Raw genomic sequence first — 72089 nt, 5'->3', positions numbered from 1 at the left:
TTTTTTGCTATATCCTACATCAGGGTCAAGCTTTCATCAAGTGCATTTAACCATTAATAGTGTGGTTATTTTTTGGCCATATACTACATCAGGGGCAAGTTGAGCCTGTCACCCAGCGCCTAAAAAATAGGCCTCACATTTATATTCAACCAAATCTGTACTGTTTTAGCTGGTCAAGTTATTGTTTGTGACCGTGAAAGCACAGTTTTTGTTCTGGGTTGAAAAACAATTCCCAAATTTGCAATTCTCAAAATTAGTGGTTTCTGCTGTATCAGGCCTACTTTTAATCTATCCCTAAAAGAGTATATTAGATTCAAGGTGCTGATAGGGTCATTCTGAAAAACTTAACACACACGCTACAGTGCAGATCCAAGTCTAATTCTGTGATTAAACGTATACCTGTCACCCAGCGCCTAAAAAATAGGCCTCACATTTATATTCAGCTAAATCTGTCATTACTGGTGTGCCTGTATTAGTGTAATACGGTACCCAAATAGATAGCCAGATAGTGTTAGGTGTCTGTAAAAAAAAGGCCTGAATTGGAATTCAATACATTGGCCCGAATAATATTTTTCTTATTGTTGTGAACGGTAACAAAGAGGAAAACATCTAGTAAGGGACGCGGATGCGGACGTGGACATGGTCGTGGTGGTGTTAGTGGACCCTCTGGTGCTGGGAGAGGACGTGGCCGTTCTGCCACAGCCACACGTCCTAGTGTACCAACTACCTCAGGTCCCAGTAGCCGCCAGAATTTACAGCCATATTTGGTGGGGCCCAATGCCGTTCTAAGGATGGTAAGGCCTGAGCAGGTACAGGCATTAGTCAATTGGGTGGCCGACAGTGCATCCAGCACGTTCACATTGTCTCCCACCCAGTCTTCTGCAGAAAGCGCACAGATGGCACATGAAAACCAAGCCCATCAGTCTGTCACATCACCCCCATGCATATCAGGGAAACTGTCTGAGCCTCAAATTATGCAGCAGTCTCTTATGCTGTTTGAAGACTCTGCTGCCAGGGTTTCCCAAGGGCATCCACCTAGCCCTTCCCCAGGGGTGGAAGAGATAGAATGCACTAACGCACAACCACTTATGTTTCCTGATGATGAGGACATGGGAATACCACCTCAGCACGTCTCTGATGATGACGAAACACAGGCGCCAACTGCTGCGTCTTTCTGCAGTGTGCAGACTGAACAGGAGGTCAGGGATCAAGACTGGGTGGAAGACGATGCAGGGGACGATGAGGTCCTAGACCCCACATGGAATGAAGGTCGTGCCACTGACTTTCACAGTTCAGAGGAAGAGGCAGTGGTGATACCGAGCCAACAGCGTAGCAAAAGAGGGAGCAGTGGGCAAAATCAGAACACCCGCCGCCAAGAGACTCCACCTGCTACTGACCGCCGCCATCTTGGACCGAGCACCCCAAAGGCAGCTTCAAGGAGTTCCCTGGCATGGCACTTCTTCAAACAATGTGCTGACGACAAGACCCGAGTGGTTTGCACGCTGTGCCATCAGAGCCTGAAGCGAGGCATTAACGTTCTGAACCTTAGCACAACCTGCATGACCAGGCACCTGCATGCAAAGCATGAACTGCAGTGGAGTAAACACCTTAAAAACAAGGAAGTCACTCAGGCTCCCCCTGCTACCACTTCTGCTGCTGCCGCCTCGGCCTCTTCTGCTGCTGCCGCCTTGGCCTCTTCCTCCGCCTCTGGAGGAACGTTGGCACCTGCCGCCAAGCAAACAAGCATCTCAACCATGTCACACGGCAGCAATCAGCTCTCCATCTCACAAACATTTGAGAGAAAGCGTAAATTCCCACCTAGCCACCCTCGATCCCTGGCCATGAATGCCAGCATTTCTAAACTACTGGCCTATGAAATGCTGTCATTTAGGCCGGTGGACACAGACAGCTTCAAACAGCTCATGTCGCTTGCTGTCCCACAGTATGTTGTTCCCAGCCGGCACTACTTCTCCAAGAGAGCTGTGCCTTCCCTGCACAACCAAGTATCCGATAAAATCAAGTGTGCACTGCGCAACGCCATCTGTGGCAAGGTCCACCTAACCACAGATACGTGGACCAGTAAGCACGGCCAGGGACGCTATATCTCCCTAACTGCACACTGGGTAAATGTAGTGGCGGCTGGGCCCCAGGCGGAGAGCTGTTTGGCGCACGTCCTTCCGCCGCCAAGGATCGCAGGGCAACATTCTTTGCCTCCTGTCTCCTCCTCCTCCTACTCAGCTTCCTCCTCCTCTTCTTCCACCTGCTCATCCAGTCAGCCACACACCTTCACCACCAACTTCAGCACAGCCTGGGGTAAACGTCAGCAGGCCGTTCTGAAACTCATATGTTTGGGGGACAGGCCCCACAACGCACAGGAGTTGTGGCGGGGTATAGAAGAACAGACCGACGAGTGGTTGCTGCCGGTGAGCCTCAAGCCCGGCCTGGTGGTGTGCGATAATGGGCGAAATCTCGTTGCAGCTCTGGGACTAGCCGGTTTGACGCACATCCCTTGCCTGGCGCATGTGCTGAATTTGGTGGTGCAGAAGTTCATTCGCAACTACCCCGACATGTCAGAGCTGCTGCATAAAGTGCGGGCTGTCTGTTCGCGCTTTCCGGCGTTCACACCCTGCCGCTGCTCGCCTGTCTGCGCTACAGCGTAACTTCGGCCTGCCCGCTCACCGCCTCATATGCGACGTGCCCACCAGGTGGAACTCCACCTTGCACATGCTGGACAGACTGTGCGAGCAGCAGCAGGCCATAGTGGAGTTTCAGCTGCAGCACGCACGGGTCAGTCGCACTGCGGATCAGCCCCACTTCACCACCAATGACTGGGCCTCCATGCGAGACCTGTGTGCCCTGTTGCGCTGTTTCGAGTACTCCACCAATATGGCCAGTGGCAATGACGCCGTTATCAGCGTTACAATACCACTTCTATGTCTCCTTGAGAAAACACTTAGGGCGATGATGGAAGAGGAGGTGGCCCAGGAGGAAGAGGAGGAAGAGGGGTCATTTTTAGCACTTTCAGGCCAGTCTCTTCGAAGTGACTCAGAGGGAGGAGGACGAGGAGGACGAGGATGAGGAGGAGGTGGAGGAGGATGAGGATGAAGCATGTTCACAGCGGGGTGGCACCCAAAGCAGCCGGGGCCCATCACTGGTGCGTGGCTGGGGGGAAACACAGGACGATGATGATACGCCTCCCACAGAGGACAGCTTGTCCTTACCTCTGGGCAGCCTGGCACACATGAGCGACTACATGCTGCAGTGCCTGCGCAACGACAGCAGAGTTGCCCACATTTTAACGTGTGCGGACTACTGGGTTGCCATCTTGCTGGATCCCCGGTACAAAGACAATGTGCCCACCTTACTTCCTACACTGGAGCGTGATAGGAAGATGCGCGAGTACAAGCGCACGTTGGTAGACGCGCTACTGAGAGCATTCCCAAATGTCACAGGGGAACCAGTGGAAGCCCAAGGCGAAGGCAGAGGAGGAGCAAGAGGTCGGCAATGCAGCTGTGTCACGGCCAGCTCTTCTGAGGGCAGGGTTAGCATGGCAGAGATGTGGAAAAGTTTTGTCACCACGCCACAGCTAACTGCACCACCACCTGATACGGAACGTGTTAGCAGGAGGCAACATTTCACTAACATGGTGGAACAGTACCTGTGCACACCCCTCCTCGTACTGACTGATGATTCACCCCATTCAACTTCTGGGTCTCCAAATTTTCCACGTGGCCAGAGCTAGCCTTTTATGCCTTGGAGGTGCTGGCCTGCCCGGCGGCCAGCGTTTTGTCTGAACGTGTATTCAGCACGGCAGGGGGCGTCATTACAGACAAACGCAGCCGCCTGTCTACAGCCAATGTAGACAAGCTGACGTTCATAAAAATGATTAGACATTAACTACCTCCCCCTAACAATATATTATTGTACTCCAGGGCACTTCCTCCTTCAATCCTATTTTTATTTTCATTTTACCATTATATTGCGGGGCAACCCAAAGTTGAATGAACCTCTCCTCTGTCTGGGTGCCTGGGCCTAAATATGTGACAGTGGCCTGTTCCAGTGGTGGGTGACGTGAAGCCTGATTCTCTGCTATGACATGAAGACTGATTCTGTGCTGACATGAAGCCAGATTCTCTGTTACGGGACCTCTCTCCTCTGCCTGGCTGCCTGGGCCTAAATATGTGACAGTGGCCTGTTTCAGTGGTGGGTGACGTGAAGCCTGATTCTCTGCTAAGACATGAAGACTGATTCTGTGCTGACATGAAGCCAGATTCTCTGTTACGAGACCTCTCTCCTCTGTCTGGGTGCCGGGGCCTAAATATGTGACAGTGGCCTGTTCCAGTGGTGGGTGACGTGAAGCCTGATTCTCTGCTATGACATGAAGACTGATTCTCTGCTGACATGAAGCCAGATTCTCTGTTACGGGACCTCTCTCCTCTGCCTCGGTGCCTGGGCCTAAATATGTGACAGTGGCCTGTTCCAGTGGTGGGTGACGTGAAGCCTGATTCTCTGCTATGACATGAAGACTGATTCTGTGTTGACATGAAGCCAGATTCTCTGTTACGGGACCTCTCTCCTCTGTCTGGGTGCCGGGGCCTAAATATGTGACAGTGGCCTGTTCCAGTGGTGGGTGACGTGAAGCCTGATTCTCTGCTATGACATGAAGACTGATTCTCTGCTGACATGAAGCCAGATTCTCTGTTACGGGACCTTTCTCCTCTGCCTGGGTGCCTGGGCCTAAATATGTGACAGTGGCCTGTTCAAGTGGTGGGTGACGTGAAGCCTGATTCTCTGCTATGAAATGAACACCGATTCTGTGCTGACATGAAGCCAGATTCTCTGTTACGGGACCTCTCTCCTCTGTCTGGGTGCCGGGGCCTAAATATGTGACAGTGGCCTGTTCCAGTGGTGGGTGACGTGAAGCCTGATTCTCTGCTATGACATGAAGACAGATTCTGTGCTGACATGAAGCCAGATTCTCTGTTACGGGACCTCTCTCCTCTGCCTGGGTGCCTGGGCCTAAATATGTGACAGTGGCCTGTTCCAGTGGTGGGTGACGTGAAGCCTGATTCTCTGCTATGACATGAAGACTGATTCTGTGCTGACATGAAGCCAGATTCTCTGTTACGGGACCTCTCTCCTCTGTCTGGGTGCCGGGGCCTAAATATGTGACAGTGGCCTGTTCCAGTGGTGGGTGACGTGAAGCCTGATTCTCTGCTATGACATGAAGACAGATTCTGCGCTGACATAAGGCCAGATTCTCTGTTACGGGACCTCTCTCCTCTGCCTGGGTGCCTGGGCCTAAATGTGTGACAGTGGCCTGTTCCAGTGGTGGGTGACGTGAAGCCTGATTCTCTGCTATGACATGAAGATAGATTCTGCGCTGACATAAGGCCAGATTCTCTGTTACGGGACCTCTCTCCTCTGTCTGGGTGCCGGGGCCTAAATATGTGACAGTGGCCTGTTCCAGTGGTGGGTGACGTGAAGCCTGATTCTCTGCTATGACATGAAGACTGATTCTCTGCTGACATGAAGCCAGATTCTCTGTTACGGGACCTCTCTCCTCTGCCTGGGTGCCTGGGCCTAAATATGTGACAGTGGCCTGTTCCAGTGGTGGGTGACGTGAAGCCTGATTCTCTGCTATGACATGAAGACAGATTCTGTGCTGACATGAAGCCAGATTCTCTGTTACGGGACCTCTCTCCTCTGTCTGGGTGCCGGGGTCTAAATATGTGACAGTGGCCTGTTCCAGTGGTGGGTGACGTGAAGCCTGATTCTCTGCTACGACATGAAGACAGATTCTGCGCTGACATAAGGCCAGATTCTCTGTTACGGGACCTCTCTCCTCTGCCTGGGTGCCTGGGCCTAAATGTGTGACAGTGGCCTGTTCCAGTGGTGGGTGACGTGAAGCCTGATTCTCTGCTATGACATGAAGATAGATTCTGCGCTGACATAAGGCCAGATTCTCTGTTACGGGACCTCTCTCCTCTGTCTGGGTGCCGGGGCCTAAATATGTGACAGTGGCCTGTTCCAGTGGTGGGTGACGTGAAGCCTGATTCTCTGCTATGACATGAAGACTGATTCTCTGCTGACATGAAGCCAGATTCTCTGTTACGGGACCTCTCTCCTCTGCCTGGGTGCCTGGGCCTAAATATGTGACAGTGGCCTGTTCCAGTGGTGGGTGACGTGAAGCCTGATTCTCTGCTATGACATGAAGACTGATTCTCTGCTGACATGAAGCTAGATTCTCTGCTATGGCATGAAGAGACTGATTCTCTGCTGACGTGAAGCCAGATTCTCTGCTATGGGACCTCTGTCCAATTGATATTGGTTAATTTTTATTTTTTTTATTTTTATTTTAATTCATTTCCTTATCCACATTTGTTTGCAGGGGATTTACCTACATGTTGCTCCCTTTTGCAGCCCTCTAGCTCTTTCCTGGGCTGTTTTACAGCCTTTTTAGTGCCGAAAAGTTCGGGTCCCCATTGACTTCAATGGGGTTCGGGTTCGGGACGAAGTTCGGGTCGGGTTCGGATCCCGAACCCGAACATTTCCGGGAAGTTCGGCCGAACTTCTCGAACCCGAACATCCAGGTGTTCGCTCAACTCTAGCTACGAGTAATCTGTCTCAATGTATGGATTTGCACCTACAACTCTATGTCAAAAACCTACCTAGTTGCCTCCATGATTCCAGCCAACTCACCCGTAAACTAAAAACCATCAGTTGGCAGGAATCATATGAATTTTTAACCATGGACTCTATTAGTGTTGATCACGAATATTCGAATATTCAAGATTTTTTTATTGCGAATTTTCGTAATGCGAATTTTTATCGCGAGTTTTTAAATTGCCGAGTAAAAACATGATTCCTCCCTGCTTCTTGCTTGTGGGCCAATGACTCATTGGCCCACAAGCAAGAAGCAGGGAGGAATCATGACTTTAAATGGGAAAAATTATGAATATTCTAAAAAACTAATATATAGCACTATATCGAATATATTCCTTTTTTCGAATATTCGTAATATTCTAAAACAAGATTATATAGCAATATAGCGAATATTCGAAAAAAAAACAAATGTAGAGCAATTTAGCTAATATAGTGCTATAATCTTCTTTGTCTAATAGTTGTAATTTTTTTCTCATCTGAAGTTCAGATTGGAAAAAAATTTCAACTATTGAAAAACAGATTATAGCAATATATTAGCTAAATTGCTCTATATTCGTTTTTTTCGAATATTCGCTATATATTCTTGTTTTAGAATATTACGAATATTCGAAAAAACAAATATATTAGTTTTTTAGAATATTCTTAATATTCTAAAACAAGAACATATAGCAATATAGCAAATATTCAGGGGGAAAAAAAAACGAATATAGAGCAATTTAGCTAAGATAGTGCTATAATCTTCTTTGTCTAATAGTTGTAATTTTTTCTCATCTGGAGTTCAGATTGGAAAAAAATTCCAACTATAAAAAAAAAAAAGATTATAGCACTATATTTAGCTAAATTGCTCTACATTCGTTTTTTTTCTAATATTGGCTGTATTGCTATATATTCTTGTTTTAGAATATTACGAATATTCGAAAAAACAAATATATTCGATATAGTGCTATGACTCATTGGCCCACAAGCGAGAAGCAGGGAGGAATCATGTTTTTGCTCGGCAATTGAAAAATTTGCGATAAAAATTCGCATTACGAAAATTAGCATATTACGCGATCATTGCCTTGTAGAATATAACGAATATTCGAATATCACTACTGCCGCTCATCACTAGTCTCTATACACCAATATAAGACATGATCTAGGCCTACAGTGTATCAGATCAGTCATAAAAAAGACACCAGTCTTAAATCTTAAATTTTTTATATATTCATGTGTCCTTTTACTTTTTGTATATATTTATGTATCTATTTTGCCCTGTAGTATCACCCATATACCTCTCATGTAACAGCCGGGGAACTGAGGCACTATCCTGCTGCGGTGACGAACAGGAGATCTTCTACCCCTGAAGCTCAGGGCTCGGGGACGCTCTAAGGGTTTAGCGTCATAAGCTGACATCAGTGTGGGTGTGTTCTGCATTGACTGTCGGCTGATGACCCCGGAGTGCACCCAGTCACTGCCCGTGATGCGCTGCAGAGGGAATCCTCGTGTCTCCCTGCCATTCAGTAAAAGCCCGTCAGGACCACGCCCCCTTATCGGCAGTAGCATGCCCAAACTGTGTTTAAATAGAAGCACATGTCTGTATGTATATTAAAATAATATTGTCCTGATGAAGAGGGCTATACGCCCTTGAAACGCGTAGACATTAATAAAAGTATTTGATATCACAAACCTCGCCTGTGACATTGTGCCCAGCAGCGCCAACAAAAGTGGCTTCAGTATCTTCTTTTTATCTTCACTTATCTTACCACCGCACTGGACCCAGAAGCGTGGTTAGGAGCCAAGGCTGCAGCAAGGCAACCCCCTGGATGCTGGTCAGGATATTTTACATGGGGAGTAGGCATTTGTACCAAATCTATTACATATTGGTGCCATTTTTTGTGTCCTTTGTGTAATGTCTGGCAATTTACATTTACCAAAGTGCAGACAGATGCTTTGTGGCTAGGCTACATTTTTAGACAGATTTATTATTACATTTTGCAAAAAGCGTCAAAAAAGGAGCAAGGGTACTCCAGTCCTCTGGTGGAGTTTTAGGTCAATGGACCATGCCCATCACTACCATGCTACTCGCCATGATGCCTGGCGTACTCTGCAAGCTGCTGTCTCTATTGCTCCAGGCTCTGTTCATTTTGGCCATTGGCACATTCACCTGTGGCCTCACAAAGGTTCAGTGCACGAATCTGCAAATCGTTCTTAAGCCAATGGCTGAGTCTCCCTGGGTATTTAAGGCTCCCTCTCCAGGCAAAGGGTACCTGAGTTTAAAGGTTCCCTCTGAACAGCAAAGGTGTTTGGAAGACATAGGGGGTAATTTATGACCAAATATACGCCACTTTTGAGGCTTATATCTGGCGCAGATTCTTTCACACGTCATGGTGCCGCAGAATCTCTGACTTCTTCCTAGCTCACATCAGATCTAAAAAAAGTGGGTGTGGCATGATGAGGGAAGGGTGCAGGCTGGCAGGCCTGTCTCATTCATCATTTTGTAGGCCTGATTTAGGCATAAAGAATGGTCTAAATGTAAGACAGCAATGATGCTGTCTTGCATTCAGAATCAGCGCTGGATGTGTCAAAGTTACAGTTGCAAGAAAAAGCATGTGAACCCTTTGGAATGATATGGATTTCTGCGCAAATTGGTCATAAAATTTTATCTGATCTTCATCTAAGTCACAACAATAGACAATCACAGTCTGCTTAAACTAATAACACACAAATAATTAAATGTTACCATGTTTATATTGAACACACCATGTAAACATTCACAGTGCAGATGGAAAAAGTATGTGAACCCCTAGACTAATGACATCTCCAAGAGCTAATTGGAGTGAGGTGTCAGCCAACTGGAGTCCAATCAATGAGATGAGATTGGAGGTGTTGGTTACAGCTGCCCTGCCCTATAAAAAACACACACCAGTTCTGGGTTTGCTTTTCACAAGAAGCATCGCCTGATGTGAAGGATGCCTCACACAAAAGAGCTCTCAGAAGACCTACAATTAAGAATTGTTGATTTGCATTAAGCTGGAAAGGGTTATAAAAGTATCTCCAAAAGCCTTGCTGTTCATCAGTCCACGGTAAGGCAAATTGTCTATAAATGGAGAAAGTTCAGCACTGCTGCTACTCTCCCTAGGAGTGGCCGTCCTGTAAAGATGACTGCAAGAGCACAGCGCAGACTGCTCAAGGAGGTGAAGAAGAATCCTAGAGTGTCAGCTAAAGACTTACAAAAGTCTCTGGCATATGCTAACATCCCTGTTAGCGAATCTATGATACATAAAACACTAAACAAGAATGGATTTCATGGGAGGAAAACACATAAGAAGCCACTGCTGTCCAAAAAAAAATTGCTGCACGTTTACAGTTTGCACAAAAGCACCTGGATTTTCCACAGCAGTAATGGCAAAATATTCTGTGGACAGATGAAACCAAAGTTGAGTTGTTTAGAAGAAAATGTGTGGAGAAAAAGAGGCACAGCACACCAACATCAAAACCTCATCCCAACTGTGAAGTATGGTGGTGGGGGCATCATGGTTTGGGGCTGATTTTCTGCGTCAGGGCCTGGACGGATTGCTGTCATCGAAGTAAAAATGAATTCCCAAGTTTATCAAGACATTTTGCAGGAGAACTCAAGGCCATCTGTCCACCAGCTGAAGCTTAACAGAAGATGGGTGTTGCAACAGGACAACGACCCAAAGCATAGAAGTAAATCAACAACAGAATGGCTTAAACAGAAGAAAATACGCCATCTGGAGTGGCCCAGTCAGAGTCCTGACCTCAACCCGATTGAGATGCTGTGGCATGACTCCAAGAAAGCGATTCACACTAGACATCCCAAGAATATTGCTGAACTGAAACAGTTCTGTAAAGAGGAATGGTCAAGAATGTCTCCTGACCGTTGTGCACGTCTGATCTGCAACTACAGGAAATGTTTGTTTGAAGTTATTGCTGCCAAAGGAGGTTCAACCAGTTATTAAATCCAAGGATTCACATACTTTTTCCACCTGCACTGTGAATGTTTACATTTTGTGTTCAATAAAAACATGGTAACATTTATTTCTTTGTGTGTTATTAGTTTAACCTCTTAAGGACACATGACGTACCGGTACGTCATGATGTCCTGGTACTTAAGGACACATGACGTACCGGTACGTCATGTGTTGTTCCGATCACTGCCGCCCGGCCGGCAGTGATCGGAACCCAGTGCCTGCTCAAATCATCGAGCAGGCACCTAGGCTAAATGCGCGGGGGGGTCCCGTGACCCCCCCATGTCGGCGATCGCGGCAAACCGCAGGTCAATTCAGACCTGCGGTTTGCTGCGATTTCTGCAGTTTCTGATCCCTGCGGTCCCTGACCGCGGGGATCAGAAACTTTAGTATTCCTAAAATAGATCTGTATCCCTCCCCCTGCACCCCCCGAGTGATTTTAGCCCGGTGGGAGGTGCAGGGGGAGGGTTGCGGGCAGTGCGGGCGGTGCGGGAGGCGGGCGGTGCGGCAGGCGGGATCGCGATCCCCCGCCCGCCTCCCCTTGTATAATCGTTGGTTTCTAGTGGGTATACCAGGGTGCCAGCACATTGCTGGCACCCTGGTATAAACGGCTGACATCTGCGATGCGATGTCAGCCGTTAACCCTTTCCATACAGAGGTCCGTACGGACCGCTGTATGGAAAAGGTTAACAGCGCAGGGAGCTCCCTCCCTCTCCCATCGGGGGGCTGCTGTGCCTTTGCAGCCCCCCGATGGGAGAGGGAGAGAGCCCCCAGAGAGCCCCCCTCAGCCCTGTGCTTACCCTTCCCCGTCTGCGCAGTTCTGAGCAGACGGGGAAGGTTCCCATGGCAACAGGACGCCTCTCAGGCGTCCTGCTGTCCATGGTGCTGAACAGATCTGTGCTGAAAGCATAGATCTGTTCAGTGTAAGTAAAATACAGTACAGAACAATATATATTGTACTGTACTGTATTATACAGACATCAGACCCACTGGATCTTCAAGAACCAAGTGGGTCTGGGTCAAAAAAAAAGTTAAAAAAAGTGAAAAAAAAGTAAAAATCAAAAAACACATTTATCACTGATTAAAAATGAAAAAAATAAAATTCCCTACACATGTTTGGTATCGCCGCGTCCGTAACGACCTGATCTATAAAACGGTTATGTTACTTTACCCGAATGGTGAACGCCATAAAAATAAAAAATAAAAAACTATGATGAAATTGAAATTTTGCCCACCTTACTTCCCAAAAAAGGTAATAAAAGTGATCAAAAAAGTCGCATGTACGCCAAAATAGTACCAATCAAACCGTCATCTCATCCCGCAAAAATCATACCCTACCCAAGATAATCGCCCAAAAACTGAAAAAACTATGGCTCTTAGACTATGGAAACACTAAAACATGATTTTTTTTGTTTCAAAAATGAAATCATTGTGTAAAACTTACATAAATAAAAAAAAAAGTATACATATTAGGTATCGCCGCGTCCGTATCGACCGGCTCTATAAAAATATCACATGATCTAACCCCTCAGATGACCACCGTAAAAAAATTAAAATAAAAACGGTGTAAAAAAAGCCATTTTTTGTCATCTTACGTCACAAAAAGTGTAATAGCAAGCAATCAAAAAGTCATATGCACCCCAAAATAGATGCCAATCAAACCGTCATTTCATCCGGCAAAAAATGAGACCCTACTTAAGATAATCGCCCAAAAACTGAAAAAACTATGGCTCTTAGACTATGGAGACACTAAAACATTTTTTTTGTTTTAAAAATGAAATCATTGTGTAAAACTTACATAAATAAAAAAAATAGTATACATATTAGGTATCGCCACGTCCGTGACAACCTGCTCTATAAAATTACCACATGATCTAACCTGTCAGATGAATGTTGTCAATAACAAAAAATAAAAACGTGCCAAAAAATCTATTTCTTGTTACCTTGCCGCACAAAAAGTGTAATATAGAGCAACCAAAAATCATATGTACCCTAAACTAGTACCAAGAAAACTGCCACCCTATCCCGTAGTTTCTAAAATGGGGTCACTTTTTGGAGTTTCTACTCTAGGGGTGCATCAGGGGGGCTTCAAATGGGACATGGTGTAAAAAAAAACTGTCCAGCAAAATCTGCCTTCCAAAAACCGTATGGCGTTCCTTTCCTTCTGCGCCCTGCCGTGTGCCCGTACAGCAGTTTACGACCACATATGGGGTGTTTCTGTAAACTACAGAATCAGGGCCATAAATAATGAGTTTTGTTTGGCTGTTAACCCTTGCTTTGTAACTGGAAAAAAAATATTAAAATGGAAAATCTGCCAAAAAAGTGAAATTTTGAAATTGTATCTCTATTTTCCATTAAATCTTGTGCAACACCTAAAGGGTTAACAAAGTTTGTAAAATCAGTTTTGAATACCTTGAGGGGTGTAGTTTCTTAGATGGGGTCACTTTTATGGAGTTTCTACTCCAGGGGTGCATCAGGGGGGCTTCAAATGGGACATGGTGCCAAAAAAACAGTCCAGCAAAATCAGCCCTCCAAAAACCAAACGGCGCACCTTTCACTCTACGCCCCGCTGTGTGCCCGTACAGTAGTTTACGGCCACATATGGGGTGTTTCTGTAAACAGCAGAGTCAGGGCAATAAAGATACAGTCTTGTTTGGCTGTTAACCCTTGCTTTGTTAGTGGAAAAAATGGGTTAAAATGGAAAATTAGGCAAAAAAATGAAATTCTCAAATTTCATCGCCATTTGCCAATAACTCCTGTGCAACACCTAAAGGGTTAACGATGTATGTAAAATCAGTTTTGAATAGCTTGAGGGGTGTAGTTTCTTAGATGGGGTCACTTTTAGGGAGTTTCTCCTCTAGGGGTGCATCAGGGGGCTTCAAATGGGACATGGTGTAAATAAACCAGTCCATAAAAATCAGCCCTCCAAAAACCATACGGCGCACCTTTCACTCTACGCCCCGCTGTGTGGCCGTACAGTAGTTTACGGCCACATATTGGGTGTTTCTGTAAACGGCAGAGTCAGGGCAATAAAGATACAGTCTTGTTTGGCTGTTAACCCTTGATTTGTTAGTGGAAAAAATGGGTTAAAATGAAAAATTTGACAAAAAAATGAAATTCTCAAATTTCCTCCCCATTTGCCAATAACTCTTGTGCAACACCTAAAGGGTTAACAACGTATGCAAAATCAGTTTTGAATACCTTGAGGGGTGTAGTTTCTTAGATGGGGTCATTTTTGGGTGGTTTCTATAATGTAAGCCTCGCAAAGTGACTTGAGACCTGAACGGGTCCCTAAAAATTGAGTTTTTGTAAATTTCTGAAAAATCTCAAGATTTGCTTCTAAACTTCTAAGCCTTATAACATCCCCAAAAAATAAAATATCATTCCCAAATCAATTCTAACATGAAGTAGACATATGGGGAATGTAAAGTCATCACAATTTTTGGGGGTATTACTATGTATTACAGAAGTAGAGAAACTGAAACTTTGAAATTTGCAAATTTTTCCAAATTTTTTGTTAAATTAGGTATTTTTTGGTGCAAAAAAAATAATTTTTTTGACTTCATTTTACCAGTGTCATGAAGTACAATATGTGACGAAAAAACAATCTCAGAACGGCCTGGATAAGTCAAAGCGTTTTAAAGTTATCAGCACTTAAAGGGACTCTGGTCAGATTTTCAAAAAATGGCCTGGTCCTAAGGTGTAAAAAGGCTGTGTCCTTAAGGGGTTAAGCAGACTGTGATTGTCTATTGTTGTGACTTAGATGAAGGATCAGATCACATTTTATGAACAATTTGTGCAGAAATCCATATCATTCCAAAGGGTTCACATACTGTAGAGGACGGAGCCTCTACATACCTTCAGCAATCCACCGCCAGCTATAGGGCTTATTTAGGACCGGCGTCTAAAACGCCAGTCTTAATAAATGTGCCTCTTAGTGTATAAACAAAGTAGACACTCCCAAACAAAGTGTAAAAAGTTGCATATTGATACCCCCTAAGTTTGCACTGCCCCATCATCTTCTCTGGTTATCTGGACCAAGTTCTATAAACTGCCGTACCCTCTATATCTTTGGCAGCAAAACCTGATCACAGCAGAGTCATATTGACTGACATTATGCAGAGTTCTTCACTTTTATCAGCACTACAAACCCAAGGTTTATTGTAGTGAACACATTCTATTTACCTGGGCTTTTTATCAGTTTATTCCAGATTTGTCCCATTTCCTCTCCCAGGTGACATTGACAAATGGACCTCATAACATCGACTGATCAATGGTGCCAAACGTGACATCACAAAGGTCGGGCAATTTATTATTTTGATAGGTCATTAAGTTGGATTGCGTTTTCTGTGACTTTAGAACATGTACAAGTTTCGCGTAATCTCCCTGCAGATAAAGAGATTTCACCACCTCTCTGTATGGTAATACGTCCTCAATCTCTGCTTCTTTCCAGGCTCATATTTATGAACTTAACTATTTTATTGTTAAACTTGTTAAACCTTGTCACTCCGAAACTCTAGCTGCTGAACAACAAAAGTTACAAAACTTACCAGCAATTTCGGCAAGAGATATGCATGGGAGGGACCAATGTGTTTTAGTGCCCAACACTATGTGCAAAAGAAAATTGCCTCTAAACCTAACCACTAATAATTTATCATTTTCAAAATGGTGCTGACCTAAGGGTGCACTAATGCAGCCAAAAACTGCAGCAACTGGCAATTGAAAAACCATGCTGACTTTATCATTGCTTCATTTGTGCTGCTCTACCTTTTCAGGCTATGTTTGTCAAAACTATTTGGATAATCGTGTATTCATGTGTTAATAAACTGAACTGCAGGTCAATAAAGAGAACAACATAACAATATTCATTAGCAGAAGATTATGGCTCGGCCTTGTGCTAAAATAAAGAACATCACGTTTTCCCCCATCAGTCTGTACTAAAGTGAAAAAAGAATTTTAGAAATTGTTTACAAATGTATTTAAAAGGAAAAAATGAACATTTTGCTATGACAATAGACATTTAGGTTTGGAAACCTATCATTTCTCATGATCATCTTTGAGATGTTTCTACACCTTGATTGCAGTCAACCTGTTGTAAATTCAGTTCACTGGACGTGATTTGGAAAGGCACAGCCCTGTCTATATAAGGTCTCACAGCTGACAATGCATATCAGACATTTGGAGAAAGGAACTGCCTGTAGAGCTCAGAGATAGGATTGTGTGGATGCACAGATCTGGAGAAGAGTACAAAACATTTCTGCAGCACTTCCAAGAACACAGTGGCTTCCATAATTCTTAAATGGAAAAAGTTTGGAATTACCAGGATTCTTCCTAAAGCTGGCTACCCTACCAAACAAAGTAACAGGAGAGAAGTGTTTTGGTAAGAGTAGTAAGAGGGTATATGTTTCGTCAATGTGACAAGGTACCACTCCCCCTTTTATATCGCTTGATATTAATTTTATATCGCTTGATATTAAGTTTATATCGCTTAATATTAGGTTTATATCTCTTGATATTAGGTTTATAGTGCTGGCTATTAAAATTTATATCGCTTGATATTAAATTTATAGTGTGTGCTATTTGATATTAAAATTTATATTGCCTGATATTAATTTAATATAATCGCATTAAAAATCAAACGATGACAAATATAATTCGTTTAAAAAGCTTTATTAATTTTCCTTATGTGCAACAGTCCTGTAGGGACAGACACGTTTGATTGTAATTACAGCATCGTATACATAAGCGTTTCATGCGTTTTGTTACAATACGGTCATTTTTTCTAAAATCGTTAGTGAACATTTTTAACACATTTTCAAAAGATATTCCTTTAGCGAGACATTGTAAGATATAGATACAGTAATGGCCGCAGACTGTACTAACGGCATCTTGTATTTGTCTGTTTTGATACCTTATAGTCTTAGAATTTTTATATAAAATCTGCATAAAGTCGCCAGGAAATATTTCCTTTGCGGGTGATAAACCATAACTATTAAAAAAAATAGATATATCATTTGGGTATAATATCATTAAAATCCAATGCTTCCCCCGCTAATACGAATTATCCGTATATTTACAATGTATGCAGCTGGCCTGTCGATGATTTTACCCCCCGGTAATAAATCGCACGGGAATATACCTTTAAATATGCGCCTGGCGGTAATATCAGCTTTAATAACACAGGCAATTTCATAATTATTCATGTTTATTGAAAATCATATAATATTTCCCGCCGACTATTTATTTCAATAATATTTTCATGAACTGAATATACAATCATGTTAATTGTGTTCGCAATCAGTTCAGCAAATCTAATTTCAGCTCGCAAATTGCCAGTTTTTACTATAGAGAAATGACCGCCGGGCTCTTGATCCGGCGATAAATCAAAAGCAAACAAAGTGTAACCATTCAAAAACACGTGCCGATTGACGGATAAAGCGTTGTCGGCCTTGTGTTTCCCCGAAATATGTACTAGGGACATATATTCACGAACAGCTGATTCGTCTTGGAAGTTAGGTTGAAATGGTTTTGCCGGGATCTGTTGACCATCCAAATATAAGGCTGCATAATTCACATTATAGTGGTTGAAGCACAAAGGATTTCTTTGGTAACTCCCGGAAAATGATTCGTTATCCACAAACGCTAGTATTACTGTTTTTGGTAGGTTTTTACAGTGGGCGATACTTGTACTCTTTTGACAAACAGGGAAGCGTGCTGTATTTGGACTTTAAAATGGGACGCCTCGGCCGACATAAGGCAGAAAGTGTCTTTGTTTCTGGTCAATTTTATCTTTAGATCTAAACCGTTCAGTATTAACTTCGGTTGATTAAATATATCGGCGTAAATGGGGCCCATTAATTCCACACTTCTAGATCGGGCGGAATACTTTGCTCTCTTGCTGAAGCCGTCATTACGACCGTCGAGAACCCGGTCATCATGATGCCCCGCTGTGTCTTTATAGAATAAACCGGCTGTAAATTGGGACGCTAAAGTCTGTGAATTATAATTTATTAGGGACTCTATATACGCTCTATACGTATAAAGGTTGTCGCTTCTTGAAATCAACGTGCCGCCGAGCGTTATATCCAGTTGATTAAAAAGACTCGCTATAGGGTAGTTAATAAGTGCAACTCGGGAGCCTTCTGGTATGGGTGTGTTATGAGGACTAACGATTTTGCAAACGACGTGTAACAATGTGTTATTAAGATTGTAATAATATTCACCGCTGCCCGTGATGTAGAATTCCAAAGGGGCATTGTCAGTGATTGCGGTGATTGGCTGCACCTCTACATAAAGCGATTTTTCAATGCTTGTTTGTGTAGGCGGTATTTGAAAGATGTCCAACTCTGATTTGGCGTACTCGGCGGATGCGTCATGCACGAAAGCCATAGCGTCTGACTAGAAGATGTCGCTCGGTGAACGACTTCTTGTTTTCTGGCGGCGACTTCTCTTAGGTTGTGCTACGTTTTCTTTTACGCATTTTTTTACGTATTTGTACGACACCAGAGCCCTCCATAAAGGCGGTCGACGCCGTAGTGACAACGTCTTTAGCGATGTTACGAGCGGCTGTTTTCACGTGCGGCGTTATAAGCTCCACACCTTTCTTAAATAGGGGAATGACACGACGGAACAGACCCCGAAATAACCCGGCGAAGCCAGAACCATGCATGAATTCGGTACCGTGAAATCCATCCAAACCATGACCGGCTTGCGTTATATAATAATGCGTATATGCGTCTGGGTCACCGTACACTCTCTGGGACAACATTTTAGTGCGTCGTCACAGCGCGGTCTAAAGTGTAATCGCACAATAGTCTTGCCGTATTTGAATTTAACAGGTTTAGCCTGATCCGTGAGTATCGATATTGTGACCGTGTCAAAATGATGTTTACAAACAGGTATATAGTCCGGCCGGTGATACTTTTGCGTGACTATCTCACCATTTTTAGCGCCTAACTCGACAGTTCTTAAAAGTTGTACGTAACTATCGCCAACAAGTTGATGTTGGACGATATCTGTACAAACAAACATTGTATAAAAACCGGCTTTAATATCGGGATTAATTTTTTTCTCTTTTGATGAAACTAGAGCAAGCCCCTTTATACCACCAGCATGATGTTCTAAAACAGGTAAGCTGGGTCCTTTGTAGCGGAGAGTGATGTGCTCGGTGTCTACATTCTTGAGCGACGGAGCTTGCGAATACCCCGGCAGCCCCAAAATATTCCCCAACTTCACACAAGGCATGAACTTGTATACTGGTGAATTCATTACATAAACGGTTCTGTCAATATCGTCGTATCTTAGACGCAGTTGATCAGGAGGTATTTTTTAAAGATTCAAGTTTGCTATTAATGGCTTTGATGAGATCGTGCATATTGGAGTAATAACCCGATTTAACAAAAAGCTCGCTGATCTGCTCGTCGCGCTGAGCGACGTAGAATACACCATCTCCGGGGCCAAAGGTTTCCCACGTATGTGGATACTGAGTCTCCACTAAAGCCACTTCGTAAGGGCCGCGAAGATGGACCGCTTTTGCTAACTTAGTGGTGTAATCGGCGATGCTGTTTTCGGGATAAAGTTTGGCGGATGTGTTGCAGGGCAGCGTGACAAAAAATGATCCATCCTCCATAGTTTACAGACGCATCAACTGTTTTTCAGGCACCCAAGAGTTAAACTTGTCAGGGTATCCTATCCACTTTACAAAACACAATGTTTTACCCCGAACTTTCTTCTTTTTCCGTATTTTTTCTATCCTGTAAACTCGTAGCTTGTCGAGAGTTACTTTTTGCTCAACCAGTTTTTTACAGAGGCTTTTCTTATTCCAAATTTCCGGACTTCTCTGAATGAGGATTCAACGCCCCCATAAGAGCCGACAGCTTTTGGCGTGTAGTACTGTTTTCGCAATATTTTGCTATTTGCATGCATTTTAGCAGTGTTTTAAACAGCGTCTACTCAACAACGCGTCCTAACTGTTTATACAATTTTAAATAATCAAGCTATTATATTTATTGTAAAAAGAAAAAACAGAATACACTTTATTTAAAACAGTTTATGTATAGTAAATAAAACATTATAAGACATTACACACAAAGAAATGTTATATACATGCAAAGTAAAAATGTATGTAAAACAAATAGAAACATTATAAGATGTTTAATACAAAGAAAGTTTATATACAATCGCCAAAGTAAGAAAATTTACAACGTTAACCAAGCAGCTTGCAACAAAGGCGGGAGCCTCTTTTTAGGTAGTAATGAGCCACGCGTCGACACAGTAGGCGATGTTAATAACGCCTCCGGTGTAAAAGGGCTTCGTCAAAGTTCTCACTCAGCGACCGCTTTTTCAAATTATCGAAAAGTTCTCTTGTTCTTGTATTACCGATAACCGCTGACGGGGCGTTCAGCTGTGCGATAGTCTCCATAAAATAGTCCCAACCGTGAGGTATAATCTTAGGCAACCCATGACTCGAATCAGGTCAATAATGTTGGAACCGGGTACAGTTTGTTCTTTGTAAATGAATTCACCCATAGCGTTCCAGTACGGCTTATTACCCGAGCGGTACAGTTTACTTAACAATAGTTCAGCATTTTTTCTATAACGTGTATTAATACTGTCAAGTATCTCTTTAGTATCTGTGCTGATTGAGGTTGTATTTGACAATTGTTGTTGATCGGTTTGAGGCTGTGTAATCAGGGTTATACCCGACATTTCTTTACCGGACTGTTTGTTGAGCATTAAGTACCTCTGTAACACGGCTGTGTATCTCTTAATTTTTTCATCATCTGAACGGTCATTTCTAATCTCATGATCTAATCGCCGTATGGCGGTTTGGCGTATATCTGTTGCATCTACGGATGTTTTTTTAAGTCTGTCCATTTCATTTTTGGAAACCAGGAACATTTTCTCTGCATACTGCATTATGAACCACCGGCTGTATTAGCTATCAGGCTAGTGATTAAAGGTATTGCAAAGCCGAGCAAAGCTCCTATAAAACCGCCGCTCTGGTTTACAATGCGCTTCTTTCCTTTAATGGAGTACTTTTTATCGCTTAATTTCTTTATAGCCCTACGCCATTTTTTCAATATATTTTTTTGGCGCTCTTTAAGAGGGATCTTTCCTTTAAGGATATTGAGAGCGATCTCGCCAATAGCCGATATCAAATCATTACTGGCGTTACGTAATATTGATTTTTGGGCCTTCAGATTTGTTTTGACTAATGCTTTTAAAAGATCCTAATTACGTCGGATCCTGTTCGACATCCTTACAGCACCAGCGCCGCTAACAAAAATAACCGTAAAGATGTGAGATACCTCATTTTAGAGCTTCTTTTTGCACACATAAGCCACCGGCAGATCTGGTGGGAACAGACTGAGTTCTGAGTCGTAGGTCCTCAGGCGTGTCAGATCTTAAATCTACAAGTAAATAGCTGTAAGGCTTGTGTGTAGCATCTTCAAAAGCTTCTAAAAAGAAACGTGTTTTACCGGGGTACATCTGCCGAGCCAACGTAATAACCTGTAATTTATCACGATGGTTCTTAAAAAGGACCATGTATTTAATGTTTAAATTTATGGTTCGGCTTTTCTTACCCTGACAAAAAAAACGTTTTGAACGAGATACATAATGCTCAAATTTCTGTGGTGTACGCATTTGGTGAATGCGTTTTGTATTTCAAGATTTTCACAAGCCGCCTCCATAAGATCATCAACAACAGCCAAATTTACCTTGTCCGTTGGAAATAGATCAGCGTCTGTAAAATTTTGCGGGACCCCCTCGATAAACCTGATATTTGTAAACAAACAGGTTAGTTCATCATACAATTTCTGCCAACATGCGTAAAACCAAATGACATTATCAGGTTTGTGCGACATTAACGTATCCTTGTGCATTAATAAATTTTTAACAAAAAAACTCTTTCCGGAATTTGAGGGTCCTGCTAGAATACACGAAAAAGGGTGTTGAAATTGCGCAGTCATGTTTAATAGCCAAAAGGCAACGTTGTAAAGTCAGCCGTCAGCTGTCTCTTTGTGTAGACGCACTTTTGCGTTTTACGTAACGGTCTTGTCTCTATGGTCAAGCGCTTCCTATTTCTGAAAATGCCGTCTTGCTCGATACCTATTGTTTTCTGCGTCTCGGGGTCGGTGTTGTGTGAGTAATCCAACACAAGGTCTTTTAAACTGTCAAAATGAACAAGCCATGTGTTAGCGACATTGAGTGTTATACCCTTAACCTTCAATACGGTTTTCCCGTTGTTAAGTTTGTAGCCGTAAGTCTTTGGGCCAGCGGATACAAACTCGGTAATGTGGGCATAGTCGGGTATTTCACTAGTTAGTTCACCGAGAAAATTACCCAAGGGTGGAGTCCATTCAGACCCCTTACTCACGAATATGACGGAGTCTGTGTCGTGATAAAGGCAACGTTGCTGTAGCCTGTCTAGGAGCTTGTATAATTCGAGTCTGGCATAGGCGGTTGTAAAACAGGCAATAAAAATGTTTGTGTTTTTGTTGTGGGTGTAGCGCTCTTTTACATAGCGCCAATTGACTACGGCCGTATCGTCATCGATGAAATTAACCTCGGAGAGGTCGTAGTACGGCACAAAAGCTCATTTGAAAAGTTCGTCAGGGTCCATGACTATGCTGGTACGTGACAAGTTAGAACGCTGACCAAACTTACCCCACAAAGAGTTTAGGAACAGTTTTGACATTTGTCTTTTTGCTGGGTTAACAGCTATCTTATCAGATCGCAAGCAAACATCTTCTTTTTTTAAAAATGCAGCTATGTAAGCCGTTTTTTCTGAATACGTTTTACACCAACTGGGATAACCGGAAGCCTCCTGTTTATCTCTGAGGTGTAATTTGATGTACAGGGCGAACAGATCATCTGTTGTGTTCGGAAAATGCCAGATCTCGTAGATCTCGGCAATCCTGTAATGTTTTTCAACAGCTAAAACTAGTTCTATGGTGCACCATGTACCAGTTAGGGAACGCTCATCGTCTGTGTGGCTGCAAATGTCTTTCTAACAGTTCAAGGCGCATGTGTAACATAGCGGAAACATTAGTTTTTTATTTAGCTTTACAGGCAGGACCGGAAAAAATAAATCTCTGGGCGGGTACACTTTAACTCTGGCAATGCCAAAGTATTTTTTGATGTAGTCAAAATGATCATAAATGATTTTTGGGTGTCCTACAGGGTAAGTCTTAGTTTTATTAACAAAAGGGTATAGACTGGTGAAATCGTAATAATGCACTGTTTCATCGGACTGCACCTTGTGATAAAGTTTAATGGCGTTAGTGCGCCCGCCGTAAAGCGCGTCACGAGGATCCAAAGGAGTTGGGAATTTCATCTTAATCAGAAAGTCTTTGACCCCCGAGTAAATGAAATTGGGTATATGCAAGCCTGTTTCTTGCATGCATTCAAAATCGTAAAAGATATACTTGTCAGTCTTTTTTTGGGGTTGTATGGCTGCATGTAACAAACATGGTCGTCAAATTTGTCAACCTGCCCGCCGCAGATGGTGCATTTTAAACCGTTACATTTGTGCTCATCGCCGCAGTCTATATATTTGTAACAAAATCCGCAAAAAGTTTTTTTCTTACAAAGAGCTTTATCACTACGTACTAGGTTTCTATGTGTTTCAAAACAATCCTCTGAATGGCAATACGTCCTACATATCGGGCAACGTGTATTATTAGACTGCTCAACACAATTAGGGCTCTGGCACGCTTTATAAAACTGCATACAACCGTGTCGATATTTATGTTTGTATACAGTGCAACAAACGTCGCAAAAATAATCGAAACCGATAAAGGCTTTTAGATTTTTTATGCCATAATAATGCTTTTCATGGTGCAATATATAGATGGTCTTTTCTTTAGCTGTGTGGGCTGTGTGATAATAACGCCACTGCCCCCTATTGTGGTACAAAATTTTTATTGTAATGTTTAATTTTTTTTCAAATTCAGCAACGTCAGTAAAAGACACCAAATACCCCTCAGGTATTTGTAAGTCTCTATGCAGTTGTCGAGCTTTCTCTACAAATGCGACGTCGCTCAAAGCAGCACCCTCCAAAATAGAGTAAACACTAGCGGCCAGACAGACGTTATTATCGGTTTATGTAGAGGTGCAGCCAATCGCCGCAATCACTGACAATGCCCCTTTGGAATTCTACATCACGGGCAGCGGTGAATATTATTACGACCTTAATAACACATTGTTACATGTCGTTTGCAAAATCGTTAGTCCTGATAACACACCCATACCAGAAGGATCCCGCGTTGCACTTATTAACTACCCTATAGCGAGTCTTTTTAATCAACTGGATATAACGCTCGGTGACACGTTGATTTCAAGAAGCGACAACCTTTATACGTATAGAGCGTATATAGAGTCCCTAATAAATTATAATTCACAAACTTTAGCGTCCCAATTTACAGCCGGTTTATTCTATAAAGACACAGCGGGACATCATGATGACAGGGTTCTCGACCGGCGTAATGAAGGTTTCAGCAAGAGAGCAAAGTATTCCACCCGATCTAGAAGTGTGGAATTAATGGGCCCCATTTACGCCGATATATTTAATCAACCGAAGTTAATACTGAACGGTTTAGATCTAAAGATAAAATTGACCAGAAACAAAGACACTTTCTGCCTCATGTCGGCCGAGGCGTCACATTTTAAAGTCCAAATACAGCACGCTTCCCTGTTTGTCAAAAGAGTACAAGTATCGCCCGCTGTAAGAATCGGTCACAGTCGCGCTCTGTTAACAGCTAACGCAAAGTACTCGATCGATCGGGCGTCGCTTAAAGTGTATAGAGTACCCGCCGGTATGCGCATATCTAACCACGAGAATCTTTTCCTTGGAAACCTACCAAAAACAGTAATACTAGCGTTTGTGGATAACGAATCATTTTCCGGGAGTTACCAAATAAATCCTTTGTGCTTCAACCACTATAATGTGAATTATGCAGCCTTATATTTGGATGGTCAACAGATACCGGCAAAACCTTTTCAACCTAACTTCCAAGACGAATCAGCTGTTCGTGAATATATGTCCCTAGTACATATTTCGGGGAAACACAAGGCCGACAACGCTTTATCCGTCGATCGGCACGAGTTTTTGAACGGTTACACTTTGTTCGCTTTTGATTTATCGCCGGATCAAGAGCCCAGCGGTCATTTCTCTCTAGTAAAAACTGGCAATCTGCGAGCTGAAATTAGATTTGCTGAACTGATTGCGAACACAATTAACATGATTGTATATTCAGTTCATGAAAATATTATTGAAATAAATAATCAGCGGGAGGTATTATATGATTTTCAATAAACATGAATAATTATGAAATTGCCTGTGTTATTAAAGCTGATATTAATGCCAGGCGCATATTTAAAGGTGTATTCCCGTGCGATTTATTACCGGGGGGTAAAATCATCGACAGGCCAGCTGCATACATTGTAAATACGGATAATTCGTATCAGCGGGGGAAGCATTGGATTTTAATTATATTATACCCGAATGATATATCTATTTTTTTTTTATAGTTATGGTTTATCACCCGCAAATGAAATATTTCCTGGCGACTTTATGCAGTTTTTATATAAAAATTCTAAGACTATAAGGTATCAAAACAGACAAATACAAGATGCCGTTAGTACAGTCTGCGGCCATTACTGTATCTATATCTTACAATGTCTCGCTAAAGGAATATCTTTTGAAAATGTGTTAAAAATGTTCACTAACGATTTTAGAAAAAATGACCGTATTGTAACAAAACGCATGAAATGCTTATGTATACGATGCTGTAATTACAATCAAACGTGTCTGTCCCTACAGGACTGTTGCAAATAAGGAAAATTAATAAAGCTTTTTAAACGAATTATATTTGTCATCGTTTGATTTTTAATGCTATTATATTAAATTATTATCAGGCAATATAAATTTTAATATCAAATAGCACGCACTATAAATTTAATATCAAGCAATATAAATTTTAATAGCCAGCACTATAAATTTAATATCAAGCACTATACATTTTAATAGCCAGCACTATAAACCTAATATTAAGCGATATAAACCTAATATTAAGCAATATAAAATTAATATCAAGCGATATAAAAGGGGGCGTGGTACATGTCACTTTGACGAAACATATACCCTCTTACTACTGCTAAGAGAGGTGACCATAAACCCAAAGATCACACTGGCTGAACTTTAAAGATCCTGTGTGCAGATGGGATCAACTTCCAGAATCTGGGCTTTATGAGTGGCTAGAAAGAAGCCTCTCCTTAGTAAAAGACACATAAAAGCTCATCTGGAGTTTGCAAAAAAGCACCTAAAGGTTTCTCGGACTGTGAGAAACAAGATTCTCTGGTTTGATAAACACACCTTTTTGTCCTCAATTCTAAGGGTCATGTCTGGAGGAAACCAGGCTCTGCTCATCACCTGCCCAATACCATCTCTGCAATAAAGCATGGTGGTGGCAGCATCATGCTGTTAAGGGGGTTTTCAGCGGCTGAGACAGGGAGACTGGGCAGGGTAAAGGGACAGCTGAAGAAAAGTACAGCAATATTCTTAAAGGAAATCTGATCCAGAGTGGACCTCAGATTGGGCCAAAGGTTCACCTTCCAGCAAGACAATGATCTTAAGCACACAGCCAAGACAACACAGGAGTGGTTTAGGGATAACTCTGTGAATGTCCGTGAATGACCCAGTTGGAGCTCTGACTTAAACCCAAATGAACATCTCTGGAGAGATCTGAAAATGAGTGTTTACCAACAGCCCCCATCCAACCTGACTGGGCTTGAGAGGATCTTCATAGAAGAAAGGCAAAAAATTGCCAAATCCAGATGTGCAATTCTAGTGGCATCATACTCACTGCCAAGAGATTGAACTAAGTACTGAGTAAAGGGTTTTAATTGGAGATGAGCAAATCAAATCTGCCTATTCAGAATTTGTCCTGGGTGTCCCCAAAAGTTCAGTTTTCTTAGAAGCCAAATTTCTTGTGATTTGAGCGAGATGCAACACTCCACTGGATATAAGATTTAGAATCCAGTTTTCCTTATTAAAGGACAAGTATACAGGGTATCTCAAGAAAAAAATTGAATTGGTTAGTCTTAGGGGTACTCTTGGTGATGCACTTTCTCATTAGGAAGACCAAAAAGTATGCATTGGTTATATTGTAGTCAAGCCCACACTGCTCAGCCTTTCTGGGGAACATATATGCAAATTTTTGTATCTTACATCTGCTGGTATAATATTGGCTTAGTGGTTTGTTTTTGTTTTTTAAGGAAAGCTAATTTGAATACCTTTTGGTTTCTGGAAAATATATATAATTATAATATACCTAATTATCTGATTATGGCAGATGTAAGATGCTAAAATTTGCATATAAATTTCCCAGAAAGACAATGTTGGCTGGACTACAATACTTCTCATGCATACCCCAAGATTACCTCCAAAAGCCACACAGCTAACCAGGGCAATTTTCTCTTGAAACAGTACTCTTGTCATTTTCGAATGAGAACTGAATTGCATGTCTTACCTCCAGTAGAGCGTTAGGTGTAGGTCAATCTCTTTCTTTTTTTTTCCCCAGGAAGGAATGTTTAATCTCTGATTCGTTTCATAATAAATATGAGTTCAAGGAGACCACAGACTGTTATATATTAGATTCCTGAACAAATGGAGCATACAGTATTTAATTTGGGTAGAATTGATTTGGTTCTGAAGTGAATTTTTTGAAAAATTTGCAGAAATAGACACAAAGCATTTCAACAAAAATGTGACCTCCACAACACACCACCCCCTTAACAAAGACCTCTACAGCACCCCGCCCCTTAACACTGACATTTGCTAATTTCTAGTCTGAATGCTTATGTCAATGCAATAATGTATTTTTTCCCCTTTCAATAAATTAGCAAAGATTTCTAACATTCTGTTTTCACTTTGTCATTATGGGGTACTGAGTGCAGAATGATGGGAAAAAGTTGAAAAGTGCTGCTGTCTGAGAGTGAGCTGTTCAAAAGGACATCCCTGTGTCCATCCAGGCCCTGCGCCGGACGGAGGACAGAGAGTCTGAAAGCCGGACTGTCTGTCCTAAAACCGGACCTCTGGCCACCCTAGGGCCAGGCTGCTGTGGAGGTCACAGTTAAAGAGGACTTTTCACCACTCCTGACTTGTCTGTTTTAATAGCTTCATGCATTCCCCATGTAATACCAATTCTGGAGCATCTATTCTTATGTCTGTATGTTGTGCCATTCCTTTATTATTTCTACTAGAAGGTTTGAATTAATTGCTATTAGCCTTCAGTAAGGGTACAGAGGGGTGGTAACCAGTTGGGGGGGTGTACCTGCATAGACTGACTCTATCCAATCAGTGCTGCCATTTTCATACTGTGAAGGTTTACACTCCCAACTGGTTACCACCCCTCTGTAGCCTTACTGAAGGCTAATAACAATTCATGTATAACTTCTAGTAGAAATAATAAAGGAATTGCATAGAGCCTTAAGAATAGATGCTTCAGAATTGTTATTACATGGGGAATGCATGAAGCTATTAAAACAGGCATGTCAGTAGTGGTTAAAGGACCTCTTTAACCACTTAAGGACCACAGGTTTATACCACCCTAGTGACCAGGCCCTTTTTTACAAATCGGCACTTCACAACTTTAACGGTTTATTGCTCGGTCATGCAACTTGGTACCTCGTTTTTTTCCTCACAAATACAGCTTTCTTTTGGTGGTATTTGATTGTTGCTGAGATTTTTAGTTTTTCTGATATTAATCAAAAAAGACCGCAATTTTCTCAAAAAAAGTGTATTTTTAACTTTTTCTGGTAAAATTGTTCAAATATAATTACATTGCTAAACAAGTTTGTGTCAGAATTTATTGTGCTACATGTCTTTGATAAAAAAAAAATCCAATAAGTGTATATTTATTGGTTTGTGCAAAAGTTATAGCGTTTACAAACTATGGTACAAAAATGTGAATTTCCGCATTTTGAAGCAGCTCTGACTTTCTGAGCACCTGTCATGTTTCTTGAGGTGCTAGAATGCCAGGATAGTATAAATACCCCCCAAATGACCCCATTTTAGAAAGAAGACACCCCAAAAAATTCGCGGAGGGGCATGGTGAGTTTATGTATGTTTTTTTTTTTTTTTCACAAGTTAGCGGAAAATTACACTTTCTGAGGAAAAAATAAAATAATAAAGTTTCCATTTCTGCTAACTTCTGGCAAAAAAAAATAAAAATCTCCCATGGACCCACTATGCCACTCATTGAATACCTTGGGGTGTCTACTTTCTGAAATGGGGTCATTTGTGGGGTGTGTTTACTGTTCTGGCATTTTGGGCTGGGCTAAATTGTGAGCAACCCTGTAAAGCCTAAAGGTACTCGTTGGACTTTCGGCCCCTTTACGCACCTAGGCTGCAAAAAAGTGTCACACATGTGGTATCGCCATACTCAGAAGAAGTAGGGAAATGTGTTTTGCGGTGTATTTTTACATATACCCATGCTGGGTGAGAGAAATATCTCTGTAAATTGACAACTTTGTATAATTTTTTTTTTAAAGTTAGAGATATTTCTCACACACAGTATGGGTATATGTAAAAATACACCCCAAAACACATTGACCTACTTCTTCTGAGTACGGTGATACCACATGTGTGACACTTTTTTGCAGCCTAGGTGCACAAAGGGGCCCAAATTCCAATGAGTACCTTTAGGATTTCACAGGGCATTTTTACGCATTTGGATTCCAAACTACTTCTCACGCTTTAGGGCCCCTAAAATGCCAGGGCAGTATAAATACCCCACAAGTGACCCCATTTTGGAAAGAAGAGGGGCATGGCGAGTTTATAGAAGATTTTTTTTTTTGGCACAATTTATCGGAAATTGATTTTTATTTTATTTTTTCTTACAAAGTCTCATATTCCACTAGCTTGTGACAAAAAATAAAATTTTACATGAACTCACCATACCCCTTACGGAATACCTTGGGGTGTCTTCTTTCTAAAATGGGGTCACTTGTGGGGTATTTATACTGCCCTGGCATTTTAAGGGCCCTAAAGCGTGAGAAGTAGTTTGGAATCCAAATGCGTAAAAATGCCCTGTGAAATCCTAAAGGTACTCATTGGAATTTGGGAGTTCCGAAATGATCTCTTCCTGGAATTTTAGGAAGGATCCCGTTCTGTCAGCCTTACTGTAGAGAACAAAACTATTATACAGAGCCAATTGAATTAAATAAACAGACACCTTCTTATACCAGCGTCTGGTGCGGCGGGACACTAAATAGGGAGTCAACATCTGGTCATTGAAGTCCACCCCTCCCATGTGAAGGTTATAGTCATGGACAGAGAGGGGTTTCTCAATGACTCCAGTTGCCCTTTCAATTTGTACAGTCGTGTCTGCGTGAATGGTGGACAGAAGGTAAACGTCCCTCTTGTCCCTTCACTTCACCGCGAGCAGTTCTTGGTCACACAAGGCAGCCCTCTCCCCCCGTGCAAATCGGGTATTAACGAGCCGTTGGGGGAAGCCCCGGCAACTAGGTCGCGCGGTGCCACAGCATTAAATTCCGACTATATGTAAGTGCCGAAAGAGGGCCACACTTGTGTAAAAATTGTCCACGTATAAGTGGTACCCCTTATGGAGTAAGGGTGACACCAAGTCCCAGACAATCTTGCCACTGCTCCCCAGGTAGTCAGGGCATCCGACCGGCTCCAGTTTTGAGTCTTTTCCCTTATAGACCCTAAAACGATATGTATAGCCTGTGGCCCTTTCACAGAGCTTATACAGTTTGACCCCATACCGGGTGCGCTTGCTGGGGATGTACTGTTTGCCAAGGCGCCCGGTTAAATGTACAAGGGACTCGTCTATGCAGATGTTCTGATTGGGGGTATACACATCTGCAAACCTGGATGACAAATGGTCTATGAGGGGCCGAATTTTGTGGAGCCGGTCATAAGCAGGGTGGCCTCTTGGATGACAGGTTTTATTGTCAGTGAAATGCATAAAGCACATGATGACCTCAAAACGTGCCCTGGACATAGCAGCAGAGAACATGGGCATGTAATGTATTGGGTCTTTAGACCAATAGGACCGCAATACATTTTTTTTAGTTAGACCCATGCTGAGGATAAGGCCCAAAAATATTTTAAATTCGGAAACTGGGACTGGTTTCCACCGGAAAGGCTGGGCATAGAAGCTTTCTGGATTGGCGGTTATATACTGTGTGGCGTAGCGGTTGGTTTCTGCCACAACTAAGTCATAGAGATCCGCGGTGAAGAACAGCTCAAAAAACTCAAGGGCTGATCCTAAATGAGCTGTGTCCACGCGAACTCCAGACTGGGCGGTGAAAGGGGGCATTACGGGTGCACCTCTGGGAGACTAAGGGCTCTACGGGCCTGTGAACGTGGTGGCTGCGACGGGGGAGTTACTGCACGTGCCACCGTACCAGCTTGAACTGCCCTTCTGGTGCTCGCCACTTCACCAGGGAATACGGCAGTGCTGGTAGAAGGTCCAGGATGTGCTGCGCTCAGGGCCGGCGCCACCCATAAGCAAAGTAGGCCACCGCGTAGAGCGCACTCTTGCTGGGGGCGCCGCTCTCCAATCTGATGCTCGGCGGCAGCTTTAATCTCCCGCAGCCACACACAAGCTCCATTGTCTTTTTTTTTTTTTCTCTCTCCCCGCCTTCAGCACCTTCTCCTACCTCCTCCCCCTTTGCGGTTCCTGCAAGTGGTGCCTTCTTCCTCCCCTCGCCGCCGACAAAACCACACCCTGTCCACTCTCAGCAGACACGCCCCCGCCATTCCCAACACTTACCACTGCTTCGTGTGACACTGGAAACACGCCTACCTCAACAACTGAGACCACGCCTCCTCAATTCCACACTAAAGGCTTTGGTGAGAAATCAGAGACGCCCACTGATGACAAACCACGCCCAGCCCGTCTGCCTGGTCTTCCTTTCTCTCTCACCAGAGGAACGTTCCACTCCTAACTGCCTCCCCCCTCCTGCCCTGTGAAGAGTTGCACCGCCCCGATCCTTACCCCTGGTCCCGCCTCCATTACTCGCCCCCCATCCTTCCTTATAAGTCACGTTGCCTCCACATCTCATAATGCATGGCTCAGCTGCTGCAGAACCTCTTTTAGCTTTGTGTCTGTTCATCAGACATTTATCTCACAATTCGTCTTCCAAAAGAGGTTCTGCAGCAGCTGAGGCATGTATTATCAATTATATTCCCAGCACAGCTCCGAGACCTACTAATACAAGCCTCAGCTGCTGCAGAACCTCTTTGAGCTTTATGTCTGTTCATCAGTGATGGACATTTAGCTCCCAGGCCCTCTTCAAAAAGAGGTTCTGCAGCGGCTGTGGTATGCTCTAGAAGCTGCTGCAGAACTTCTTTTTGAATAGGGGCTGCGAGGTAAATGTCCATCATTGATGAACAGACATTGAGTTCAAAGAGGTTCTGCAGCAGCTAGTATTATCATTGATATATAAAGGGGCGGATAAATGGGAGGAGTCAAGGGGGCGGCAAAATTAGCTTTTGCCTAGGGTGGCAAAAATCCTTGCACCAGCCCTGGCTGTGCTGCTGGTGTATGCCGCACCATAAAAAAGATCAGCGCTAGCACCACTCTGCTGCAAATGAGGCTCATCACGCAGGGTATGCAGAACACTGACATGGGGTCGGGTACGCCTGACCATAGCGGGGACCTTAACCTCGTCATTTTCACTAGCGGTTAGAGTGCCACTGCTGTCTACAGGTTCATATTCTGAACCACTGGATTCAGCGGGTGAGGCGTCCCCATCGCTTTCATCCATCAGGGCCAGAATCCTGTAGGCCTCTTCAGCGGAATACCCCTTTTTTGACATTTTGGCTAACTAAATTTAGGGGGTATTACTCTGAGACTACCCAGGAAAAAGAGCACACCTGCCTAGTAAAAAGGAGTGCTTGCGAAGCTGCGATCGCTAATAAAGATCCAAAAAGCTCAAAAGTGATCTTTATAGCGCCGCAGCGATTTTACGGTGTTTTTGCAGTGATCAGAAAAAAAACATTTCTGTCACTGCGGTGGGGCGGACTGAACACAAGTGTGGGCATAAGATCAGGCCTGATCGGGCGAACACTGCGTTTTTTGTAGAGCCTAAGGTGACCCTAATGTACTGATATAGATCTGATTGCGATCAGTCTTGATCACTTACAGATACTATTTAGTACTAGTGCTGATTAGCGACAGCGATGACGCTAATCAGCGACTAATCAGTGACTGCGGTGCGGTGGGCTGGGCGCTAACTACCTAACAAGTAGCTAAGTAACTGGCGGTCATAAGGGACCCTTACAGGGGGGTGATCAATGACAGGGGGGTGATCAGGGAGTCTATATGCGGTGATCAGGGATTAATAAGGGGTTAATAAGTGACAGGAAGGGGGTGTAATGTGTGTGTGGTGCTTGGTGCTACTTACAGAGCTGCCTGTGTCCTCTGGTGGTCGATCCAAGCAAAAGGGAACACCAGAGGAGCAGGTAGCAGGTATATCAGACGCTATTTACAAAATAGCGTCTGATATACCTATTTGATTGGTTCTTTTAAAAATCTACAGCCTGCCAGCCAATGATCAGCGCTGGCAGGCTGTAGTTAAACTTGTATACTGCGCAATCCTGACAGGAGCGCGCATTCACAGGAAATCTCAGGTGTCACGAGATGACGCCAATAGGGGTCACTGAGACCTGAGAGCGCTGCCGTCCAGGCGCCTATCGGCGTTACCGTGACGGCAAGTGGTTAAGGGTCCACTATGGAGGTCAGTGTTAAGGGGCAGATTGCTGTAGAGGCCACTGTTAAAGGTGTTGTGGAAATCACTGTTAAGGAGATGGGGTACTGTGAAGGTCACTAATAAAGAAGCAGCCGCTGTGGAGATTACTGTTAAAGGGGTGAGTGCTGTGGAGTTCTCTGTTAAGGGGGCAGGGAATGGTGGATGTCAGTGTTAAGGGGCGGGGTGCTGTAGAGGTTTTTGTTAAGGGGGCGGGGTGTTGTGGAGGTCACATTTTAAGAGAACGGAGCTCTGTGGAGGTCACTGCTAAGGGGGCGGGTTATTGTAGAAATCACTGTTAATGAGACAGGGTACTGTGGAGGTCACTAATAAAGAGGCGGCCACTGTGGAGGTCACTGTTAAAGGGGCGGTCACTGTGGAGGTCACTGTTAAGGGAGGAGGGGACTGTGGAGGCCACTATTAAAGGGGCAGCGGGGTACTGTGAGGTCACTGTTAAGGGAGGTGGCATTCACTGTTAAAGATGCAGTCGCTGTAGAAGTCTCTGTTAAGGGGGCCAGGAATGGTGGAGGTCAGTTAAGAGGACTGTAACCTATGGTCAGTGTTAAGGAGAAGGTACTGTAGAGGTCACTGTTAGAGGGGCGGGCCCCTGTGAAGGTCAAAGTTAAGGGGGACTGTAACCTATGGTCACTGTTAAGGGGGCAGGGTACTGTAGATGTCACTGTTATTGTGGATACTGTCAATAACTTTCAAAGACACACACAAACATTAAATGAAATAGGTCAAATATACCCGTGCGAAGCTGGGTACTTCTGCTAATATATACACTCACCTAAAGAATTATTAGGAACACCTGTTCTATTTCTCATTAATGCAATTATCTAGTCAACCAATCACATGGCAGTTGCTTCAATGCATTTAGGGGGGTGCTCCTGGTCAAGACAATCTCCTGAACTCCAAACTGAATGTCAGAATGGGAAAGAAAGGTGATTTAAGCAATTTTGAGCGTGGCATGGTTGTTGGTGCCAGACGGGCCGGTCTGAGTATTTCACAATCTGCTCAGTTACTGGGATTTTCACGCACAACCATTTCTAGGGTTTACAAAGAATGGTGTGAAAAGGGAAAAACATCTAGTATGCGGCAGTCCTGTGGGCAAAAATGCCTTGTGGATGTTAGAGGTCAGAGGAGAATGGGCCGACTGATTCAAGCTGATAGAAGAGCAACGTTGACTGAAATAACCACTCGTTACAACCGAGGTATGCAGCAAAGCATTTGTGAAGCCACAACACGCACAACCTTGAGGCGGATGGGCTACAACAGCAGAAGACCCCACAGGGTACCACTCATCTCCACTACAAATAGGAAAAAGAGGCTACAATTTGCACGAGCTCACCAAAATTGGACTGTTGAAGACTGGAAAAATGTTGCCTGGTCTGATGAGTCTCTATTTCTGTTGAGACATTCAAATGGTAGAGTCCGAATTTGGCGTAAACAGAATGAGAACATGCATCCATCCTCTGATGGCTACTTCCAGCAGGATAATGCACCATGTCACAAAGCTCGAATCACTTCAAATTGGTTTCTTGAACATGACAATGAGTTCACTGTACTAAAATGGCCGCCACAGTCACCAGATCTCAACCCAATAGAGCATCTTTGGGATGTGGTGGAACGGGAGCTTCATGCCCTGGATGTGCATCCCTCAAATCTCCATCAACTGCAAGATGCTATCCTATCAATATGGGCCAACATTTCTAAAGAATGCTATCAGCACCTTGTTGATTCATTGCCACGTAGAATTAAGGCAGTTCTGAAGGCAAAAGGGGGTCCAACACCGTATTAGTATGGTGTTCCTAATAATTCTTTAGGTGAGTGTATATATATATATATATATATATTTTTTATTTTTTTTATCATAGTCTAGTAAACTTTTACGCACTAGTTTTGTTAAGTCTATTTTTTGATGAATCTCAGAATTTAGATTAATATAGTGCCAGATACCACAAGATACTTACAGAGGTATTGTGGAGTCCATGCATAGATGTCTCAGAGCTGTTTTGGCAGCACAAGCACAATCTACATAATATTAGGAAGCTGGATTCAATGTTAACTAGATTGGATGGAGCATGTCGCTGCAGAATGCAGAGGTAGCCATGCTGGTTAAGTGACTTGAATAAATCACCAACAATGTCACCCACAAAGCACCACTCCAGCATCACACCTTCTCCCCTATCCTTTACGGTGGTGTTGGAAGCCAACATGGACAATGTTCATAATATTTTAGAAATGCAATATACAATTCAATTACCCGACTATGTACAGCAGCCTGTTGCATGTGGTACTGTATTTGGTTATAGTTTTGGTTGTCTTTGATTTACACCTGTGAAAGCCATAGAAACTATCTTTGTGGTGTCAACAAGCTGATACCAAAGGAGAGCACCGCTGTTTGTAGAATGGACAGTAATTGTTTTGAATGTTTGTAGAAACTGCCTGTGTGGTATCAGCAGACATTTGGGGAATGCCATACAATGGCCCTGGGGTAGTGGAGACTACCTAAAAGTATTTATTTTAAGTTCAAGAATGCCATCAACAGGAACATAAGATTATTACAACCAGGATACCTTCATTGTACTACTGAAAGCTGATTGGAGAGAAGTCAGCAAGAAGGCCGGAGAATGCCTGAGTAATGGGTGGAGTTGTGGGTTTTGTAGGTGTGATTGTGAATTCATTTTTGATACCGTATATATGACTATACACAGTTAGTTAATTAGGAACTTCCTTCCTTACACCTTACCTATATGTTCCCCTTGTTCCTCTCCTTTAGTTAGATAGTTAACCTTTTATTTATTATACTATTAATAAATCCCCTGTTAAAGATCCATTAGCTATTGTTGTTAATTTACTATTAACTGGCACTCCAAGACATGGCTGTTGGAAATCAAAAATCTTAAAGTACAGATTTCCACTGGTCTAATGTTCACTGCTCCAAGCAATTCCCTCCTTTTTCTTGAGCTGTGGCTTCTTTGCAGTAATTCAACCATAAAACGCTGCTTCTGGTGCTTGATCACTGTAAAGTATTTGTGTAGGCTCTAAGTTGAGGTGTTGTTAATTTGCGGTTTCTGAGGCTGGTAACTCTAATAAACTTGATGCAGAGTCAACTCTTGGTATTCCTTTTCAAATCAGTTGGCTTCTACCTCTACCTTTTTTTTTTGCTTTCCTCTTGATCAACTGGCAGGATAACAGGCTGAACTGCATGGACAGATGTCTTTTTTGAGCCTTACAAACTATGTTACAATGTTATGTTAGGGTTTGGGAAGTACTATCTCTCCTTGCAGAGAGCACCTTAATCAGCGGGAGGAGGCTTAAAGGCCATACATGCTCCTCTGGAATTCTGGGAGGAAGGGATACAAATGAGCTCTTAACAAGCTCTGCCTCTAATGCCACCAGATGTAAGAGAGCTATCCTATAAGTCAATGTTGAACCCTTTAAATAGGCCTTGAGACATGACATCGATGTTACAAATGAAGGCCACAGACATGTCTACAGTGTTTCCCATCAGGCTGTGCCTCTCTGGCGCACCCTGATGGTGACTGTCAGTATAGCACTGACAGTACAATGCATTATAGAAGCAATCAAAAGATCACCTGTTACAGTCCCCTTGCGGGACAAGTAAATAGCTAAAAATAATGTTTCAAATGCTTCATCGAATAAAAAAATCAAGTAAAAAAATACTCCTTTTGCCATTTAAATAATTTCAGTGAAAAAAAATGCCTCCACATATTTTGCATTGCTGCATCCTTTAAGACCCCACTGTGCAATTATTGCTTCATTTTTCCCGTATGGTGAATCCCATTTAAAAAAAATGCCAGAATTGCTGTTTTTTGCTTATTTGCCACAAAAAAATAAAAAAATAAAAATGAAATCAAAAACTGTTATGTAACCCAAAATGATACCAACAAAAAGAACAAGTTGTACCACAACTAAACCCTAGACTAAACCCTCACACAGCTCCATGGAATGGAATGTTAAAAAGTTATGGGTCTTGGGATGTGCAAATGGAAAAACTATTTTTTTTAAAAAGGGTTTTTATTGTGCAAACATAGTAAAACTTAAAAAAAATTATATGCATTTGGTATCACAAAAATTGCACTGACGCACAGAATAAAGTTATTGTATTATTTGTGTTGAAAAATGAACACAGCGAAATTTATAACGTAAATTTATAACGTAGTATCTCTGTTATTTTCGATTCCCCCAAAAAAGAATTAATAAAGGTTAATCAGGAAGTTATGTGTAATCCAAATTGGTGCCATGATTAAAAACTACAACTTGTCCACATATGGCTACGGAAAAATAAAAAAGTTATAGCTCTTGGAATACAAAAATGAAAAAATTGCTTGGTCATTAAGGCCCAAAACAGGCTGGTCACTAAGGGGTTAGATTAATTCCAGTTTTCTTCTACTTTTTAGGTTTTTAATTAATTTCCTAGTTACAATTCTGTTTATTGATGTTCTTGTTCTGCATTTGTAATTCTGGAAGACATATTCCTATATGTACTTGATGTAACAGAAAGTTTCTTTTTTTCTTTTAATCTTACAATTCCACATGCCAAAACTTGTTATTTGTAACTATCGCAGCTTCCAGACTCCTGAAATTCTCCCTTCCACTGATGAGGGGAAGAGAGATATTTCATTCATGTGTGAAATTTACTTTGGCTCCCAAAGGAGGTTTGTAGAATTCCCCCAGGACGGTAATGAGTGGCACAGCCTGTGGCATGACCAATATTAAAATCCATAAATCTTCAGGAATGATGGATTTACTATAGAGAATAAAATGGAAATGAATGGCAGGGAGAGCGGGAACAATTGGAAGGAGTTTGAAGAAATGAGGTATAATGAGACAGAGAGAAACGATGGAGGTAATGAGATTTATGGATGCTCCTATGTGACATATTCTTACTAATATAAAGATTGACGACTCCTCTTTTTGTTTCCTTAGGTGTTCTGTGTCAATTCCCTGGGCACCAGCTCAGTTGTGACTGTCACCTGGATTGCCCAGCAGGAATGCACTTCTCTAATGGAGGCTGCTGGGAGTGTCCCCCGGGATTTTAGTAAGTGAGAGCCAGAGGAAAGTGTCTATATTGTTTATACAGTGTAAATTTTTTGGTCCTTTGGTTCATCTGGATATAAAGCAGTAGGTGAGGTTTCATACACTACATGGCCATGGCTGCCCATAGTGCCATTTAGTGAGCCCCTATGTATTGACTAAATGGATGTAGCCTGCTGGGGGAGTTTGTCATGTGCCCATTGCCAGCCGGTAACCTTGCTCTCAAAAGGTCCAGGTCACCAGACGTCAGCGCTTTGTGAGCAGTGTATAATGTGATGGAAAAATGAATCCAGCCAGCAAAGGAAGCAATATGGACAATCACAATACATAAGTAAGTGCCTTGTATTAACTTTCTCTACATGATAAATGCTATTTGTTGAAGTAAGACAACCCCTTTAAATACTCAGAGTATTTAAATCTTACACAGAGATTTTATGTTCCGTTATTGAACTGATTATTTATATGTGGATGACTGATGCCACTGTGGGTTTTCATTGTCTCTTACTGTTACTTTTCATATGTTTCTTTATTTTTAACCCTGCAATGTGTAGTTTAAGCTACTGTACCTAAACACATTGTGATCTTCACTGTTGCATTATCGCTGCCCTAATTTTAACTTGTGTGTAATAAATAGACACAGCTGTTTTGTATATATAACAGGGTAGAGGCAATGGCTGATCATAATAGAGATGTTTTGGGCAGTAGCCCCGGGCCCGACATCCCTGTGGGATCCATTGCCACCCCAAATGTCTTCATTAGACAATGTATTCAGGTGGGCTGCAATGTCCCCTCTGTGCTGCCCGATATACACTGCAGTCCCCACCTCCTCCCTCTTGCAGGTCAGAGGAGCAGCATGGCAAGAGGGGAGGAGGCAGCTCCAGCTTTGAGCAGCGAATGTAAGACTGCAGGTACCATCTGCTACATTATCTGTACCCAGACAGTTATCAGTATGTTATCTGTAGTGTTACATAGGACTGTAGATGACATCTACTACATTATCTGTACCCAGACAGTTATCAGTATGTTATCTGTAGTGTTACATAGGACTGCAGGTACCATCTGCTACATTATCTGTACCCAGACAGTTATCAGTATGTTATCTGTAGTGTTAAATAGGACTGTAGATGACATCTACTACATTATCTGTACCCAGAGAGTTATCACTGTGTTATGTTACATAGGACTACAAGTGACATCTACTACATTATATGTTCTCAGAGTTATCACTGTGTTATCTGTGTTGTTACATAGGACTGCAGGTAACATTTACTACATTATCTGTTCTCAGAGAGCTATCACTGTGTTATTTGCAGTGTTACATAGGACTGCAGGTGACATCTACTACATTATCTGTTCTCGGAGACTCTGGGTAAAGATAATCTAGAAGATTGCACCTGCAGTCCAATGTAACATAATAAGTTAACATGGTTTTCCGGGATTTAAATATTGATGGCCTAAAAACAGGATAGGTCATCAATATGAGATTGGTGGGTGTCCAACTCCCAGCACCACAGTCTATTGGCAGTTTGAGGATACTGAAGTGCTCCTATGAGCACTATGGCCTACTATCTTTTTACCAAGCACAGCCACTATCCAATGGACAATACTGTGCTTGATAAACAGCTAGGAGGCTGCAGCTCAACCCTATTCACTTGAATGGGACTGAGCTGCACCTAGCTCATGTGACTGATGAATGTGATGTCACTTGGCCTAGGAAGAGGCATAAGCACTCACGGAGAGCCAGCCTAACTATTGGGTGGCAAACAGATTGGGCGGCGTGAGGGGAAAATGGAGGGAGGGGGCTCAAGTGAATAAAAAGGCCCAGTCACCTAATCCGGCCCTGATGCACTTAATCTGCCCTTGGTTAGAGGACTTGAGGTGTAACCCAATCCATAAGTAAGCCCGTAGTATCTGGTAGAAACACGTAGGCTATGTAGTTCTACAGGAGGAATGATTTTATAAAATCACAAAACAAAGAATTGGATTTTATATTCATGCTAGACCAAGTTAATTAATTTATAGTAAGAACACTCTCTTAGCGCCCTCTCCCACAGTAAGGATACCCCCTCAGACAGTAAAGATCAAGTCTTATTGTCCCAACATATTTTTATGCCCCTCATTGGGCCCCCAAAATAGTATGATGCTCCCTTAAGTGCCCTCACTGTAGAATGTACGCATAAGTGCGCGCGCTCAGAAATAATGCCTCCTTAAGTGTGCCCTCACACAGTTTGATGCCCCCTTATGTGCCCCAACTCAGGGTGATGCCCCCTTAAATGTGTCCCACACAATATGATGTCCTCTTAAGTGCCCCAATACAGAGTGATGCCTCTTAAGTGCCCCTGAACAGTATGATTGCCCACATAAGTGCCCCTTTACAGTTTGAGGTCCCTTTAAGCAACCCTATATATAATAATGCCCTCTGAAGTGCCCCTCAAACAGTGCAAGGACCCTTAACTCCCCCCATATACAGTGTGTTGGTTATGTATTAGAGAAGACACTAGTAGCTTGTGATGAGGCAGAACTTGGTTTACTTGTGTGTATTAAGTTATAAACATACAAAACATTTCAGCAAACTGTAACAGCAGCCATCTTGGTATAAAGAGAGAGAGATAACCAAAATGTTTTACAGAGATACACAACTGATAACCTTAACATACAGTGCCATCTATTTGTCAAGTGATATTAATACACAATACTGTATATGGTACATGCTGTTGCATCCCCAACACCCCTTCTCAACGGCATGTGCATAATTATACAACATTCAGTCTCTTTTGCAGAAAACAATGACGTTCCCTTGGCAAAGGTTTGGTGAGTGCGTCTGCAGTCATCTCCTCTAAAGGACAGTACTGGATGTCGATAACTCCTTGTTATCGCATGTTCATGAGCAGATGATATTTTACATCAATGTCCTTGGTTCTTGGGTTAATCTTCTCAGAGTGTGTAAGCTTTATGCATCCCTGATTGTCTTCAAAGATGGGTGTGGGTTGAGACATATTCAGTCCCATGTCTAGTAGAAGTTGACAAATCCAAATTGCTTCTTGACATGCATGTGCTGCTGCTATGTATTCCGCTTCAGTTGAAGAGAGTGCAACAGTCACTTGTTTACGACTAGACCAGCTTATGGTTCCTTGTCCATACTGGAAGATGTAACCACTTGTAGATTTGCTGTCAGTGGTGTCTCCAGCCCAATCATAGTCCACATATCCAATCAGTTTTGGGTTTGACGATTCTGGAAGTCGCAGCTTCATCTGATTTGTTCCCTTTAGGTACTGCATTACCCTCTTTACTGTGTTCCAGTTGCGTAGACACGGTGTTGCAACTTTACTGCAAAGTATTCCCACTGCTAAGGGGATGTCTGGTCTTGTCACGGTGGCGATGTATAGCAATTTTCCAATTGCCCTGCGGTAATAATCGTTGTTAGGTAACAAGTTTTCTGTTCCATTGTTTTTCTGATAATCTGATTCCATTGGTGTTCTCACTTCCTTTGCATCTTGCATGTGAAAGTGTTCTAATATTTCAGTAATTTTCTGCCTTTGGTTAAGAAGATAGCTTCCATCCTCCTTCCGCTCTATTTGAGTTCCTAGGTAGTGAGTAATGTTCCCCAACTCTTTAATTAAAAAATGTTGTTTCAGTTTGTGAACTATTTGGTCATAGTCCCAGTGGTGTAGAGTGGGGGGGCAGGGGGGCAGGGGGGCCGTTGCCACATGCGCCAAATTGTAGTAGGCAGCAGGCAGTATAATGAGGGTGATGGCTCCCGTCCCCTCTGTTCTGCTTCATAAGCTTCAGGCCAGTCCTGAAGCCTATGAGGCAATAGAATAGCGCAGGAGATCGCGATTACATCACCGTGACCTCCTGCGCCAGGTCTCGCGAGATGATGTGATGACACGGTGCAGGAGGTCACGAACAAAGGCTACAAGAGGCGATAAAGAGAGGTGAGTATTTTTAAATTTTTTATGTAAGTACTAGGGGCCATACTGGGGACACTATGGAGGTGGGGAAAATAATGGGGGCCATTACATATTATACAGAGAGGCCATTACATATTATACAGAGAGGCCATTACATATTATACAGAGGGGCCATTACATATTCTACAGATGGGCCAATATATATTCTACAGAAGGGCCAATATATATTCTACAGAGGGGCCAATATATATTCTACAGAGGGGCCAATATATATTCTACAGGGGGGCCAATATATATTATAAAGAGGGGCCATTATATATTATAATTATGCAGGGGGCCATTATATATTAATAATGGCCCCTCTGTATAATTGTAATATACACTCACCTAAAGAATTATTAGGAACACCTGTTCTATTTCTCATTAATGCAGTTATCTAGTCAACCAATCACATGGCAGTTGCTTCAATGCATTTAGGGGTGTGCTCCTGGTCAAGACAATCTCCTGAACTCCAAACTGAATGTCAGAATGGGAAAGAAAGGTGATTTAAGCAATTTTGAGCGTGGCATGGTTGTTGGTGCCAGACGGGCCCGTCTGAGTATTTCACAATCTGCTCAGTTACTGGGATTTTCACGCACAACCATTTCTAGGGTTTACAAAGAATGGTGTGAAAAGGGAAAAACATCCAGTATGCGGCAGTCCTGTGGGCAAAAATGCCTTGTGGATGCTAGAGGTCAGAGGAGAATGGGCCGACTGATTCAAGCTGATAGAAGAGCAACTTGCCTGAAATAACCACTCGTTACAACCGAGGTATGCAGCAAAGCCACAACACGCACAACCTTGAGGCGGATGGGCTACAACAGCAGAAGACCCCACCGGGTACCACTCATCTCCACTACAAATAGGAAAAAAAGGCTACAATTTGCACGAGCTCACCAAAATTTGACTGTTGAAGACTGGAAAAATGTTGCCTGGTCTGATGAGTCTCGATTTCTGTTGAGACATTCAAATGGTAGAGTCCGAATTTGGCGTAAACAGAATGAGAACATGTATCCATCCTTTGATGGCTACTTCCAGCAGGATAATGCACCATGTCACAAAGCTCGAATCATTTCAAATTGGTTTCTTGAACATGACAATGAGTTCACTGTACTAAAATGGCCCCCATAGTCACCAGATCTCAACCCAATAGAGCATCTTTGGGATGTGGTGGAACGGGAGCTTCGTGCCCTGGATGTGCATCCCTCAAATCTCCATCAACTGCAAGATGCTATCCTATCAATATGGGCCAACATTTCTAAAGAATGCTATCAGCACCTTGTTGAATCACTGCCACGTAGAATTAAGGCAGTTCTGAAGGCAAAAGGGGGTCCAACACCGTATTAGTATGGTGTTCCTAATAATTCTTTAGCTGAGTGTATAATGGCCCCTCTGTATAATATATAATGGTCTCCCTGTATAATTATTATATATATAATGGCCCCTCTGTATAATATATAATGGCCCCCCTGTATAATTATTATATATAATGGCCCCTCTGTATAATATATAATGGCCCCCCTGTATAATTATTATATATAATGACCACTCTGTATAAAATATAATGGCCCCTCTGTATAATTATTATATACATAATGGCCCCTCTGTATAATAAATAATGCCCTCTCTGTATAATATATAATGATCCCCCTGTATAATTATTATATATAATGGCCCCTCTGTATAATATATAATGGCCCCCCTGTATAATTATTATATATAATGACCCCCAGTATAATTATAATATATAATTAGCCCCTCTGTATAATTATTATATATAATGACCCCTCTGTAATATTAGGATATATAATGGCCCCCTGTGTATTATTATTATTACGTATATATAGTGGCCCCTCTGTATAATTATTATATATAATGACCCCCCCAGTATTATTATAATATATAATGGCCCCCTCCGTATTATTAGGATATATAATGGCCCATTATATATTCTAATATTACAGAGGGGCCATTATATATATCATACAGAGGGGGCCATTATAAATAATAATAATAACTAATATTAATAAAACTCTGCAGAGATGAGACGCAGCTGAAAGAAGGTGTCATGGCGGTCTTATCTCCGAATGAAGACAATGAGGAAAGTCTACTTCACAGGAGATGTCACTGGATGGATGAGGTATGTGGTGTTGTATTATACTGTATATTTTGTAGTGATGTATGTAATGTCAAAACAAATATTTGTTTCATGGTAGGATTGGGGGGTGGATTGAGAATATGGCCCACTCTGCCGCATCCTGGCCCCAGACTTCAGGTCACACTGTGCGTGTTGTGTATTCTGGGGCCTCACACCCATCTACTACATTATCTGTACTCAGAGAATTATCACTGTATTATCTGTGGTGTTACATAGGACTGCTACATTATCTGTAAAAAGGGGCGTGTCCACAGGTTGGGGGGGCGCAATACATGGCTTGCCCCGGGTGTTGGCAACCCACGCTACGCCACTGCATAGTCCCCTTCTTGTTCAAAACAAGTCAAGATGTCATCAACGTAAATTAGGATGTATGTCCATTTCTTCTCTTGATTCTTTGAATACAGACATGGGTCTGCTTTACTTCTTCAGAATCCTTCATTTGTGAGTATTTTGTTCACTTTTTCATTCCACACTCTCGCTGCTTGCTTGAGCCCATAGACGCTCTTTTGCAGTTTGCATACAAGGTTCTTTTCCTTCTCAAATCCTGGTCGCTGTTCCATGTATAGATCCTCCTTGATGTCTCCATACAGAAAAGCAGTTTTGACGTCTAGGTGCTTCACTTTGTATTTTCCTGGTGGAATGTTTCACAACTGGAGCAAATGTCTCATCGTAATCTTCTCCAAATTTCTGGGAGTGTCCCTTGGCAACTAATCTTGCTTTGTATCTATAGATGTTTCCTTCTGCATCGAATTTCACTTTAAAAGTCCAAGTTTTATTTTCTTGAAGTGATTTTATTTCTTCTTCACCTGCTTTTCTCCACTGATCGGCTTCCCTTCTCGGCAAAGTTTCTATGTCTTCCCAGGACGTTGGCTCTTGTGTTTGATGTGTTTTAGCAGCGTTTGATAACCTGCAGGGTGGTATCCCTTTTGTCATCTGAGAGGATCTTCTGATTTCTTGTTGTTTAGTGGGTTCTACTGGCTCGTTGATTGCAAGTTCCACTTCTTGTTCTGGCTCTTGTCCTGCTTCGCATGGGTCAGCGTTTCTTGTTGATTCAGCATGCAAATCCTCTCCACATCTTTCAAGAATGGTATTATCTGGTGCTTCGCTTTCATCAAAATGTACACTGCAGCTTACTGTGAACTTGTTGGTCTTTGGACAGAGGATTCTATATCCCTGACTCTGCTCACTATAGCCCACCAGAATGCCTTCTATGGCTTTGTTCTCCAACTTTTGATCCATACCACATTTCATATGGTGTACTCTCAATAGCTTTTGATGGGAGCCTGTTTTGTAGGTATGTTGCAGTCATTATCGCTTCTCCCCAGTATTTGTTAGGTAACGCAGCGTCTGAAATCATACATCTGGTCATTTATACAAGAGTGCGATTCTTTCTTTCTGCTATGCCGTTTTGCTCAGGAGTGTATGGTACAATTGTTTGGTGTATAATAACTTGTTTCTTTAGTATGATTCCATCTCTGTACTCATATATTCTCCTCCATTGTCAGTGCGTATTATTCCAGGTTTCCTTTGCAACTTGTTGCTTGTCATAGCTACAAACTTTTGAAGTTTTTCTAATGTCTCACTTTTGTGCTTCATTAGATACGTTATTGTGTACCTACAATAATCGTCGATGAAAGTCAGTAAATATCTGTTCCCGGCGGGTGTGGTGGTTTGGTCAGCACACATTACTGTGTATCAGTTCCATGGGTTTAGTGTTTTTTCTCTGACTGATCTGTGGAAGAGAGCTTCGGGTGGCCTTTGCTTTGATGCAACACGTGCACTTTCTGAGTGTGTGGCAAGGCAATATTTTCATGTCTTCTGATAGACCCCTCTTTGCAAAGTCCTTTATAGCTTCTGGGTTTCGATGCCCCAATCTTCTATGCCACAGGTGGATGCACTTGTCATGTGGGTTATGAGTTGCCGCTTTAGCCTTCTCACTTTCAGTGATGAGTTTGTACAGATGTTCATTTAACCTTCCTCTTGCTAGGATTTGCTTTCCATTTTGAATTGTGCATTCATTACCTCTGAACTGGACAGTGAGTCCATTGCTTGCAAGGGTTTTTAATTTATAGGAGGCTTCCTTCTAGACCTGGAACATACAGAACATTCTTACAAGGATGCTCTGCTTGCCCCCTGATGGCGTTTTGCAGTTCAGAACCCCTGACCATTATCTTCCGCTGTAATACTTTTCCCATTTGCTAGGAAGACTATGTCTTTTACACTAAAATCAATTTCTGTGAAGAATGTCTTGTCGCTTGTCATGTGACTTGTTGCCCCTGAATCAATGTACCATCCGTGTCAGGTACTATTCTGAGTCACTTTAAAAGTACCACTCCATGATGCACTTTCATTTTCTTTCATGACTGCTTTAGCTCTTTCTCTTGTGGGTAGCTCCCGCTTTCGCTGCTCAGCTTTCCAGATTGGACAGTTCTTTTTCAGATGACCGGCTTTTTTGCAGCGAAAACATACCCTGGTTTCTTTGCTTTGTCTTATGCCTTCATGGACCTTCAGAGCTGTCTCTGATCTCTCGTTCTCTTCACTATGCAGATTTTCCTTTCTTCTGATGTATTCATCAATTAATTTTCCCTTAACATATTCTAGTATCTCTTCAGTTTCCGGTCTAGTTTCTAGAGCATTTATAAGAGCACTGCATGATTCTGGAAGACTGCATAGCAGTAATGCTACTACATGATTGTCTTTCTTTCTTCACCTATTGCACCCAGCTGGTCCACAATCTCTAGCATAGCCTTTACATGTTAACCCATTTCCTGCCCCTTTTCCAGCCTCATTTTATATAGTTTGCGCAGCAGATATAGTTTACTGTTTAGGCTTGCACGTTCATGCAGTTTGTGTAATGCAGTCCACATACGTAAATGCAGCACTAACTTGCTTGTAGTTTTCCTTTTTCTAGTGTCTAGAGCTGGGCCTATAACCTGTTGGTTATGTATTAGAGAAGACACTAGTAGCTTGTGATGAGGCAGAACTTGGTTTACTTGTGTGGATTAAGTTCCAAACATACAAAACATTTCAGCAAACTGTAACAGCAGCCATCTTGGTATAAAGAGAGAGAGAGAACCAACAAGTTTTACAGATATACACAACTGGTAACCTTAACATACAGTGCCATCTACTGGTCAAGTGATTTTGTGTTTTCATTTAAAATCCGGTCCGGTATTTGACCTCATCTGGCTGTAAATCAGCCCAGCAGCACATGCTGGGAGGAAAATGCCTGTTTTCCCAGACCAAACCTCTCACTGTTAGTGTTGAGCGCGAATATTCAAATTGCTCATTTTAATCGCGAATATCACCACTTTGAGAATTTGCAAATAATTAGAATATAGTGATATATATTCGCAAATAGTGTTGAATATTCTTATCGCGAATTTATCGCAAATTGTTTACATTGCCGACTTTCGCAATCAAGTAAACAATGACTGGAGATCACAAATTCTCGAATTTGCTAATTTATGGCGAATATTCGGCCAAAAATTAGCAAAATATCGCAAATTTGAATATTGCCTATGCTGCTCATCACTACTCACTGTGTCACATACTCACCCCCCCTTTGTTCAACCCTGAGGGGGTGAACACACGCCGGACAGTGTACCCGGGACACCGAAAACTTAAAGGTTTGTAGGGAGAGAAACCATCGAGTGACCCAGGCATTTCTGTCCTTGGCCTGGCTCATCCATTTGAGAGGGGAGTGGTCAGTCACCAGGTGGAATTTTCTTCCCAATAAATGATACCAGAGAGATTCTAGTGCCCACTTGATAGCCAGACATTCTCTCTCCACTATACTATACCGGGTCTCGGCTGGGGTGAGCTTACTGCTGAGGAAGACAACGGGATGCTTCTCTCCGTTGACTTCCTGAGACATTACAGCACCGTGGCCTACTTCGGAGGCATCGGTCTGTACTATAAACTCTTTTTTGAAGTCAGGTGTCACCAAAAGCGGGGACCCGCACAGGGCCAACTTTAAAGCTGAGAAAGCCTCTTCTGCCCGATCATCCCAGCGAACCATCATTGACTTGTGTCCCTTCAAGAGTCCTGTCAAGGGCGTGGCTAGAGTAGCAAAGTGGGGAACAAACCTCATGTAATAGCCCACCATTCCCAGGAATTACTTTATTTGCCTAGTGGTGACAGGTCGGGCCCAATTCCTTATCACCTCAATTTTGGGGTTTGACGACTCCGTGCCCAATGACATACCCCAGGTACTTAGTCTCTTCTAAAACTATCGCACATTTTTTTGGGTTAGCGGTTAGGCCAGCTTTCCGAAGGGAGTCCACTAGTGTTGATCGAGCATCGTAGTGCTCGGGTGCTCGGGCCGAACACATCGGGATATTCGGGGTCGAGTATAATGGAAGTCAATGAGAGAACCCTAGCATTAAACCAGGTACCCCCTGCTCTGAAGAGGGGAGGGTGCCTGGTTCATAGGAAAATGCCATAAATTGATGGAAACACCACTAAAATGGTTCTGGAACAGCATGGGAGGATGTCTGGATGTTCTCCGAATAGTTCGCCACTTTTACAGACTGACAATAATACGCACAAAACCGAAGAAAAAAAATCGATTTTAGAGGGAAAATTGATAGGAAACATTCTTTCCTGTATATTTACTTGTATATAAAGTGCAAGTGCTGCCAAAAATTATAAGGAAGAGGCACTCCGATACAACCTGTATATCACCAGGCGGAATTTTCTTCCCAATAAATGATACCGGAGAGATTCTAGTGCCCACTTGATAGCCAGGCATTCTCTCTCCACTATACTATACCGGGTCTCGGCTGGGGTGAGCTTACTGCTGAGGAAGACAACGGGATGCTTCTCTCCGTTGACTTCCTGAGACATTACAGCACCGTGGCCTACTTCGGAGGCATCGGTCTGTACTATAAACTCTTTTTTGAAGTCAGGCGTCACCAAAAGCGGGGACCCGCACAGGGCCAACTTTAAAGCTGAGAAAGCCTCTTCTGCCCGATAATCCCAGCGAACCATCATTGACTTGTGTCCCTTCAAGAGTCCTGTCAAGGGCGTGGCTAGAGTAGCAAAGTGGGGAACAAACCTCATGTAATAGCCCACCATTCCCAGGAATTACTTTATTTGCCTAGTGGTGACAGGTCGCGCCCAATTCCTTATCACCTCAATTTCGGGGTTTGACGACTCCGTGCCCAAAGACATACCCCAGGTACTTAGTCTCTTCTAAAACTATCGCACATTTTTTTGGGTTAGCGGTTAGGCCAGCTTTCCGAAGGGAGTCCACTAGTGTTGATCGAGCATCGTAGTGCTCGGGTGCTCGGGCCGAACACATCGGGATATTCGGGTGCTCGACCGAGCACCCGAGTATAATGGAAGTCAATGAGAGAACCCTAGCATTAAACCAGGTACCCCCTGCTCTGAAGAAGGGAGGGTGCCTGGTTCATAGGAAAATGCCATAAATTGATGGAAACACCACTAAAATGGTTCTGGAACAGCATGGGAGGATGTCTGGATTTTCTCCGAATAGTACGCCACTTTTACAGACTGACAATAATACGCACAAAACCGAAGAAAAAAAATCGATTTTAGAGGGAAAATTGATAGGAAACATTCTTTCCTGTATATCAGGGGTGGGCAATTATTTTTTCGATGGGGCCACATGAGAAACTGAAAATATTTTGGAGGGCCGGGCCAAAAGGCTAAACTCAATACTGCATAAAATCACCGCGTCCTGGCACAGGCGGGCGTGATGACATCATCATGCCTGCCTGCGCTGGGATTTCACTACCAAATAGACCTCAGGCCTGTAGCCTATGACAAGTCTTGTCGCCATCTGCAAATTTTAAGGCGCATTGGCGACCATTTTGGTCGCCATCTGGAGCGCTGTATTGCATCAGTGACATGAACACTCTCCACATAGAATGTTATATTACATCAGTGACATCACCGCTCTCCACATATAAGTGATATTTTACATCAGTGACATCACCGCTCTCCACATATAATGTTATATTACATCAGTGACATCACCGCTCTCCACATATAGGCGATATATTACATCAGTGACATCACCGCTCTCCACATATATGTGATGAGCGGTGATGTCACTGATGTAATGTATTACTTACCGGTATATGTGGACAGCAGTGATGTCACTGATGTAATATATTACTTATGTGTGGAGAGTGGTGATGTCACTGATGTAATATATCACTTATAAGTAATATATTACATCTGTGACATCACCGCTCTCCACATATAAGAGGCATATTACATCAGTCATCCCTTGGCGCTGGGGTGCGCAGCCAGGGCCGGCCTTAGGTGTTCAGGCGCCCTGTGTGAGCTAACCTTGTGGTAGTGTTACCTGCAGTCCTATGTAAAACCACAGATAACACTAGTGCTAAATAATGTAGTAGTGTTACCTGCAGTCCTATGTAAAACCACAGATAACACTAGTGTAGATCATGTGGAAGTGTTACCTTCGTCCTTAGTGTGCCTCCCTGTGTCTATCGCACAGACTCCATGCTGGCGCTGCCTCCTCTTCCATCTTCTTCCCCGCACAGAACGTTCTGAAGCAGCTGCGTCAAGACATAGGAACACTGTGGGCAAGGTGATACACACAGGGAGAGACATACACACAGGGACGGGGACACACACAAAGGGACAGACACACTCACACACACACAAAGGGACAGACACACACGGACGGACACACACAGGGACGGGGACACACAAAGGGACAAACACACACACACAGGGATGGACACACACACACACACACAAAGGGACAAACACACACACACAGGGATAGACACACACACACAAAGGGACAGACACACACACACAAAGGGACAGACACACACACAGGGACGGACACACACACACACACACACACAAAGGGACAGACACACACACACAGGGACGGACACACACACACTGGCACACTCAACATCAGCAGCAAGTCCAACCCTTAATGACCCCCACAATCCCTGGGGGGGGGGGGGTGATGTAGTAGCAGGCAGGAAAGCACACACTGTCCCCCTGTCCTATATGAGCCCCCCCCACCCCCACCAAATACCTGTAAGTTCTGTTAGTTGCTTGGCTTTGGCTGTGGCTGCTGGCTGGGGCTCCGCCTCCTTCCTCTTTCTGCCTGTGCGGCAGCTGCATCACGCTCCAGCAGCCACTGGTCTGCTCTGTTAAAGAGACAGGCAGGCCAGGCAGCAGAGCGGAGCGCAGAGCGGCCGCGGGCCCCGCCCCCTCCTCACTCCGGACAGTGACTCCGTGCTGTTACAGGGCCGGCGGCGGCGGCGGCAACAAAAATGCCGGGGGCCGGATTAAAAGGTCCGCCGGGCCGTATACGGCCCGCGGGCCGTAGTTTGCCCAGGTCTGCTGTATATTTACTTGTATATAAAGTGCAAGTGCTGCCAAAAATTATAAGGAAGAGGCACTCCGATACAACCTGTATATCACATAAAGGAGGGCCTCAATTGTTCATGTAGTGGGACTCCTACACTCATAAAGTCTATGCACTAAGTTAAAGGGCTGCCAAAAATTACAAGGAATCGGCACTCCAATACACCCTTTGTTACACATAAAGGAGGGCATCATACACAGCCTTAAAAAATTATGAATGATGGCCTGCTGGTGACTCTCAAAAACATTTGGAGCAAGGGCCTGCTGATCTGACCATCTAAAACATTATGGGTGAGGGCCTGCTGCTGCTTTGGTGACTCTAGATACTCTGGGGACGATCGCACGTCCCCGTGACGGCGACGATTCATTCGGATGTCTGCCCTATCAACTTTCAATGTTATTTTCAGCCCAAACCATGTAGACCATGGGTAACGGGGGAATCATGGTTCAATTCCGGAGAGGGAGCCTGAGAAACAGCTACTGCCACCACATCCAAGCAAGGCAGCATGCATGCAAATTACCTATTAGGTATAATTAGGTTAGGGCCTGCAGGTGAGCTGACCCTATAAAAGATTTTAGGTGCGGGCCTGCTGGTGAGCTGACCCTGTAAAAGATTGTAGGTGAAGGCCTGTCGGTGAGATGACCCTGTAAAAGATTTTAGGTGCAGGCCTGCTGGTGAGCTGACCCTGTAAAAGATTTTAGGTGCGGGCCTGTTGGGACCATGTAAAACATTATATGCAAGGGCATGCAGGTGAGATGACCCTCTAAAAAACTTTTATGTGAGGGCCTTCAGGTGAGCTGACCCTGTAAAAGATTTGAGGTGCGGGCCTGCTGGTGAGCTGACCCTGTAAAAGATTTGAGGTGCGAACCTGCTGGTGAGCTGACCCTGTAAAAGATTTTAGGTGCAGGCCTGCTGGGACCCTGTAAAACATTATATGCGAGGGCATGCAGGTGAGCTGACCCTCTAAAAAATTTAATGCGAGGGCCTTCAGGTGAGCTGACCCTGTAAAAGATTTGAGGTGCGGGCCTGCTGGTGAGCTGACCCTGTAAAAGATTTGAGATGCGAGCCTGCTGGGGAGCTGACCCTGTAAAAGATTTTATGTGCGGTCTGCAGGTGAGCTGACCCTCTAAAAAGTTAAATGCGAGGGCCTTTGGGTGAGCTGATTCTGTAAAAGATTTGAGGTGCGGGCCTGCTGGTGAGCTGACCCTGTAAAAGATTTTATTTGCGGGCCTGCTGGTGAGCTGACCCAGTAAAAGATTGTAGGTGAAGGCCTGCTGGTGAGCAGACCCTCTAAAAAATTATATGTGAGGGCCTGAAGTGAGCTGATCCTGTAAAAGATTGTAGGTGAGGGCCTGCTGGTGAGCTGACCCTCTAAAAAATTATATGCAAGGGCCTGCAGCTGAGCTTACCCTCTAAAACATTATATGCGAGGGCCTGCATGTGAGCTGACCCTGTAAAACATTATATGCGAAGGGCATATATATGCGAGGGCATTATATGTGACGAATAAGCATGTTGATATGATGGAAGAGGAGGAGGAGGATGAGAAAAGGAAGATTCAACCATATAACCTTGTTTGTGGTGGAAGGGGTGCATGAGAATACAGTGTATTCAGTACATTATAAACAAAACATTTAAAGTGCTTTTATGTTCAGCCGCTTTCCTCTGGTGGAGTCGAGAAGTCATGGTAAATCCAGGCCTTGTCAACTGTCAACCTGTCAGCATTTTCAGTTGACAGTTGGATACTCCAATCTGTTATAATGCCATGAGCAGCACTAAATACCCGCTCAGACAAAACGCTAGCGGCAGGGCAGGCCAGCACCTCCAAGGCGTAGAACGCCAGTTCATGCCACGTGTCCAGATTGGACACCCAGTAGTTGTAAAGCACTGAGGACGCTGACACGGTCTGCTATGTACTCCTTCACCATCTTCCAAATTTTTTTCCTCCTTGTGACACTAGGTCACGCATCAGGGTGAGGGTGCTGGTGGGGTGTCATGAAACTGTCCCAGGCTTTGGAGAGCATTGACCTGCTTCTGTTGGTACTGCTGTGTGTTGCCCTCATCTCCCCTCCTCGGTTGGCCAAGGAAGTACGGACTCTGCCACCAGCATTGTCAGATGGAAATTTTTGGAGCAATTTTTCAACAAGGATCTTCTGGTATTGCACCGTTTTGCTCATCCTCTCCACCAGAGGAATGAAAGATGAGAAGTTCTCTTTGTAGCGGGGGTCGAGAAGGGTGAACAACCAGTAATCTGTGTTGTCTAAAATTCGTATAACGCATGGGTCACGGGAAAGGCAGCCTAACATGAAGTCAGCCATGTGTGCCAGAGTAAGACTTCGCTGTCGTCATCAAGAGGATCACTCGCAATCTCCTCATCCTCTTCCTCCTCTTCTGCCCACCCACACTGAACAGATGGAATTAAACTTTCATTGGTACTACCCTCTGTAGCGGAGGCAACCGTCTCCTGCTCCTTCTCCGCTTCATCGTCCATTTCGTGCTGAGAAGACGAACTGAGGGTGGTCTGGCTATCACCCTGTGTAATGTCTACCCCCATTTCCACCTCTTCCACATGCAAAGCGTCGTCCTTAAACCCTTAAGGACCGGGTCATTTTTCACCTTAAAGACCAGACAGATTTTTGCAAATCTGACATGTGTCACTTTATGTGGTGATAACTTTAAAACGCTTTTACTTATCCAAGCCATTCTGAGACTGTTTTCTCGTCACATATTGTACTTCATCACAGGGATAAATTTGAATCAAAATATTAAATTTTTATTTATAAAAAAATACCAAATTTACCAAAAATTTGGAACAATTTGCAACTTTCCAAATTTCTATTTCTCTGCTTTTAAAACAGATAGTGATACCTCATATAATAGTTATTACTTTACATTTTCCATATGTCTACTTCATGTTTGGATCATTTTGTGAATGCCATTTTATTTTTTGGGGACATTAGAAGGCTTAAAAGTTTTGAAGCAAATCTTGAAATTTTTCTGAAAATTTCCAAAACCCACTTTTTAAGGATCAGTTCAGGTCTGAAGTCACTTTGTGAGGCTTACAAAATAGAAACCACCCAAAATGACCCAATTTTAGAAACTATACCCCTCGAGGTATTAAAAACAGATTTTTACAAACGTTGTTAACCCTTTAGGTGTTCCACAAGAATTAATGGAAAATGAAATTTCAGAAATTTACTTTTTTGCCATATTTTAAATTTTGATAATTTTTTTCTGCTAACAAAGCAAAGGTTAACAGCCAAACAAAAGTCTATATTTATTGCTCTGATTCTTTAGTTTACAGAAACACCCCATATGTGGTCGTAAACTGCTGTATGGCCACACGGCAGGGCGCAGAAGAAAAGAAATGCCATATGGTTTTTGGAAGGCAGATTTTGATGGACTGTTTTTTTTTACATAATGTCCCATTTGAAGCCACCCTGATGCACCCCTAGATTGGAAACTCCAAAAAAGTGACCCCATTTTAGAAACTACACCCCTCAAGGTATTCAAAACTGATATTTACAAACTTTGTTAACTCTTCAGGTGTTCCACAAGAATTAATTGAAAATGGATATGAAATTTCAGAATTTCACTTTTTTGGGCAGATTTTCCATTTTAATAATTTTTTTTCACTAACAAAGCCAGGATTAACAGCCAAACTAAACTCCATATTTATTGCCCTGATTCTGTAGTTTACAGAAACACCCCATATGTGGTCAAAAAGTGCTGTACGGGCACACGGCAGGGCGCAGAAGGAAAGGAATGCCATATGGTTTTTGGAGGGCAGATTTCACTGGGATAATTTTAACTTGTCATGTCACATTTGAAGACCCTGATGCACCCCTAGAGTAGAAACATAAAGAAGTGACCATATTTTGGAAACTATGGGATAAGATGGCAGTTTTGTTGGTACTATTTTAGGGTACACATGATTTTTGGTTGCTCTATATTACACTTTTTGTGACGTATGGTAACAAAAAAATAGCTGTTTTGGCACAGTTTTTATTTTTTGTTATTTACAACGTTCATCTGACAGGTTAGATCATGAGCTGTTTATATAGAGCAGGTTGTTACGGATGCGACAATATAACTACTTTTTTTGTTTGTTTCAGTTTTACATCATAAAGCATTTTTGAAAAAAATAATTTTTAGTGAGTCCATATTCTGAAAGCCATATTTTTTTTATTTTTTGGGCAAATGTCTTAGGTAGCGTATCATTTTTGCGGGATTAGATGACGGTTTGAATGGTGCGTTTTTAGGGTGCTTATGATTTTTTGATCGTTTGGAATTACACTTTTGGTGATGTAAGGTGACCCAAAAAATTACTTTTTTGACAGTTTTATTTTTCATTTTTTACGGTGTTCACCTGAGGGGTTAGATTATGTGATATTTTTATAGAGAAGGTCGTTACGGACATGCCAATACCTAATATGTATACTTTTTTTTATTTATTTAAGTTTTACACAATAATATCTTTTTTGAAACAAACAATAAAATCATGTTTTAGTGTCTCCATAGTATGAGAGCCATATTTTTTTTTATTTTTTTTTAGGCAATTGTCTTAGGTAGGGTGTTATTTTTGCGGGATGAGATGACAATTTGATTAGTACAATTTTGGGGTGCATATGACTTTTTGAGCGATTGTCTTAGGTAGCGTATCATTTTTGCAGCATGAGATGATGGTTTGATTGGCACTATTTTGGGGTGTGTTTGACTGTTTGATCGCTTGCTATTACACTTTTTGCGATGTAAAGTGACAAAATGGCTTTTTGATACAATTTTTATTAGTTTTTTTTTACGGTGTTCACCTGAGTGGTTAAATAATATGATATTTTTATACAGCAGGTCGCTATGGACACGGCGATACCTAATATGTACACTTTTTATAATTTATTTAAGTTTTATACACTAATATCATTTTTGAAACAAAAAAATAATCATGTTTTATTGTCTCCATAGTATGAGAGCCATATTTTTTTTTATTTTTTTAGGCAATTGTCTTAGGTAGGGTGTTATTTTTGCGGGATGAGATGACAATTTGATTAGTACAATTTTGGGGTGCATATGACTTTTTGATCGCTTGCTATTACACTTTATGTGATTCAAGGTGACAAAATGGCTTTTTGACACAGTATTATATTATTTTTACGGTGTTTACCTGAGGGGTTAAATCATGTAATATTTTTATAGAGAAGGTTGTGACGGATATCATTTTTGAAACAAAAAGAAAAATCATGTTTTAGTGTCTTCATAGTCTGAGAGCCATAGTTTTTTTTATTTTTTTGGATGATTCTCTTAGGTAGGATATAATTTTTGTGGGATGAGATGACGGTTTGATTGGTAAAATTTTGGGGTGCGTATGACTTTTTGATCGCTTGCTATTACACTTTTTGTGATGTAAGATGACAAAAAAATTGTGTTTTTTTTTACGGTGTTCATCTGAGGGGTTAGGTCATGTGGTATTTTTATAGAGCATGTTGTTACGGACGCGGTGATACCTAATATGTATACTTTTTTATTGTTTTTACATTTAACACAATAAAAGCATTTTTGAAACCCAAAAAATCATGTTTTAGTGTCTCCATAGTCTGAGAGCCATATTTTTTTTTATTTTTTGGGTGATTGTCCTATGTAGGGGCTAATTTTTTGCGGGATGAGGTGACGGTACTATTTTTGGGGGCATACGCCAATTTGATCGCTTGGTGTTGCACTTTAAGCGATGTAAGGTGAAAAAATGGCTTTTTTTTTACACACTTTTTATTTATGGTGTCTATCGGATGGGGTGGATCATGTGATATATTTATAGAGCCGGTCGTTATGGACGCGGCGATTCCTAATGTGTGTGGTTTTTCTTTTTTTTCTTGTAAAATCAGGGGAAAGGGGTGTTTTTTTCTTTTTTTAACTTGAAACTTTATTTTATTTTATTGAAAACACTTTTTTTTAACTTTTTTTTTAAACTTTATTTCTGTCCCACTCTGGGGGGTCTGATCCCCTCTGCAATGCATTACAATACATCTGTATTGTAATATAGTCCTGATCAAAAGTTTAAGACCACTTGAAAAATGGCAAAAAATCATATTTTACATTGTTGGATCTTAACAAGGTTCCAAGTAGAGCTTCAACATGCAACAAGAAGAAATGAGAGTCAAAACAAAACATTTTTTGAGCATTCAATTAATTGAAAATAACGATTAAACTGAAACAGGCTGTTTTTCAGCTGATCAAAATTTTAGGACCACATGCCTTTAAAGGAAAATCTGTGCAAAGATGTGGATTCATTGTCATTTTCTGTCAGGTAGTCACACGTGATGGCAAAGGCAAAAAAACTCTCCCTTTTTGAACGTTGTCGGGTTGTTGGAACTGCATAAGCAGGGTCTCTCACAGCGAGCCATCGCTGCTGAGGTGGGACGCAGTAAGACTTTCTTAAATGATCCTGAGGGTTAGGGCTCATGCACACGACAGTATTTTGCGTTCAGTATACTGGACGTTTTTTGAGTTCAGTATACGGAACATATACTGAACCATTCATTTCAATGGTTCAGCAAAAAATACTGAAGTGTCTCCGTGTGTATTCCGTTTCAGTATTTCAGTATTTCCGTGCCGTGAAAAGATAGAACATGTCCTATTCTTGTCCGCAAATCACGGTGCTTGGCTCCATTCAAGTCAATGGGTCCGCAAAAAAAACTGAACTCATACGGAAATGCATCCGTATGTCTTCCGTTTCCGTTCCGTTTTTTGCTGAACCATCTATTGAAAATGTTATGCCCAGCCCAATTTTATCTATGTAATTACTGTATACTGTATATGCCATACGGAAAAACGGAACGGAAAAACGGAACAAAATCGCAAACACAACGGAAACAAAAAACGGAACAACGGATCCGTGAAAAATGGACCGCAAAACACTGAAAAAGCCATACGGTCGTGTGCATGAGGCCTTATGGAACAAAAAAGTCAAGTGGAAGACCCCAAAAAATTTCATCAGCACTGAGCCGGAGGATCTAATTGTCTGTCCGTCAAGACACTGGATGATCCTCGACCCAAATTAAGGCCCTTACTGGTGCTGACTGCAGCCCCATAACCATCAGGCGGCATCTGAGACTGAAGGGCTTCAAAAACAAAAAACATCTTCAAAGACCTCGTCTCTTTGAACGCTACAGAACTCCTCGTTTGGACTTTGCAAGAGAGCACCAAACATGGGACATTCAAAGGTGGAAGAAAATTTTATTCTCTGATGAGAAAAAATTTAACCTTGATGGTCCTGATGGTTTCCAACGTTACTGGCATAACAAGCAGATCTCACCTGAGATGTTTTCTACGCGCCACAGTGGATGGGGCGCCATAATGGTCTGGGGTGCTTTTTTCTTCAGTGGAACAATGGAGCTTCAGGAAGTGCAGGGGTGTCAAACAGCCGCTGGCTATGTCCAGATGTTGCAGAGAGCATTCCTCATGACTGTGGGAACTCGTCTGTGTGGTAACGACTGGGTTTTTCAACAGGACAACGCTACAGTACACAATGCCCGCAGGACAAGGGACTTCTTCCAGGAGAATAACATCACTCTTTTGGCCCTTCCTGCGTGTTCCCCTGATCTAAATCCAATTGAGAACCTTTGGGGATGGATGGCAAGGGAAATTTACAAAAATGGACAACAGTTGCAGACAGTAGATGGCCTTCGTGCAGCCGTCTTCACCACTTGGAGAAATGTTCCCACTCACCTCATGGAAACGCTTGCATCGAGCATTCCGAAACGAATTTTGGAAGTGATAAACAATAACGGCGGAGCTACTCATTACTGAGTTCATGTTTGGAAGTTGGATTTCTGTTTTGGGGGGGGGGTCTAGTTTTTTTTTGGAGGTGTGGTCCTAAACTTTTGATCAGCTGAAAAACAGCCTGTTTCAGTTTATTCATTGTTTTCATTAAATTGAATGCTCAAAAAATCTTTTGTCTCACCCCCATTTCTTCTGGTTGCATGTTGAAGCTCTACTTGGAACCTTGTTAAGATCCAGCCATGCTAAATTTGATTTTTTGCCATTTTTCAAGTGGTCTTAAACTTTTGATCAGGACTGTACATTGCCTGTTAGTTTATTACACAGAGTAATACACTAGCAAGTTGCCTAGGAGACCCAGCCTGAGGCCGGATCTCCTCGGCACCCGTAGAAGGCAGGTCCGAATGCCGTGCAAGGTATTAAACAGCATCTGCACGGCATCGGTCTGCTTTGTCACACATCGGGTCCCCGCCTCAGCAGCGCAGGGACCCGATGCGCTCCTTCACCTGCCGCAAACCACTTCTATGTCGTGGTCAGCGCTTACCGCGACATAGAAGGGGTTAATCCGCCGGCATCGATGTAAACAGCGATGTCGACGGATACAACAAGGGCCCGGCTACCAGGGACTGCCAGATCACTGCAGTGATTGGGTGGACGCAGCTCCTGCAGTCGCCCAATCAGCCTGCCGTGCATGTACAGCAGAATGCATTCTGGCAATGCATCCGCCTACATACATGCACAGCTTTTTTCGTTAAGGGGTTAATTGTGAGCAGCGAGCGTTTGAGTACACACAGAAGTGGGATGGTTACGCTGATAATAGCGTTATCGCCGCTCACCATCTGTGTTGATTCCTCAAAGTTTCTTAAAACCTCACAGATGTCAGACATCCATGCCCACTCCTCACATGTAAATAGCGGAAGCTGACTGGAAAGGCGACGACCATGTTGCAGCTGGTATTCCACTACTGCCCTCTGCTGCTCACAAAGCCTGGCCAACATGTGGAACGTGGCGTTCCAGCGCATGCTCACGTCGCACAACAACTGGTGAGCTGGCAATTTCAAGCGCTGCTGCAGTGTTGACAGACCGTCTGAAGCTGTCGTTGACTTGTGGAAATGTGCACACAAGCGGCGCACCTTCACCAGTAGCTCAGGCAAATTGGGGTAGGTTTTGACAAAAAAACACTGAACCACAAGGTTGAACACATGGGCTATACATGGGATGTGTCTGAGCTTACCTAGCTCCAAAGTGGAGGAGGATGCGGAGGAGGAGAAGTGGGGGTTGGAGCCACTAACGTAGGTGCTGGCGGAAATCCTGATCAATGTAGGGCCCGCAAACCTTGGCGTCGGTAGCGCTTGTGACATCCCAGGGTACGAGTCGCTCCCGTCCTCCACAGAGTTCACCCAGTGTGTCGTCAGGAAAATGTAGCATCCCTGGCCGAATGCACTTGTCCATGTGTCCATGGTTAAGTGGACCTTCCCAGTAACTGCGTTGGTCAGGGCACGTGTGATGTTACGGGACACATGTTGGTGTAAGGCGGGCACAGCACACCGTGAAAAATAGTGGCGGCTGGGGACTGCATAACGAGGAACGGCCGTCACCTCAGTGTCTACAAGCCTAAATGGCAACATTTCCAGGGCAAGTAATTTGGAAAGTTGCGCATTTAGTGCTATGGCCTGTGGGTGGGTGGCTGGGTATTTGCGCTTGTGTTCAAATGTCTGGGGTAAGGACATTTGTACGCTGCGCTGGGACACGGAAGTGGATGTGGTCGCTGATGGTGCTTGCAAAGGTCCAGGTGCAGGGCCGAAATCATCCGAGCCTGCGCCTTTGACAGGGGATTGGCCAGCATGTAACACAGGGGAAGAGGAGGCAGTGGTGTGACCCGTCAGACACAGATTGTGGACCCAGGCGTTCGTCCCACTTATTATGGTGCTTGGATGCAATGTGGCGGATCATGCTAGTGGTGTTGAGGTTGCTATAGTTCACGCCCCGGATGATTTTCGTATGGCACAGGTTGCAAACTACTATTCTTTTGTTATCTGCACTTTCCTCAAAAAAGCGCCATACTGCAGAACAGCTACACCTTGGCAAGGGAGATTTCCACAAGGGGTTGCTCCGTGGAACAGTTGCGGGCCTGTGTGGTGTGGCCCGCCTTCTCGCTTTTGCCACCCCACTGCCTCTTCCAGCCTGTTGCGGTGTTGCAGATCTGTCCCCCTCTGTACTCTGCTGTCCTCGCTCGCCTTTCCACCTTCCCAGGTTGGGTCAGTGACCTCATCGTCCACCACCTCCTCTTCCACTTCCTCACTCTGATCATCCACCTGATTTGTTGAACTAACCACAACCTCAGTGATTGACAACTGTGTCTCATCCTCTTCATCAACCTCTTGAGACAGTAATTGCGGTTGACTCATTGTCAACTGTGTCTCATCATCATCCACGTCATTAATCACTGTTCCCTACTTTCATGTTCTTCTGACTGTGGATGTTCAAGAGGTTGGTAATCAGGGCACAAGATATCATGTCCCTCTTCAAGCATGCTTGACGGGAGAACCAAATCAAGTAATGGCGATGAAAAGAGGTCCTCGGAATATCCAAGAGTGGGATCACTTGTTTGGCCAGACTGTAAATGGTGGGAGGAAGGAGGATCAGGGTGAGGATTCTGTTGACCAGACTCCTGGCACTGAGACTGGACTTTGTGGAAGACAGGGTGGTGCTTAACCGACTGGAAGCAATATCTGCTGCAATCCAACCGACCACCTGGTCGCACTGGTCTGACTTCAAGAGTGGTGTCCGCCGCCCTGCAAACTGGGACATAAAGCTAGGTATCTTGGATGATTGTTTTTCTTGTGCTCTGGCAGCAGGCAGTGTTTCTCCGTGCCCAAGGCCACTGCCTCTGCGTGCACCATCAGAATCAAGGCCACTTCCCCGTCCCTTTCTTCATTTCAAATGTGATATATGCTTGAAAGTATGTCACACGTACAGTAGCGTAGGATTTGGAAGTGTACGTATGTGCAAAAAAATTTACAAAGGTATTTGTGATGAGGAAACGTTATACAGGAAAGGTACCAAAGGTAATGTCACAGTTCGCAGTGTCTACGGAAAAAGTGTATTGAATGTCACTGATATTTTAGGGATGCGCACACTTTAAACAGGAGATGTGGTGCGGATAATTTAACTGTCCGCAGCGGACACTGTCTATGGAAAAAGTGTACTGGATGTCACTGATATTTTAGGGATGTGCACACTTTAAACGTGAGATGTGGCGCAGATAATTTATCTGTCCGCAGCGGACACAGTCTACGGAAAAACAGCACTGGATGTCACTGATATTTTAGGGATGTGCACACTTTAAACAGGAGATGTGGCGCAGATAATTTAACTGTCCACAGTGGACACCGTCTACGGAAAAAGTGTACTGGATGTCATTGATATTTTAGGGATGCGCACACTTTAAACAGGAGATGTGGCGCAAATACTTTTACTGTCCGCAGAGGATACCGTCTATGGAAAAAGTGTACTGGATGACACTGATATTTTAGGGATGCACACACTTTAAACAGGAGATGTGGCGCGGATAATTTCACTGTCCACAAGGGACACTGTCTACAGAAAAAGTGCACTGGATGTCACTGATATTTTAGGGATGTGCACACTTTAAACAGGAGATGTGGTGCGGATACTTTTACTGTCCGCAGAGGATACCGTCTACGGAAAAAGTGTACTGGATGTCACTGATATTTTAGGGATGCACACACTTTAAACAGGAGATGTGGCGCGGATAATTTTACTGTCCACAGGGGACACAGTCTACGAAAAAAGTGTACTGGATGTCACTAATATTTTAGGGATGCGCACACTTTAAACAGGAGATGTATTGCGGATACTTTTACTGTTCGCAGAGGACACCGTCTACGGAAAAAGTGTACCGGATGTCACTGATATTTTAGGGATGCACACACTTTAAATAGGAGATGTGGCACGGATAATTTTACTGTCTACAGGGGACACCGTCTACGAAAAATGTGCACTGGATGTCACTGATATTTGAGGGATGCGCACACTTTAAACAGGAGATGTATTGCGGATACTTTTACTGTCCGCAGAGGATACCATCTACGGAAAAAGTGTACTGGATGTCACTGATATTTTAGAGATGCGCACATTTTAAACAGGAGATGTGGCGCAGATAATTGTACTGTCCGCAGCGGACACCGTCTACGAAAAAAGTGTACTGGATGTCACTAATATTTTAGGGATGCGCACACTTTAAACAGGAGATGTGGTGCGGATACTTTTGCTGTCCGCAGAGGACACCGTCTATGGAAAAAGTTGGGTCCCGACATTGGGTGGTACCAAAATTATCCCCGGAGACATGGAGGTCTGCCAATTCAGGGCCCAGCGGCAAGTCCTCCATGTCTACCACCATCACACTTAGCGGGGTTGTCTACCCCTCTTCCACCGAAATAGCGGTCACCCCTACCGCTGACCCTTCGGTCTCAGGTTCCCAGGGTTCTGGTCTCCCCCCTGAGCCAGGCCACTCTGCTAGAGTTACCCCTGTCTCATAGACATCAGTCACTCTCATAGCAGGCTACAGTGCCGAGAAGCCCGGGAAGTCTCTCCCTATTGTGAGTTCATAATGTAGATCTACCGGCCACCCCGGTTAGAGACACCAGCGCGGTGGAGTAGTCTTTTAAGTCTCTGTGAATGCACATCACCCTGACTTTCTGGCCATTATACTCAGTGGACCACACCAGGGTAGCCCTTACTAGGGTCACCAGACTACCTGAGTCCAGCAGAGCCTCCGCCGAAGAATATCCCACTTTCACCTGGCACAAGTGATCTAGAGACTCTGGGGAACCTGTTGCACACAGCCTCCTGGCATATAGCGACTGACGGTAGCCATAGTTAGTGTCAATAGGCTCAACCCGATGGGGACAGTCAGCCCTTACATGGCCAGGCTCCTGACACCGCCAGCAGACTATCAGAGCCAGGTCCGCCGTGGGTACATTCCGGGCGGGTTTTACCGGCTCAAATCTCTGGGCCTGGGGTGGAGATTTCCAGGGTTTGCCGACCCCCCTCCTGACAGAACCCTCCTTTAGATTCCTGGTAGCTTCATAGCGTTCCACCAGGTCCACCATCTCAAGGGCATTGCCAGGAGACACCTGACCGATCCAGTGCTGGAGAGAGTATGGCAAAGCCCTCCAGAACAAATCGGCTAATAGTCTATCCAGCATCGCCTGGGGACTCATCACATCAGGCTGTAGCCACTTTTGCAAGAGGTGGAGTAAGTCATAATACTTGGTCTTCGCAGGCTCAGCCGGCTTAAACCTCCACTGATGTACCCGCTGGGCCCGGACTAACACATTCACCCCCAGTCTTGCCAAAATCTCCCCCTTTACTTTTTGGTAGTTGGCCGCTTGATCGTCTGGCAAGTCGAAATACACCCGCAGGGAATCGGATGCCAGGAATGGAGCGACGACCTCAGCCCACTGGTCACGGGGTAGCTTTTCCCTGATGGTCACTTTCTCGTACATCGCCAGGTAGGTTTCTATGTTGTCTGCGGGGGTCATCTTGGGAATCACAGCATGGACTGCTTTCCAGGCATCGTGGGCGCCTGCTGTCTGCAAAGCCATCACGTGCTGTAGCAGCAACTAGTTAGTCTCCTGCTGCTGCTTATTAGCCTCGTGTTGCTGCAGGTTTGTCTGTCGCTGTTGCAGGTTAGCCTCCATGAGGGCCTTCACAACAGCCTCCATTTTGTAATGGGGCACTGGTTGTAATACAGCTGGTTTAATGTACGACATACAACCGTGCCTGAAAAATGCAGAAACCAAAAATATCAGTGTTCACGCCAGCCTCACTGCTCTTGCCTGCATCCTCCACCAATTGTGGGGACTCGCTCTGGTAGACAGGATTAGCGGACGCAGTATAGAGGCAACAAAAAGTTCTTTGGATCAAACAGTTCAGTGTTTTATTCACACTTTAGGCAAGTGACAAAACAAGCAGTCATATTCAAACAAAAAAAGTCACCTTGTGGTGTTGGTGGTAATTCACACCATGGCTCAATTCTGCCTCAAAGAATCCTTGCTGATAGCAGCACCAACCTGTTTTCATGCCAAACAGGTAGCAAGCCTTCATCCAGACAGAAAGCTCCCAGATCCCAACACAGAGACATGGCTTGTGAGCCCAGCTGCCTATTTAAGGACAATCAGGTGCTGCCAAAACCCAGACCGGCATTTAAAATCTGGTCCGGTATTTGACCTCACCTGGCTGTAAATCAGCCCATCAGCACATGCTGGGAGGAAAATACCTGTTTTAGCAGACCAAACCTCTCACTGTGTCACAAGGTACACCCCCCCAACTGGTTACCACCCCTCTGTACCCTTACTACAGACTGCTAGAAATTCATTCACAACTTCTAGTAGAAATAATAAAGGAATTCTACAACATAGAGCCATAAGAATAGATTCTCCAGAACTGTTATTACATGGGGAATGCATGTAGCCATTAAAATACTGTAGGCACGTCAGAAGTGATGAAAAGTCTGTGGTAACTGTACATGCATACCGCTCACTGAAGACACTTAGGAGGGCCCAGGAAGCTAGAAAGCTAAAGGCATGTAACAAAGAGCTCCAGTTCCATTGAGGACATTTTCGTCCGTGGGTCTTCCTTGATTTTTGGAGGATCCACGGACATGAAAAAAAAGTCGTTTTGGTGTCCGCCTGGCCGTGCGGAGCCAAACGGATCCGTCCTGAATTACAATGCAAGTCAATGGGGACGGATCCGTTTGACGTTAACACAATATGGTGCAATTTCAAACGGATCCGTCCCCCATTGACTTTCAATGTAAAGTCAGGAGTTAATATACCATAGGATCTGAGTTTTCTCCAATCCGATGGTATATTTTAACTTGAAGCGTCCCCATCACAATGGGAACGCCTCTATGTTCGAATATACCATCGGATTTGAGTTACATCGTGAAACTCAGATCCAACAGTATATTCTAACACAAAGGCATTCCCATAGTGATGGGGGCGCTTCTAGTTAGAATATACTACGAACTGTGTACATGACTGCCCCCTGCTGCCTGGCAGCACCCGATCTTTTACTGGGGGCTGTGATCAGCACAATTAACCCTTCAGGTGCCGCACCTGAAGGGGTTAATTCTGCGTATCATAGCCCCCTGTAAGAGATCAGGGGCTGCCAGGCAGCAGGGGGCAGAACCCCCTCCCTCCCCAGTTTGAATATCATTGGTGGCCAGTGTGCGGCCCCCCCGCCCCCCTTTATTGTAATATCATTGGTGGCCAGTGTGCGGCCTCCGTCGCCCCCCCCCCCCCTCTATTGTAATATCATTGGTGGCCAGTGTGCGGCCTCCGTCGGCCCCCCTCCCTCCCTTTATTGTAATATCATTGGTGGCCAGCGTGCGGCCCCGCCCCCTCCCTCTATTGTAATATCATTGTTGGCCAGTGTGCGCCCCCCCCCGGCCCCCCCTCTATTGTATTAATATCATTGGTGGCCAGTGTGCGGCCTCCCCTCTCCCCCCCCCCCCGATCATTGGTGACAGCGGAGATTCCGATCGGAGTCCCAGTTTAATCGCTCTGGGGCTTTGATCGGTAACCATGGCAGCCAGGACGCTACTGCAGGCCTGGTTGCCATGGTTACTTAGCAATATTACAATATTGGAAGCATCATACTTACCTGCTGCGCTGTCTGTGACCGGCCGGGAGCTCCTCCTACTGGTAAGTGACAGGTCTGTGCGGCGCATTGCTTAATGATCTGTCACTTACCAGTAGGAGGAGCTCCCGGCCGGTCACAGACAGCGCAGCAGGTAAGTATGATGCTTCCAATATTGTAATATTGCTAAGTAACCATGGCAACCAGGCCTGCAGTAGCGTCCTGGTTGCCATGGTTACCGATCGGAGCCCCAGAGCGATTAAACTGGGACTCCGATCGGAATCTCCGCTGCCACCAATGATCGGGGGGGGGAGAGGGGAGGCCGCACACTGGCCACCAATGATATTACAATAGAGGGAGGGGGGGCCGCACGCTGGCCACCAATGATATTACAATAAAGGGACGGAGGGGAAGCCGACGGAGGCCGCACACTGGCCACCAATGAAATTACAATAGAGGGAGGGGGGGGGCGACGGAGGCCGCACACTGGCCACCAATGATATTCAAACTGGGGAGGGAGGGGGGTCTGCCCCCTGCTGCCTGGCAGCCCCTGATCTCTTATAGGGGGTTATGATATGCACAATTAACCCCTCAGGTGCAGCACCTAAGGGGTTAATTGTGCGGATCACAGCCCCCTGTAAGAGATTGGGTGCTGCCAGGCAGCAGGGGGCAGTCATGTACACAGTTCGTAGTATATTCTAACTAGAAGCGTCCCCATCACTATGGGAACGCCTCTGTGTTAGAATATACTGTCGGATATGAGTTTTCCCGAAGTGAAAACTCATCTCTGAAAAAGCTTTTATGCAGACGGATCTTCGGATCCGTCTGTATGAAAGTAACCTACGGCCACGGATCACGGACGCGGATGCCAATCTTGTGTGCATCCGTGTTCTTTCACGGACCCATTGACTTGAATGGGTCCGTGAACCGTTGTCCGTCAAAAAAATAGGACAGGTCATATTTTTTTGACGGACAGGAAACACGGATGCGGCTGCAAAACTGTGCATTTTCCGATTTTTCCATGGACCCATTGAAAGTCAATGGGTCCGCGAAAAGAAAACGGCACAACGGCCACGGATGCAGACAACGGTCGTGTGCATGAGGCCTAAGGTGTGTTTTTCTACTACCAACTCTCTTTGTAGTGTTGGGAGCTGTTCGATGGGGAGCTCACTCATTTGTTCACAGATTTGGTTACTTGCTTTACTCTGCATGGTATGTATTTTATCATAGTTTAGTAAACTTCTAATGCACTTAAGCTATGTTAAACCTATTTTATTCTCGGGTCTTGGAATTTGTGGTAATATGTGAAACCCCTCAAATTTTAATTTACTCTAGTTTTGACAATTCTCTTTCACTCTTGTGTTTTATCTCCCTGAACTTTTATTGGGCACTAAAATGTTGAGTGCAATGAGACTCACTATGTCAGGCTGGTTCTAATAAAGCCGGATTAATGAAATTTGAAGGTACACCCATACCTAAGCTGTCCTTGACATGTATCCAGTTTACCTGGCTAAGACAAGTTTGCCTGCAGTATTAAAATGTTCCCATTCAATCATGTAACATTGAGCGAGACGACATGTCCTATATTATCCTCAGAGCTCTTACCATTGATCCCTGCTGTTATTTTAGTATTCGTGTTCCTTGGTTTGATAGTTGTGTTTGACTCCAGCTACAGGAGAAAGGTCTCTGGAGACCCCACAAAGTTGACATATTTTTCTGTTCTATTATTAAAGTGACTTTTGTCTCATTCAAATTTTCTGGATTTCTCTGTGTAAGTCAGATGATTGGTGATTGATAGATACAATATATCTTGGAGGTCACTAGAACCGAGGCAGGAGAAAAACAAAAGATTAATCTCGTGATATTGATTATTTTAAATCATCTCAGAGGGTATGATTATTTTTTTCCCATTTATTCCTCATTTTGTCTGTCCTACATTTTTACATGTGTATAATGGAAAGCGCCTGGGGGAATGTGGTTGTGCCGAGTACAGCAGATATACATTTATCTAGTATCACAATAATTATATCTAAAGTAGCTCAGATGACAAGACATGCTAATATCCTGCAGTCTCTGCCGTCTTCCATTACGGCAAAAACAAAATGTAAATGAATGTTTCTTGAGTGAAATCATTTTTTATTACATAACAGTGGCAATACCCTCAAAGACGCCATAATTGTAATACTTTCCATGTAGGCTCCCCAAATTACCTATATACTAATGGCCATATTGACCATTGTGTTACATGGAGCTCTAATTTGGCACCCATAGACTTTTGTAGGGCCCTCCTGTACCTGTAAGTCTCTGATTTTGGCCTCATGCACACGACCGTTGTGTGCACCCGTGGCCATTGTGCGGTTTTCCGTTTTTTTTCGCGGACCCATTGACTTTCAATGGGTCCGTGGAAAAATCGGAAAATGCACCGTTTTGCAGCCGCATCCGTGATCCGTGTTTCCTGGCCGTGAAAAAAATATGACCTGTCCTATTTTTTTGACGGCCAACGGTTCACGGACCCATTCAAGTCAATGGGTCCGTGAAAGAACACGGATGCACACAAGATTGGCATCCGTGTCCGTGATCCGTGGCCGTAGGTTAGTTTTATACAGACGGATCCGAAGATCCGTCTGCATGAAAGCATGAACCGACAGTATATTCTTACACAGAGGCGTTCCCATGGTGATGGGGATGCTTCAGGTTAGAATATACTAACAGAACTGTGTACATGACTGCCCCCTGCTGCCTGGAAGGTGCTGCCAGGCAGCAGGGGGCAGCCCCCCCCCCTGTAGTTAACACATTGGTGGCCAGTGTGGCCGGCCCCCCTCCTTCCCCTGTAGTTAACTCGTTGGTGGCCAGTGGGCCCCCCCTCCCTCCCCTGTAGTTAACTCGTTGGTGGCCAGTGGCCCACCCCTCCCTCCCCTGTAGTTAACTCGTTGGTGGCCAGTGGGCCTCCCCCCTCCCTCCCCTGTAGTTAACTCGTTGGTGGCCAGTGGGCCTTCTCCCCTCCCTCCCCCTCCTAATTAAAATCTCCCCCCTATCATTGGTGGCAGCGGAGTGTACCGATCGGAGTCCCAGTTTAATCACTGGGGCTCCGATCGGTAACCATGGCAACCAGGACGCTACTGCAGTCCCGGTTGCCATGGATACTTAGCAATTTGTAGAACCATTATACTTACCTGCGAGCTGCGATCTCTGCGTCCGGTCGGGAGCTCCTCCTACTGGTAAGTGACAGGTCCGGCCGGGAGCTCCGCCTACTGGTAAGTGACAGGTCATGTCACTTACCAGTAGGAGGAGCTCCCGGCCGGACCTGTCACTTACCAGTAGGAGGAGCTCCCGGCCGGACGCAGAGATCGAAGCTCGCAGGTAAGTATAATGGTTCTACAAATTGCTAAGTAACCATGGCAACCGGGACTGCAGTAGCGATTAAACTGGGACTCCGATCGGTACACTCCGCTGCCACCAATGATAGGGGGGAGATTTTAATTAGGAGGGGGAGGGAGGGGAGAAGGCCCACTGGCCACCAACGAGTTAACTACAGGGGAGGGAGGGGGGCCGGCCGCACTGGCCACCAATGAGTTAACTACAGGGGAGGGGGGGGGGGGCTGGCCGCACTGGCCACCAATGAGTTAACTACGGGGGGGGTGGCTGCCCCCTGCTGCCTGGCAGCACCTGCCAGGCAGCAGGGGGCAGTCATGTACACAGTTCTTTTAGTATATTCTAACCTGAAGCGTCCCCATCACCATGGTAACGCCTCTGTGTTAGAGTATACTGTCGGATTTGAGTTTCACGATGTAACTCAAATCCGACAGTATATTCTAACATAGAGGCGTTCCCATGGTGATGGGGACGCTTCAAGTTAAAATATACCATCGGATTGGAGAAAACTCCGATCCGATGGTATATTAACTCCTGACTTTACATTGAAAGTCAATTGGGGACGGATCCGTTTGAAATTGCACCATATTGTGTCAACGTCAAACGGATCCGTCCCCGTGACTTGTATTGTAATTCAGGACGGATCCATTTGGCTCCGCACGGCCAGGCGGACACTAAAACGACTTTTTTTTCATGTCCGTGGACCCTCCAAAAATCAAGGAAGACCCACGGACGAAAAAACGGTCACGGATCACGGAAAAATACGGTCGTGTGCATGAGGCCTTTGTGTGGAGGTTTTTTCGTTCAGTTTCTAAATGAGTCTATTGGAATAAAAATATTACTGTATGCTTCTTTGGATGCCATATTACAGAGAAAAATGGGCCTGGAAGTTCCCCTGTCGAGGGGAAAATACTATTTTCATAATATGGCACCATATGATGGTATACAGACTTCAGAACTGCAGTACAAATCGGCGATTGAGCCGACATGATAGTCCATATATAGCAAGATATTTTCATTATCCAAACCACTCCATTTACACAATACAATCATAAATATTTTATTAGGTCAAGTTCACATGTGACTAAATAGATGTGGATTTGCTGTTTTGGATTTTCGTGTGGCAAATCCATAGTGTTACATAGTATCAGCAAAGAGAACCCCTAATAAATGTATACACAAAGCAACACATAAAGGTACAAATATTGCATCTTTATTATTGTAAATAAATATAAAAAACAAATACATAAATTTTGATGTTGGAATGTAGAACAATACAGCCCCATCCCCCAAGAAAG

Source organism: Bufo bufo, chromosome 1 (genome assembly GCF_905171765.1).
Source record: "Bufo bufo chromosome 1, aBufBuf1.1, whole genome shotgun sequence".
In the NCBI taxonomy this organism is placed as follows: Eukaryota; Metazoa; Chordata; class Amphibia; order Anura; family Bufonidae; genus Bufo; species Bufo bufo.
This window is presented reverse-complemented; position numbering follows the sequence as displayed.